The 72089-nt window shown below is 42.8% G+C and overlaps 1 long non-coding RNA gene across 1 annotated transcript; it reads right to left on the bottom strand.

Annotated features, from left to right (window-relative positions):
• Window positions 1–17215: 17215 nt before the first annotated feature.
• LOC131925366 (uncharacterized) lies at window positions 17216–26553 on the bottom strand. Its single transcript, XR_009383229.1, has 3 exons — window positions 26441–26553; window positions 25604–25723; window positions 17216–17699 (listed from the first exon to the last, which is right to left on the bottom strand). It is a non-coding gene; the product is annotated as an uncharacterized LOC131925366 (long non-coding RNA).
• Window positions 26554–72089: the final 45536 nt, after the last annotated feature.

Below are 72089 nucleotides of genomic sequence, written 5' to 3'. Positions count from 1 at the left end.
GTATGGAAAATATCTAATGACGTTCCATTATGAGTTCACGTAATTTTATATTTGAGACAGGGGCTCATGTAGCCCATTCTGACCTTAAAATACATGTGTAGGTGAAGATGATTTTAAATTCCTTACCCTCACATTTTCATCTCTTGTGTGCTATGATCACAGGCACGCACCACCACAGCTTGTTTATGTGATGACAGAGATCAAACCCATGGCTTTGTGCATGCTAGGCAAGCACTCTCCAAAGTCACATGCCCAGTTCAAGTTCACTTAATTTTAAGACCCATTGATTCCTGAGTTTAACAAAGAATTTCTTAATGTGCTGTGGACCACCTAACTGAAAGACAGACTATTTTTTTTAAGTCAGAAAAATTTTCAGTGTTTTATGATAGAGAACTTTCCAGAACCTTTTTCTAGTAGGAAATGACTTGTCAACATTCTGCTTTAGGGGCTCAGGCAGAAGTCTATGGAAACTAGGTGAACTGAAGGGGACGTGAGCTGGGGATTAGCAAGTGGACATAGGTGTGTGTGAACACACAACTGAAGACATTTTATTGTTCTAACTTTAATGCTGTCGAAGCTTTGAGTTGTTTCTATTTAATTAGTGGTGCCCTACAAACAATGTTTTCACTTATTAATTGTTCATTTTAACAGACAAAGCCGTACGTTGGATGAATCTTTCTTTTGAATTGCCTAACTAATTATCTCATTTTTAGTTTTGTCCTGTGTGAAATGAACAACACTCTAATTCTTAGATGAGAAATTTCATAAAAAGCATCTATCAAAGCACCTATACTTGTACTGGGAGAATATTTGCTGCAATTCTATCCAATGGCAATTAACTGTGATGAACTCTTATCCATTCAAGAGGAAATGGTAACTTGAGACGTTTTGCAGATGTACAAGGGTTGCATTAGTTATGTTTCTGTGGTTCTGATGAAATACCATTATTAAAAGCAACTTATAGAAGAAATGTTTTATTTTGGTTTAGCGTTCCAGAGGACTAGAGTCCATAACAGCAGGCAAGGCATGGCCTGCAGGCAGGAACATGACTGATTGCACAGGAAGCAGAGAGAGGGTGAAGAGGATGTGTGATAAAGCCATGCACCCTCCAAGCCCATCTCCAGTGGCAGCTTCCTCTAGTGAAGCTGCATCTCCTAAAGGTTTCAGAACTCTCTTAACCAGCCACCATGGCGGAACAAGTGTTCAAAGCATAAGCCTATGGGGGACATTTCTCATCTAAACCACCACCAGTTCTTTGTTTTCTTCTGCCCTTGATCCACATTATTTTTTCATTCAATTTTACTGGAATAATTATTCATCGTCGATCCTCTTCCTCAAGATGTGGGAAATTATAGGTACTAGAGCAGAAGGCAGCCCCAGAGGCATCCAATGCAGCTTTCCCAAATGCACAGATTTTTCTAGGAAAACAACCAAAATAACACTGGACAGGACCAGAATTAAAGGCAGGGAAAACTGTAACTGCTATTTACCAAAACCAGAGAGTTCAAGGACAGAGTGACTTACCCAGTGATGCGGAGCCCACTGTACTGGACAATGAGGTTCTCAGACAGACAGACAGAAACTTAGAATCATCCCAGGACCAAGGGCATCAGGTGGACAGCAATGCTAAAGGAGGAACCACATAAAATAGGCGGCAAAAAGGAAGCAGAGAGTTTGTAACAAGGCCCTGTGTTCACCCGCAGAATTGTACCCTGAGCATGGAAAGTCACAGTAAGGGAGGCCTGGGTAGATGAAGTGGCTCAGCAAGTGAGAGTGAACACTGCTCTTGCAGTGATCCAGAGTTTGATGCTCAGCAATGACGCCAAGTGGCCCACAACCACCTATAGCTCCATCTCCAATGAATCTGGTGCCCTCTGCTGGCTTTGACTGGCACCTGCACCCATGTGCATATACACACAGATACACATACATGATTAAAAGTACATCTCTTTTCAAACACAAGAAGTAAACAATAAAGGATCTGATTAGTATGAGCGATGAGGCACAGAAGCAGAGTAAGATGAAAGATGGACACTCAGTTCAAAAGTTCACTACAGTGATCATACAGGACTAAATCCCAATGAGAGTTCTTTTTTTTTCATATCTCTTATTCAAGGAAACTAGAAAATAGAGAAGCTGGTGAGCAAAACTACAACAAAAAAAATAGTAATTATGCACTTCTTTCTCTTTTCATTTTCCATTTTTTAAATTTTATTTGTACTTTTTTTTTATGATTGAGGCTCTGCTCTCCTAGCATTTGGTTTGAGTTCCCATAGAAACAGACTCCAGGACAAAGATTCTCAGCCAAGTTATATATGGAGAGATGATGTCAGTAGAAGGGAAATTTAACAGAGAAGCGGGAGTAGAAGGTGTTCACAAGTTGTCTCTGGATAGTGGTATCCTACTGGAAATTTCTGTAAGGTCAGAGTGACCCCACCAAACATGGAAGGAGATGGAATACATTTCACTGTTTTTCTTTAGTCACATTGGGTCTGACTACAGTAGGGGATAGATTCCCTGGCACCATTTTACCATCACAGTAGACAGAGAATGAGCCCACGTTGCAGATGATGGCAGCCTCCTCTGCACTAGAGAGACAAATGGGAAGTGAGAACCCCTGCTCTGTCGAGGGTGTTAACAATCTCAGACTAAAGCTCATGGGGTACAAATGGTAGGAAATGGGAACCCCCAGCAAACCTTTGACCCAGACTCCACTGCAAGGCCTTGGTGTGAAGCTTAAAGGGAACCCTCAGAGTATTAAGTAGGATGGCAATGGTCACCTTTAGTACTAGAGAGAGAGGTCAGATGTTAAGTTAATGTTCGGTATTAGAAAGGCATTTCCAAGCAGGGCAGGAAGCAGGAAGAGTCAGCAGTCATGATATTTCTCTCCCTGGAGAATCACCAGTCTTTGTGTGGGCCAATTTCCTAAACCAAGCAGTACATAGATCTGTACCTCTCTCCTTAGCTCTGTGAGAGATAGAATATAAAATTAAAACTGCAAAATTGGCACACAAGTAAAAGTAAATGTATTTGTTCAGAATAGTGAAGAAAATCACAACAAAAATTTTAATTTAACAAAGCTTACAAATACCACACTTAAAAAGTCAGAAAAACAAAATTCTAATTAGCTGTTGGATAGTCTTCCTTAAAATATTTCTCTTTTTTTGCTATGTGCTCCTTGATTGCCTCTTCATACACCAGTCATGATTTTGTAATCCCATTTTGTATGAAGAATAGAGAGATAATTTAGTCTTTTCTCTACTATGTTGATTAGATTTGAAGAAACTATTATCACTAGTTTTGAATGCTTCTTCAGTTACACTACTAATGACTGGAAGTGTTAAATACATTTTTGGAATTATTGTCAAGATTTTCAGCTTCTTACATGTATGAGCTATGAGAGGAGAATTTTTGTTTTGTTTTTGAGATGGCTTAGTGCATTTGAAACCTTCTTTCTTTTTCATAGTGATGTATGTTCAAAGTTCAGTCTCCCAAGCTCTGGAGCAGATCTCTGCTTTATTGCTGGGCCTGTGTTCTTCACTTTTGTGGAGGAATGTTGAAGGGAGAGGAGCATTCCTGTAAATTAATATTGGTCCATGGGAACCATAAACAATAATTTGTTCTACATGGAAGTGTTTATGATCCATGCAAATATAAACTATTAAACCAAAATTAAATATATTAACAATACAACTTTCCTTCGGCCAAATTCCAAGAATGCTTACAGTCACACCTAGGTCACCTAAGCCAGAGGAAATACGGTGGAGAATTCAGAAATCAGTTGTAGTTAAATTGTATTGCTTTAGGAAATGCCATCAAGATACACAACCATATGTAGACTGTAGAGGGAATTCTATGGTGAGGAAACTTGAAGTTTAGAGATCCTTAGCTTTAGGGTCAGCTTACCTTTGGCTGTAGCATTGGTTTTGGAAGCTAACATGCAGCTTTCCCTATGTACCTCACTGTCTGAGAGGTAAGGGTTTGAGCTCTCAATCCTAGTGTGCATTGGCTGCATCTTGCTTAGTCCTTTACTTCCCATTCCTTGGCTGCTTCCTTATCCAACCCAGTTCTGCTAGATCAACACAAAGATTTGAGTGCCTTTGTCCTCTGAGAGCTTTGTTACCAGCTATCCCAAGTGTCCTTGTAAATGATAAGGTCATGGTAGTTGATGAACAATACCAGACAAACAGCTTCAACATAAGACTCGGCTGTTGTTCTTCCTACAATATAGAGCAGTTGAATATTATCCCATTATATACTATGGAAAGATTGTTATTTCAAAATGATAACCCTACCATGTACATAAAAGATACAGGAATGGGGAAATTGGTCTACCATAGGGAGATATGAAGCCACCGACAGGGATTTTTGTCATCAGAGGAACAACTTTGCCTTGAACTAGTTAAAGAAAGCATCTTCCTGTGGCCTGGTCTAAAAGTGGCACTTTTCTCATATTTCTGAGTCTTATTGACCAGCCTTTTCTTTTTTTTTTTCATTTTTCTTTATTAAGAATTTTTCTACTCACTCCACATACCATCCACAAATCCCCCCTCTTCCCTCCTCCCACCCCCAGCCCTCTTTCCCAAGCCACCCTGCTTCCCCACATCCCCCAAATCGAGGTCTTTCATGGGGAGTCAGCAGAGCCCAGCACACTGAGCCTAGGCAGGTCCAAGCCCCTTCCCACTGCACCAAAGCTGTGCTAGGCGTCACACCACAAGGCACCGGATTCCCAGAAGCCTGCCCATAGACCAGGGACAGATTCTGATCCCCCTGCCTGGGTGCCCCCCAAACAGTTTGAGCCAAACACCCGACTTCCGTATCCAGAGGGCCTTTGACCAGCCTTTCAAGTGTGTGGAAGTTCTTTGGGGAGAGGTACATTTGCTGGTTAAAGCTCCACCTTGTCTATCTTTTTACCTTTTGCACTGGGGAGATCTAGATGCCTTAGCAAGCTGTTCAAATAGAATGTCCCTACAGTCAAAAGGATCCTGGTAAGAATCAGAGGCTGCCTGCTCTGCCAGCCTCTGACCTATGTCAATATCTTTGGAAGCTGAGACTTCTCATGGACTCTATCACCATCAGTAATATGAATTTTTGTAAAAAGTAGTTTGGGGATTTGAACCTGCTGTGAAGGGGTTTCCACATGGGCAAACTCCATCTTGACTCTGAAGTGAGAGACCTACTTTTATCTGAAAAGAAGCCATTGTGATAATGAGAAATAATAGTTACACACGCTAGTGATTTGTATGGAATTATTCTTGAGTTTATTGTTTAATAAAGAATATCCAGAAATATGCATATAAAAATGTCATTGATGTCACAGATGAAAAAGCTACCTACAAGTATTAATGGGACTCATTCACTGCTTTATGTACCCCAGCTTCTCCTGGGACTCCGCAGATCCACATGCATACAGACCCCATTCAATTGGACAGGATTGCATATTAGTTATGAAGTATCTGTGGATGGCCAGGGTTATGCAAAGAGTTCTCTAATGGACTCAACATCAGACTCTCTTCTATAGCAGGTAGCTTAGAAGATTTAGTTCCGGGGAGACTTTCCAGAGATTTTCAGCCATGCTTTCCTGGACAGATTTTCTTTTATAGACACCTGGGCCAGCCTCACTGCACAGAGTCTTCTGAAACACCCTCTAGTCAGCACTTTCCCATTATAGGAATGGTTAAGTTTATCAGGTTTCATCCTCAAAACAGATGTTTGTTTCTGTGAAGACATTGTAAAAAGCATCCGATTTGGAGATCAGAGAAACAAACACTTAGGAGTGAAAGATGCGCATTGCTTGACTTCCCCAAATCAACCTTTAGTGTTCAGGGTGCTCCTTCACGTGAAAGTCAAACCAGTGGCATGGCAGCCCATTCCCTCACAAACATGCAAGTGGTTTGGGGATGGGAAGAGTTAAAATAATCTAAGCTCTCAGTTCTGCAGAAAAAAAAAAAAGATGTAGAGAGAAGAGTCTGTTCTTGCCAGGGATTCCAGGGAGCTGGATGTAGTGCTGACTTCTTTTGTTTTTTTGAAACGAAATGCAAGATTCTACTGAGTCCTCCACATGGGAGCTTCTGGATGCACTCATTTTCTTTGGTTATTTATAGCATGGCGGCCTCCAACTACCTTCCCCTTATCACCTCTTCACCCCTCCCCCAGCCTCACAGTGGCCCTGTATTTAGATCTGATGTGTCATCTTCTATGCCCACAACAAGGTTGTACCCTGACCAGGTTGGCAAGATACGTGGTTATTTTACCATATGAAGGAGAGATCCATTAGAGACTTTCTTACCTTTGGGAGATAAGTCTTTCCTTTATATAGGAAACCCAATTAGCAGGCAGGGCCCTTTTGGTATCATCTTATAGGAAAAAAAAAATTTATGATATATTAGTGCACATTGCAAAAAATTCAGTTCTATCATTGGCTATCACTCACTTGGGGGAAGCAGATTCATTTTATTTATATACATATATTTTTATGCATCAAAAATACAGGTTCTTATATTCATATTTTGGTAAAATACAAACTTGAGCAATAAAAATTTTAATCCAGATGCATCTTCAATACCTGCTTTTGAAAAAGATGAAATAAGTACTTAAGATATATCAGAAAATGACCAAAAAGGAAAAAAATCAGTGCTATCATGCATGGTATCAATTCTTATAATAGCGGAATATATGCTGAGCATAGTCCACAAATCAGTCACTGCATTGAGTATCAGGGAGGAGGCAATGTTGCTAGTGGCAGACAAGAAAGCAGGTTTAAAGGGCCACGTGACCTCTTCATGCCACTGTTGCATCAGACCCCAACTCAGATGACCTGACTCCTGAGGCAAACGCTTTAAACAGCGATTCTAACTGCTGATTGACTCCTGCGTGTGAATATAACATTGTTGATTATCATGACCTACACATTTGCAGGTGATGTTACCGTCTATGCAGTACAGGTTCTTAGTGTTCATCAGACTCCACATCTTGATTCAAAGTTAGTCAGATAGCTTGTCAACTTGCCTCCTGTAGTGTTTAAGACTAAGTTTGGTAACCGACTTATTTTAAGGTGGCCTGTTACCCACCTTTCTCTTCCATGAGAACTAATGTCTCTCTTTCCTCCTGACTCTGGAAAGTGTGTTATAAGAGTGCAAGGTGCAGAGCTTACCACTGCCAAGCTGTGTAGCTAGAGTTTTCCTGCCAGTCCCACAGCCGCTCAGACCCAACCAAGTAAACACAGAGACTTATATTGCTTAAACTGTTTGGCCTAATGGCTCAGGCTTCTAGCTATCTATATATAGCTATCTATATAACTTAAATTAATCCATTTCTATAAATCTATACCTTGCCACGTGGCTCCTGGCTTACCGGCGTCTTTACATGCTGCTTGTCATGGCGGCAGCTGGCAGTGTCTCCTACTTAGCCTTCTACTTCCCAGAATTCTCCTCTTTCCTTGTCCCACCTATATTTCCTGCCTGGCCACTGGCCAATCAGTGTTTTATTTATACAGAACGATATCCACAGCACTTCCCCTTTTCTTTTTTCTTTTTTTTTTAAAAGGAAAGTTTTAACTTTTACACATTTCCAAAGCCAACTTGGTATATTTGGGAATATTTGGGTGTGGGTGTGGAATCTGTAAAGGGGGCATGCTGAAGGATGTATTCAGGCACAGTGTGCTTTAGTAGGGATGAGAAAAAGACTGGGAGAACTCTCACTTCTGGTGCTCTGGTCTACATGTCCTCACCACCCCCACACAAAACAACTTTCAGCCTGCTTCTTTTAGATCTAACAACATATTAGCAGTTATAATGGTAGTTCTTTCTTCTCAGAAAGCCCATGAACTTATATCAAATGAAAGACAACACTGTGGCATGGTACCATGGGTTTATATTTTATTTTCTTCTTTTTTCGTGGGGTACCATTGGGTGCAGCTGAGCTGTTACAGAGGTGATATCAATTTATTTAGCAGTTAAAAATCACCCATTTTTTTTTATAGGGGGAAAGAACAAGTCCTGGCATTTTTGGGAAAGATTTTTCTCTAAAAGAGGGAGGAGAAAAATGCAGGGAATAATGAATTCATCAAGTTGAAAATGCACAAGGCAGCGAAGCGCTCAGCCTTCAATACATGGCAAATGGAAAGAGAGCTCCCATTACTGTCGAGATGCATGGACACAGCCCCGCTAATCGCTTGGTCATGCTTGGGAGACACTAAGTCATCACAGGCCCTGACATGGTGAGAACAGGGTGCAGAGGTTTGTTGTAAGAAAAAATTGTTTATTTAACATCCATAACCACCAGTCCTCCCTTCTTCAGCCCTCATCCTCAGATAGACAAGCCTTGGTTGGAAAACTATGTGTGTGTGTGTGTGTGTGTGTGTGTGTGTGTGTAAGAGAGAGAGAGAGAGAGAGAGAGAGAGAGAGAGAGAGAGTGTATTCTACATTCTACACAATAGAAAATCATAGATGAAGAAGGCATTGTACAATAAGTGATGTTTTGAATGAAGGGATTAATTTATATTGCTAATGTTAATTCTTTGTCCCTCATATGTGCATTGGTACCATATTAAATATAAAATAATGGACAATAATATTAACTGAGGGGTTGTTTATATGCTAGTCCTGTTTTGACTTATTTGTCCACGTTACTGCATTGGCTCCTTGGGACAGCCCTGGGGGATACTGTTCTTAACCCCATTTCACAGAGGAGAAGCGGCCGATCAAGGTCATCTAGGTAAGAATAGTAGAGTCTAGTAGGAAACTGAGTGCAGAGCTGCTGTGGTTGGCCACCTGCCCTTCCTTAGCTTATGGCCTTTGAGAGATACAAAGGAGGCCGAGGACAAAGTATGTGAAGAGTCGAGGCTAGCCTCTCCTGCCACCATGTGTTTCACTGAGCACTATATGTTTAGTGTAGAGATAAGGCATGTGAACATGAAATTCTCTCTTGGTCATATTCTTGAGTAACAAAAAGATGCACTGGATTTGGGGAGGGGCTTAAAGAAAAAGCACTCCTTTCTCTGGTGATGGCTTTCATAAAACTGCCACACAATCCCTGACTGACAAGTGTCTGGCCTTAGTGCACCCTTGGTGCATAGCCAGGGTGCAGATGCCCAGCATTTAGCTGAGACAGTGGACTGATCAGAGCTTTGTTGTTGTTGTTTTCCAAATAAGGTAAGAATGGATATGCTAGGATAAGAGAAGAAAATTACTGAAGGAGAGGACGACCTGGGACATTCTAGAAACTACCAGAGATACAACCTATTGGTTCTGTGTTACTGGAGCATCAAATGGAAGATAGTTGACCGGAGACAAGAGAGGTAGTTAACAAGCAGGGGTATGGTGGCTAATACAGCATACGCTGTGAGAAATGTGTTTATCTAGAGAAGTGAGGAGGTGCAGTAAAATACTGCAAATCTGTGAAGGGATGGGCCACGGAGAGCTTCAGGAGACAGCACAGCCTTGTGGAATGGGTTGGATGGAGTAGGAAGCGGTCAAAACTAGAGACTGGTGCAATGGTGCCTGGATGAGGCATGGACTGATCAGTGCCTTTGGAGCTAGAGGCCTGGTTAACAGTAATATTCCACGGATGGAATAGACAAGGAAAGCGGAGATGGGGGAATGAGGGAATAGGTTTCTGCTTTGATAAAAACAACAGGGATAACATCAGTTGTCAGGACCGGGAGGGTAAAAATGGAATGGGCTTGGAGCTGACAAATACAGTTTGTCAATTCTAGACTATCTGGGAATCTTCTGGGAGGCATTAGCTAGAGCTGTATAGAAGCAGATGAATGCACAGGACTCAGTTCAGCAAAGGACCATGTTTGGTCAAGCATCGGCAGCAGGCTTGAGGGCATAGCCAGGGAATTTTGCTAACCGGAGTTCTCTCTCTCTGCTTACTGCTGAACATAGATGGTATGTGCTAGTGCCCCGTACATTCACACCCGGGCTGGAGGACATCGGATTTAGTGGACCAGTGATGGGGTTATTCAGCATTCTGAGAGAGAAAGGGCTTCACAACTAGAAACCGAGGCTTTAAATGGGGCAGAGCCAAGGAAGGGGAGGAAAGAAAGCTTTATGTGGGAGAGGCCTTGGGTTTAGCAAAGTGATGTTTGAAAGACTTGATTGAGAGGCGTTTGAGTCAAATACTGCATCCGGGGTTATGGAGTTGTAAAGGCTTTAGAAATTCTTTTAAAATAACTGGCAGTTCAATGAGACATGCAGAGCACCTTGGTGTCTCTCTATTCATGTTCCAGATCTACTCTAGAAAGGCTAATTCTCTTAAAGGGAAGGATGGAAATGAGAGGCCACAGAGGGAGGACCTTGGCTGCCTCCCCTTAGAAGTCAAAATGGCCCACGGTTTCCGTAACGGAACACAAGGACACATGACAGAAACGCAAGTCCTTTGCTTTGGGGCATGCGCACAGAGCTGACTCCTTTCTGCTGGGTCATTCAAAAGTCTGGCCTCGAGGAGCTCAGCACACAGCACTGGGTGCTGACCTCCTCAGAACTAGAATTGGGGAGACATTGAAACCACACACTGGATCCTCATTAGCAGAGCTGAACCCAAAATACCCTGGAGAGTCTTTTTGATTCTGGAAAATTAGGGGTTAGTATATTTGGCCAGATTCCAGGTTATTTCCTGAGTAAAAAGAAACACTTTGTATGGGGCTGGAGAGATGACTCAGGTGTTAAGAGCACTGGCTGCTCTTCCAGAGGACCCAAGTTCAATTCTCAGTGCTCACATGGTAGTTCACAAACATCTGTAATCCCAGTTCCAGGGGATCCGGTATCCTCTTCTGGACTCTTTGGGGCACCAGAATGTGCATGCTGTATACATTCACAGATGCAGGCAAACAATTATACACGGGAAGTAAAAGCAAACAAGTCTTTTTAGAAAATAGACAACCTGTGCTCTTCGATGGCTTCTGGCACCATCTGTACACTTTGGGCCTGGGCCTGACAAGCTGGTTCTGTAAAGGATGGATAGTAAATATTTCTGGGTTTGCTGTGCACACAACCCCTTGTGGCAGATCTGCTCAGTTCTGTTCCCCCCGCCCCAACACACACACAAACAACCCTAGGCAGTGTGAAGGAGTAAATGTGATTGTGTCCTAATGTACCTTTGTTTTTAAAAGCAAGTAGATGTGTCTATACAAATACACAGAGGCTGGTAAGCACACTTTGTGATAAAAGAAGCCATGGATTTGAAGGAGAACAGAGAGGGATTTATGGGAAGATTTGAAGGAAAGAAAGGGAAAGGAGAAATGTTGTAATTAAATTATAATGTCAAAAAATAGAAAAGGTTGGTAGATGGGTGACAGGTGACCCAGTCAGTGAAGCTCTTTCTGCAGAGTAAGGAACCTAAGCTCCACCTCAGAGCTCACATCCCAAACTAGACGTGGTGTGGCTTGTCCTTATCAGCCCCATGCTAAGAAGAAGGCAGAGACAGGCAGGTCCCTGGACTCATTGTTCAGCTAGTCTGGCCTAATAGACAAGCCCTAGGTCCCAGAAAGAGACCCCTTCTCAAAAACAGAACAGAGTGGACAGTGCCTGAAGAAGAAGGACACCCAAAGTGGTTCTCTACAGCACTTCCTGCCAACAAAACTGAACCCAAAGGAAAGTAGACAGAATTTGGGCCAGGGGTACAGCTCAGTGACAGAGCCTTTAATTCAAGACTCTGATCCTTAACACCTCAAACAGCTCAGACCAGGAGGGGGTGACAGGGTGGGAGTCAACCCTTGGGTTAAGTAATGCCACCTCTCAGTCTCAGTTTCAACATTTATCCAGTTTGTTAATTATTTCTACAGACTGGACTATGGAGATTACATATTAAATGATGCCTAGAGGAAAGTCAGGTGTCCAAACAACCACACACACACACACACACACACACACACACACACACACACGCACACTCATACACACAGTTACACACATACACACTCATATACTCATACATATACACACACATACATATATATATACTCATATACACACACATATACATACACACACATATACACACACACACGTACTCAAAAAACACATACACTCATACACATACTCACACATCCTACATACATACACACAACTCACAAATACACTCAGACATTCACAAACACACACACCACCACCACCACCAAAGCAAAAGGAGAAGGAGAGGGCCAGGCCAAGAGGCTGAGACTGAATTGGTTTTCATTCCTTCTTGCTTATTCACGTAAATGGTGCTGTAGAGAGTATGTACAGGAGGATGGCTCCATGCATGCCTGTGGCTGCTGCAGACTCTAGAGGCCTCATTATTGGACTAATTGAGATAAGAAAAGCAAAAAAAAAAAAACCTCTAATATCATTTATTTTTCCCTCCGGCACTTGGTTTTGTCCAAGCTTGCTCTCTCTTTCCTTATGTGAGCTGTAAGGAAGGAAGCAGACTCATTGGAGTGAAGTCGGCAGCTGCTGGGCGCAGCAAACGGAACACAAACCTCCTTATTGAAAGGTAATGGAAATGGGTCTAATTGGCAATTCAGGTCCTACAAAAAGAAATGGCTGCAACTGCTTCCCTGCCCCATTTTTCTGAGGCAAGAGCTGCCTTTGCACAGTGAGGCCATGATTAAGAGATGTTTAGGGCTGATGCTACCAAGGATGCCAAGGATGTTGCTAGGTAAATGGCAGATGTGTGGAGACACTCACTATGAAAGTTACAGCTGCTGAGGGGGAGTGTAAGGAAACCGAATTGTTACTTGGATGAGAGAGTCCCTCAAGTCTGTGTCATTTTAGAGTAGCACCTGAGTGTGGTTTTCTCTAGCTTGGTTTTCTGTAGAACTATAGGGGGACTAGCGTGGAGGTGGAAAGGGCGGTGACCACCTTCGTACACACAGTGGTTTCTCTACTGGTGTGGTGAGTTATTCTTACATAGCTTAAAGTGAGCTATTGGTCAGAGTAGCTGTAGCAATTCATAATTCTCATATTGCACGTCTTCAGTGACTAACTTTTTTTTATTTCATTACATTTATAAAGCATTTTAGCAGTGGTTTTATTAGATGCACCTTTTGCTGAGAAACTTTCTTTGGAGATTTCATGTAGATTTTGAATGCAAAGAAATACATACTTTATGTCTTGGGGAGATGTGAGGCTAACAGGCATCTAGAAGGTTTTTGGATCCATCATGGAAAACTGCTCCCTTTGAAATGTGTTGCAGATTGATGCTGGGCAGGGGAAGCATGGCTCAGTAGGTGAGAATATTTACTGTGCAGGTGTGAAGCCCTGAGTTCAGATCCCCGATGTCTGTGTACAAAGCTAGGTGTGGGGATGGCAAAATGGTTCAATGGGTAGGGATGCTTGCAGCCAAGCCTGGCTGCCCGAAATTGATAACCAGAACATACATGGTAGAAAGAGAGAACCAACCCCTCAAAGTTGTCCTCTGACCTCCACATGTGTGCAGGTACCCAGATGTGGCCCTCACCCAGGTAAATAAATAAATGTTTGTTTGTTTTTGTTTTTTAATGCTACATGTAGCTGTACACAGGCCTATAATCCTAGCATTATAGGGGTATGGAGACAGGTTAAGTGAGAAATCTTGTCTCAAGGTAATATAGTAAAAAGTAGTGAAGAAAGACACTAAATGGCCTCATCTGGCCTCTGTCTATGTGCATTCACACATACACATGCACAGTTATACACACACAGACATGACAAAAAAGGATAATTGGATGCTGTTATTTTGGGAGAATGAACAAGGCTAATATTTTTTGGAATAGAAATTATAAATTACTTTCCTTTAAATTGTGTCTGTGAGGACTCCTATGGGGATATGAATGAAGTAGCTGGTCAACAAACAGCCCTGGCATAAAAGAGCTGTTCTGCTTCCTCAGCTCGCTGCCTCCTTCTTAGCCTTCTTGATTAAGGATGGCTCTTTGCAATCAAATAGATTAGATTCTAGATCTATTTATCTCTAGCCTTTTCCCTTATGGCTTAAAAGTAGAACAGCAGGATATATCAAGTTCTGAATTGAAGCAGATACATTCAGAATTCTATGAGTGCCTCTGTAAGGAGCCCTGTGTATTTCCAAAGTGCTTGAGAGTCATGTATCTCTGACTTCATGGAGACTAGGGCCAGAATAAAGGAAAGGGCCTTCAAGATCATCTGCCCAATTGGCAAGGCCACTGCATCATGATCAAAGAATTTATGGCTCCAGTTACCTAAGCTCAACTCTTGCACCGGTCTCCAGTGCACTTTGGTTTTCTTCCTTTGAAGATTAGCTTGACCAGCATTGCATGGCTCATCTTCCTTTTGGTCTTTCCTGTTCTAGAACTGTCCTTGATCTGGTAGTCACATGGTTGTGTTAAGCATCAGCCTGGTTGATAAGGGGATCCGACCTCATCTCTGAGTTCCCAGCTGATGTGTGTATTTATTAAAAATGTCCACCAGGACAGCTGAGTACTCTAAGAGTACTCTAGCCAATATGCTGAAGAATCAATATGAGTAAAATATATGTTTATTATATATGAGTAATATATAATACGTTTATTAAGAATGACATAAAATGAGTTTGCTAACCAAAACAGCAACAATAGTTGAAGCAGACATTGAATGAGAATTAAATCTTACGTGCAGTTCCTTTTAAAAAATACTAATAAATTCCTTTAAGCCACCTGAGAAAATTATGGGAGAAAATCAGAGGGTTATCTCAGAAACTGCCCCCACTGTCCCACTGCAGGAGGAAGTGAGGAGAGAGAGTGCAGGGGAGTGTGGGGAGAGAGACTTGTGTAGTGCATCCAGGGAAAGTCATTGAAAATGCTAATTCTGTGCCCACTGACTAAAACTTTGAAGGACAGGTCCTTGTCATTGGACTCCTCAAGAAACAGCAGAGCAGAAATAAAAATAGATCATTGACCAAAAATAACCCTTTCCAACTGAGAAGTTTTAAAGGGCTGCAGCCTTTTTTTTTCCTGTTTAAAAAATTATAAACCAAGCTTTTTATTTCTCACTCGGAGAAAGTCGGAGGCGGATATGTGGGTGGTTTATGGTTACAAATCTTGGGAATCTCTGTTGAAGTTAAGTGAAGATGTTTTTATTTCTGCTCACAATCCTATTTTGGAAGAAGAATACCTATGAGACTCAGGTCCATGTAATTACGATGTTGGTCATTTTAGAGGTTCATGTCTGTTAGTGAGTTTCTTTTGAGAGTTTAATGTAGCTAAATGTTGCCAACTTTTGTCCTTTAAATGAACAGTCTTGTTAACTGTAATAGAGTTATGATCATCCACTTCCACTTAAGTGTTTTTTGGTGTATTTGGTGTGTGTGTGTGTGTGAGTATACACACCTGTGAGTAGGAATGTAAAGGCCAGAGGTTGAGCTGGTGTTTTCTTCGATGATGATGATATAAATTGTAATTTCCTCTATTAATTTTATATATGAATACTTTATATTTAAATCATATACATCCTTCCCCTCAACTCTTCTTGGATATCTTCCCCCCACCTCCTAACTTCATGTCATATTTGTTATTGTTATCTTCTGGTAGTTCTTCTTTTTTCCTTCCTTTTCCCTTTCCTCTTCCTCCTCCTCTTCTTCCTTCTCTTATTCCTCATTTTATTATAACCCACTGAGTCTAATTAGTGCCACCACTATGTACATGACTAGGGTACTATCCACTGGACCATGGACGACTATACGACCTCACCACTGAATTAACTGACTCTCCTTCCCCAGTAGCCTTCAGTAGGTTTTCAGCTACAGCTGGGGCCTTGTGAGCTCTGTCCATCTTCATGCTGGATGATGATCAACTTAATCTTGGGCAGGTTTGTGCCAAAAACCATGGCTGTTGTGAGTTCCAGTACCTTATGTTTTGAGACAGTGTCTCTCACTGAACCTGGAGCTCACTGACTGATGAGATCGGCCGGCCGTGAGCTCCAGGAGTCTTCCTTTCTCTGACTGCCGAGCTGGCATTACAGGTGCACACAGCCACCCCTGGCTGGTATTTTACTTTATTTCTGGAGTTACAGCAGAGTTTGTAGCTGAGCGGCAGTGATATAATGTCTGGATAGGGATGATTCAGCAATAGACTATCATAATAAGGATGGACATAACAGCCCCTAAAAATCAAGTCTAGCATTAGAGTGCAAGCTCAATTTGGAATTTAATCACTCATCCTTTTATTCTCTAGCATACAATCATTGACCCAGCTGTGCTCTGAATACTGGGGCACAGCCATGAAAGTCCTTGGCTACACACAGCTTACAGTCTCTTTTAACAATGATTCAATAAGAATAATGAAATGTATATCTTAGTGAGAAAGAAAAGAACAGAACAAGACGGGTGGGGTGATTGGAGTTGTAGTTTTACATAAGGAGAGGCCCTACTTGGAAAATGACCCAAAGAAGTTACGTTTTATTTTGTTGGGGGTTCCAGGCAATGGAAATAGGGTTGGTAATGGCACTGAAGTAATCTTTGTAGAGGAGAGAGCAGGGAGGGCTGATGTCGGCGGAGACACAGGACATGTGGGCTCATTCGGTCAGTGTCATGGCCACGCCTTTTACTCTGACTGGGATTAAACCATTTATAGGATTTCAGAAAGAGGCATCACATGGTGGCATATTTCTGAAGGATCATTCCCACAGCTATTGGAGAGCAGATTGGAGAAGGCCTGGGATAGACCATGGGGAGGCTAATGCTTTTTTCCATGATAGAGGAGAAAATGGCTTGGTCTGCAAGAATAAACACAGAGCTGGGAGAAGTGGTTAGATTCTGGTTGTACTCAAAAAGTTGTGCAAATGGAATTTGGTGATGGTTTTGATGTGACCGAATGGGAGAAAATCTTGAAATCAGAGACTCCTAGCCTACAATTTGAAAACTGGTCCCTGTCGATGAGGGGCTGGACGGATGGAGCAGTCAGCCACAAGTGAGAGGACTCGTGCTCAATCATCGGTGGCGCCTGTGTGAAAAGCCAGGTGTACACCTGGGAGTCTAACACTGGGGACAGAGACACAGAATGATCCTTGGGACTTGATGGCCATCCAGTCTAGCTGATCTGCTGATCTCCAGGTGGGCAAGAGACTTTGTCTCAAATGATAAAATAGAAAGTGACTGAGAAAGACATCTGAGGTTGATCTCTAGCCAATGCATGCATTCATACCTGCGTGCACATCACCACAGACATACACATTCACAAATAAGTACATGTACTTTAGTATCAATTAACAAAATAACACATCAATCAAAACACCGGAGAAATATGTACCTGTACTGTGCTCCCAAGATTAAACAGCTTTTATTTGAATTATTCTAAGTGAATATAGGCAGTAGGGATTATTTCTCATTTTTCATACTACGTGGGAGAGGTCTAGTGCTGTTCTCTGAGCGAGTTTACCCAGTGAATGGAAGATGAAGCCCTGGAACTCGGGTTTCCTGCAAGCTTAGCATCTTACTAGCCATCCTCCTGGGTCAACACTGGGGTTGTGCTTATACCATCTCAGCATCTTGGTCCTCTGAGGAGCTGAGTCAGTGTGAAGCATCTCTGACGATGTTATTGGGTGTCACTGTATCATGTGAGGTGCATACGAAGATGGAGCTGCTGACCTGCAGGGAAGTTCATTTGCCCTTGGCACGCATTTGTCTTGGTGACTAGTGTCTGTTTCACTCGGTTTAGGCTACTTCACTTTCATCCGGTGACTGGGGTGATTTGCTGGTAGTTGTTTGTGGCTTCAGGACACCTTGAATCTCTGGAATAAAGCAAGATTGATTAATGCAACTAACGGTTGTCACCATGAATTCCAACTCCAGTTGCTAACCGATCAACCCAATATCCCAGTTACTACTCTTTAGTGAATGTGGGCAACACCTGACAATGAGTTAACACATCAAGTTCTTTGGCATGCTTATAAAGGCTGTCTTACCGCTTGACCTGGAAGCTGGATTTGGGGCCAAAGAGAGACTGGCAACTTCTATTCATATATATGTATTCATAAATATATATATCTCCATACACAAAACAAAGTCCTACATATTTAGTTCATCACACGTAATAGCATTGAAACACCTTAACCTCAAAATCATTAGTCTTAAATATCTCAATCAATATGGATTCTCTCAGAAATCAATTTGCAGCTACAAATATGATTGTTTAATAATTCACAAGCCGTGGGCCTCCAGGCTAGAGAAGATTAGTGTAGCAGAAGGTACAGAGGTGGTTTTTCACCTCAGATAAGATTTCAATTAAAAGAGGACAGCGTCTGTGAAATGTACTTTCACAATAGCTACGTCCATCTTTGATGTCTGTATATATTTTGAGGTGTATGTCCTACTGGGGAGAGATCAATTTAGTTGTGTTTCATTGTTCATTCTCAGATGAGAGTTATTTAGCTATCTTCCTGAAGTATCATAAATATTTTATTAAGACAAATCATCGCAAATTTTGGTTTTACTTACTAGATTAAAAACAATAATTTTAAATGCCTAATGACTGGTGCCACCTCGCACTACCATTGCTTGCTACAGAACTGGGGAGGAAGGACACATGATGCTCGGGAGGTATCCGGTAACTGTTTCTTGGCTTTCTGTTTGGTATGAGAGAAAGTAAAGTTTATTTGGCAACCTTTGCATGCAGGGGCCCTTGAGTAATGGCGTCAGTTTGGGTGACATGAATTAGCACGGCTTGTGATTCTATCTCACATGCAACTTTCACAACAGACTGTTGACTGTACGTATACTTTATTTAGACCCGGCTTCCTGCCCACTTTCCATCCCACCATTACATAATGTGGGAGTAGTATTTACCAGTGGTCCTTCCAGGTCACACTCTGATTCTTCCTTCCCTGTCTATTCCCCACCAACTTCCCCAGCCCACGAATCTCCATAAACCTCTGTGAGAAAAGAGCTAGCCCCACCCCCACAGCAGTTTCTCAGCCTCTGACTGAAATGTTCTACATGATTTCATAACGGAATAGATAACGGTTGGAATGAGGGTTGCCAGGGTCACTACTGTACACCCTGGAGGATGTCCTGTCACCTGAATGACTTGGTTCTGCCCCCACCCTGGGCCACACCCCCATGTAGGGCTGGATGACCTTTCTGTCTATTTGCATAATCTTCCTTCCTTAGATTTATTCTCTGTGCCTGGGTCAGAAAACGGGGCTCATTAATAAACATTTATTGAGCACCAACAGGGTATTATGTTCCAGACATAGTCCCTTCCCTGTAGGGTTGGAATCCACAATTTTGGCTCCCAGCAGTCACCTCTGCCCCGATTTTGAGAAGGGCAAGTTATCCACGCAATTGAAAAAGGACATTCAAATATTTGTGTGCTTCAAAGGGAGATAGTCCTTCATCTAAAATGTCCTTCTAGATGATCAGAACTTCTAACTATTCCATTTGCCTCCTAAAGCAGAGTGAACTCCAAGTTTCTGGATTCAGATAAGCCAGGATAAGGTTAAAATATTAACACTCTCTGATAATAATTAGATTCTCGGGTTAAACATCTGTGCAGTTAGGTGTGAGGACTGGAGAGGAGGAAAAAAAAACCTCATAAAAGGGGAGAACATTGTCAAGGTCATTGGCATATAATTTTTTAAAGTCATTTGGGCTAGGTAGCCATTGTGCTAAAAATCCGATCAGTAGGCAAAGTTGAAACCGGCACGAGGCTGTTGGGATGTGTGAAGCTTTTTACTGAAGCATGATAAATAATTGAAAATGCCTTCAGCAAATTCCTGCCTTAATGGGAAAATACTTTGTCATGCAGTTTTTCAATTAGTACCCACTAATTCAAATTGGTTTATCATTGAGCCAACTGCACATTAGATTTTTAGTGATGCATTTTTCTCATCTTCGTTTTTGTTTGTGGATTTTCCAGTTGGTAGTAAAACTTGGATGGCTCCTCTAGCATGTCTCCTGGTAGTTCTCTGCATTTTTTTTTAAACCATTGATAAACACCTGAAAGATTATAAAGAGATAACCGTGACCAGGGCTCCCACTGAACCTGACCCTGGAGCAGAGGGTCAGGTGAGAGGCAGGAACAGTCAAGATCTGGGAGGCTGTCTGGGGAGAAGCAGTGATCTTCCCTTGTGCTTCAACTTCCCTTCAGACTCAAGCCTGTCCACACACATGGGCTTTTGAAAGGCGCATGATATCTCAGATGTAAGACCTTGTTTGCAGATTTCTACGGAAGGCCTAATAGTTAAAAATGAGGCTCCTAAAACACCAGCAGTCAATCAATTAGGTATTTATTAAGCGCTGAAGGTGAACTCATTGTTGAATTAGATCAATTGTTGCAGTCAGTAGAAAATAAAAGCAATTTATCTCTGTATGCCCCCCCCCATCTGATGGAGAGGAGACCAGCCCCAAAATAAAGTAATGTAGACACCAGGAGAAGCTTCTCAGCCTTCATCCATTCAGTGCTTAGTGAGCATCTCTACACGGAGGCCACTGATAGGGCAGTTTTCCTTTAGTATTTATTGCCTCCCCCACCATTTAAATATAACTTCTATGAGAGTAGTAATGATACATCTCTCCTGTGTTTTCATAGCTCACAGTAATAACTGGTGCTCAGTAGACACTGAATAAAGGAATGCATGAATATATGAATGACAAAGTAATGTTCTTCAGATTACCCGAGCAAGGGGACAGAATGTGTGAGACTGAAGGCCCAGAAGGAACCAGTGTAGGAAGAGGGAAGAGAGGAAGCAGAGAGAAAAATCCTGCTGGGTAAGGCATGGGACGTAAGACCTATATTAGCATGCCCCAAAGTAGAATGCATAGGCATAAATCTAACAAGACCTAGGCGATCTGTATGAGCAAAACTACACAGCTCATGAAAAAAAATCAAAGAACTAAATAAACAGATCATTACTCCATATTGATGGGTAGGAATTCTCAATATCAACAGGATGTCTGTTCTTCCAAACCTCATCCACAGACTCAATGCATCACCCATCAAAATCTCAGAAAGTTACTCTGTGGTATTGACAAACCAATTCTTAAATGGAGGTAGAGCTGCAGAAGACTTAGAACAGTCAATTCAGTATTGAAGGCGAAGAGCAGAGTTGGGGGACTGACAGCGAACTTAACTGGAAGTGCATGGCAGTCACAGCGGTATTGGGAAAAGGATAGATTCAGAGAATGATAAAGTGGAGTAGAGGGTCCGGAAATCCAGTAAAATGTCAATTGATCCCCGAAAAGAGAAACAAAGGGAACCTAAAGGAGAACAAAGTGTTCCTAAATGAGGCGGGGACAACAGGTGTTCACAAGCAGTGACCAAATCCTACTCCAGTATGATATTCTTCACAAATGTGAACTCAGAATGTTTCACACACCTAAATGTAAGAGGCATAAGTATCCAGTCTCTGGAAGACTCCATGAGAGGAAATGGCACTGACCTCTACTGTGGCAATGAATTTGGGATGACACCAAAAGGACAATTAGTAAATCAAGGACATATGTGATAGCATCAATAAAATTTAAAACATACTCGGGGAAGACAGTCTCTGGCAAGAGAAAACAGCTCACGCACCGTGGGAAATGGTTTGCAAGCAATGTATCTGAGGAAGGGCTGTGAGGCAAGAGGTACAAAGAACTTCGAAAACCAATAAACCAACTCAAAGATCTACAAAAGATCCTAACAGACACCACCAAAGTGGGTCGACAGGTGGCAGATGAGTGTATGTAAAGACATTCCAAGTCCCCTATAGTTAGAGAATTTCAGATTAAAGCACCAGTGGTCAGAATGGCACCAGAGCTCTTGCTTAGGAAAATATATAGAGTCCTGTTGAGATGGGTAGGCACATGGGAGCGCTGAGCTCTGTGGCCTGAAACACAAGGAGGGTCAGACAGAAAGTGACCGGAGAGCCTGTGGACTGAGAGTTTTGTTCTTCTCACTTTAGAATGCAGTGTTTGTGCTTTTAAAAGCAGCCGTGCTGTGTGCACTTGGTTGGTGTTGGCAACTGAGGGCTAGTTGTGTGGTGTTCCACAGCACGGTGGTCTTTACAGAAGACAATTTTAGCGGAAAAGGTGGGTCTAGCTTGACTCTCAGCAGAAGTAAACTGAGGTTCCCTAGATTCTAGAAGTGAGCACTGTGGGGGAGTGAAGGTGTGGGAGAAGAACCCTGTGAGCACTTGGCAGCACTCTGTCCAAGTCACGTGTGAGCCTGTATCTACTAGGGCTTCCACCTTCAATGACTAGTTCCTGCTCGGTTGATTACGACTCCTGGAGATGAAGTAGAACTTGAGAGTGAAGGAAGAGTAATGAGTGTATCAACAAGATAAAGACACCCCCCCCACATACACAACACACACACACACACACACACACACACACACACACACACACACAGCACTAGAGCTAAGGTGTGTGAGAAGCCCAGACCACTCTTGGGGACAGAATGAGTACATGCAATTTGTCAGTGCTTTGTTCTCCAACCAAATTCTTTGGCAAATAGAACTCATGTCATCACTTCATTACTTCGGCTGTGGGCTACATACTATAGAGCCCACATTGTCTGAAGCTCCTAGGAAATGCAGACTTCCAGGTTCTATCCCAGACTGACTGGATCTAAGTCTGTGTTATAACAGGGTCTTCAAAAACTTTGTGAGCTTGTTGAACTTTGAGAAGAATGACCTAGAAGGTCAGTTTCTAATTTCGAATTCTTAGATTGGAATGAAGCCGTAGGGTCTAACTGTAGAACGAGAGCCATCTCTCAGTGCCCTGGACCCCAGTATCTTATCCCACTCACCGTATCTGCTAGCATCCTAGGGTACTGTGTGCATACCTACACATCTATATTGTTTAAAAGAGTGGCTCCCTGCAGGCCTAGGAGTGTGTCTGATTGAGTAATCAGTCACTGAGTGGATGGATTCAGGCCCTAGGAAGGCTCACAACAAGTCAAGCAGGGAATTGGGGTTCTATACATAGAAGATTTAGAGGTGGGATATAACCCCAAAGAAGTACACTCCCTGGCCCTGTAGACATCTCTCTCATACACTGAAATACAGCTGTTGGCACCGGCTAAGGTGTAGAGTGCAGATTAAGACCTCTTCTTGTTCTGGTGTGATGGTCTTGCTAGGTGAATGTGTCTCTGAGTATGAGGTTATCCTGGCAATGACATTCAATCTAGGGTTTCTCCAGCCAAGGCAGCCATGAACAACTGGGAAATTCGAGTTGAAAGTTCATCTGTAGGGGCTGAAAATCACGACTCCGCTGGAAAGTAGCTAGTATCATAGAACGCCTTTGGGGTTGACAGATCAAATGGAGGTCTGAATTTCATGTCATTTGCATTGTTTAGAGAAAAAAATGTGTCTCGGGGATTCTAGGGGTACCATTATCCCTTGGCAAAGAGAAAATATCAATGGGGGGAAGACACAAGCCATGAAAGTGTCTTTTAAGTTATGTAGTGCTTGACATACCCATAATACATTTGGCTCACATTTCCGTGGTTAATCAAGAACTAGCTCCCCAAAGATATTTTCTACCTTCTTTCAAAATCTGACTCTCCATCAAATGGAATTTCTCAGAAAAAAAAATAATGAAATGTGATTAGTGCAAATGTCTCTGAAATTTATTGTACTATTAAAATCCTATTGGGCCTTTGTTTATGAAATGTATTTTTCTGTATTTGAGGTTTAGGAAGGCATGATAATGAGGCTGTGAAGATTCATGGCCTCTTTTCTATGGCTTAATTTAGGCTCTATACCAAATATGTAAAATAACATTATATCTTCCCACCACCTCTGTGTATCATACATTTTATTATTATTTCCCTGCCAGAGATTTTTTCCCCTTCTTTTCTCCTTTTATAAATACAGAACTACCAACAGTAGGGAAATTTTTAATATAGACAGCTATTATCTGGACCAGAATGAAGAGCAAGTTTGGATGATGAGTTTTCCTTCCAGGTCTGTCTCTAGGGTCAAGTAGACACAGGCTTATGTCACCACCCTCCGCTCTCTGCACACATCCTCCTTTTAGCAAGTGCACACTCCACTCTATACTGCCATTGTCTAAACCCTTTATTGCCTGTGAGCATCTCAGCAGAGTTTCCCATGGGGTACAGACAGACATGAGCAGGCTAGACATACACTTTGAAGAGGGTGATGGGATTGGAAGCATATCTATGGCTTCAGAAGGCAAAGTTCTTTGATGGGTCTTTTCAGGTAAGACATCCTTTAATCTTTCCATGTGTAAGTCTCAGATTTGTTCCACAGTTTCCTTGCTCTTGGCCTGTATTATGCTACAGATTTCACATAATTCCAGAAGATAAAGACCAAAGACCTACACAGTGACAAGAAGTCTTGTCTGACCCTATATGACCATGTCTCATAGTTTGTCTCTCTCTGGTGTCTCCAGCCCCATAAGGCCACCCTGTTACTCTCTCTTGGATCATTATGTTTATCTGGCTTCTGTTTAACACAGTTCTGCATGCCTATGGTTTTATCTACTTAGAAATCACCAAGACTTGTTTTGTCTGATTAGTATGTTGTCCTCTTTAAGATAACACCTTCACCTCCTTATCCTCTGATAGGCCTGCCTGACTTTCCTGTTTCATACTAATCCTTTGATTGAATACTTTCAGATCACTTGCTTCTATGATATAGTTTTGAATAATGTCCCCTTTTCCCATGGAACAGATTCTCTGAGGCTGAGACTGTGTTCCCCCAGCATACACTGCAGAGCCCTGCACAGAGAAAGACACACACACACACACACACGCACACACACACATCCTGTGGGGCAGTGGTTCTCAACCTATCTAATGCCGTGACCTTCTAATACAGTTCCTCATGTTGTGGGACCCAACCATAAAATTATTTTCATTGCTACTCCCAAAAGGGTTGCAACCCACAGTCTGATAACCACTGCTCTGAAGGACCAGTAGGCACAGCTCTATCTCCTCCACTCTAAGAATCTCTAAGGGCAGCCTGCATAGTTAATATTTGCCACAGTGTCATTAAAAGGCTCTATAGGTCAGAGGCTCATCTGTAAAAACTTTATTTGGAGATAATAAAGAGGGGAGAGAGAGGACCTCACTCTAGTTTTGCAAGAGGGAGCCAACTAGTGCTATCATGGGGAGATAGTTAGATGCTTTCAAGTCCTTGGTGGCCCCAAGAAAGATGGCGTAAATGATTGTTGGGAAGTAGGGCTGGTTAGTGAGCACCATTTACTCTGAGTCCAGATCTGGGTGGCATCACCACTTACCCCCTCTCTCCGCCCTTCCATTTCAGACAAGATTATAATTCTCTAAACCAATGATGGTGTACAGCCTCATAAGCCAACTCTCTTGTCTCCGTACTCCACTCTGGACACTTCCTGCTGCCTAGTGCCTGTTGCCTTTACTGCCATTTGACAAACCCAATTTCCCTCTGTATAGACAAATCACACTTATCTGGTGCCTTCCGGTGTGCAAAGTATTGTAAGGACAGTGCCTCATTAAATTTTCTAGAAAGTCAGTGATTTGAATTTCATTTTCTCCCCTTTCACAAAACAGCTGTGAGCCATTATGGAAAGTGCCCAGGGTCTTGTGGCTCACACATGGCATGGGTGGGTCTTAAACCCAGGTGTTTGGGTTCATAAGCTGCAACATCAGAAGCCACTGTCCACTTGCATAAAGAGGGATGTTAGATATTGGTTTTCTCTCACTCACACCAACATGCCATGTTGATGGTTGCATAGTATCTTGGTTGCTGTTTTCCATGCCTTTGTTCATTTGCACTGTTCTTATCCAAGCTCTCAATCTTCCACAGGTAACACTGGTGATGTAGCCCTGAAACAGGACAGCTTTTTAGAAAGCTTCAAAATCATTTGATTTTGATGATTCCTTATGCTATTCTTCATTATATATTCTGCTGTTTTGCTGGCTTTGTTTCTTTAGAGTCAGGATTTGGTAGGTTAAGAGCAACTGCTAGAATTTACCACCAAGAAGCTTCCTTGCTTGTGGGAACTTGCACTCTGAAGGATGAGGCAACCGATGCAGGACTTTCCAGGCTAAACCTTTTCTATGCCATGCTCCCAAATGGGGACACATTCTTAAACATTCACAGATAAGGGAATTTTAAGCATTTAGCTCTATTAAGTTCTGTCCTCTTGGAGTGAAGACAGAGAAGAAGTCACAGAAGTTTAAAGGCTCCCAGTGTTCCCAGCTGGGAAGAAGTGGTCAGGTGACCAGTCCTGAGTGACATTCAAGGTTCCTGCTGAGATTCCCAGGTGACAGCATGCTGCCCTTCTGCAGGAAAGCAACTGCTTCCAGGTTCCTACAAGTCCCTTTCACTCATCACCTTCCTTCCTTCCTTCCTTCCTTCCTTCCTTCCTTCCTTCCTTCCTTCCTTCCTTCCTTCCTTCCTTCCTATTCCCTCCCTCCCTCCCTCCCTCCCTTCCTTCCTTCTTTCTTTCTTCTTTTTTTTCCCAAGATATCAAGTAATCCAGACTGGCCTCACATTCACCATGTAGCTGAGGGAAACTCTTGAGTTTCTGATCCTCTTACCTCCACTCATCAACAGCTGGGCTCACGGGCATTACCTCTATGCCTAATTTGCGTGGTGCAGACATTAAACCCAGGGCTCCATACATACTAGGCAAGAACTCTACCAACTGAGCTGCCTTATCTGCCTCATAGTGGTTGCTTTTGTGTCACTGTGACTACATACTGGATGGAGACATCTTATGGGGGTGTAGGTTCATTTGGTTCAGAGGTCAGGGGATACAGTTCCTCATGGCAGGGGCAATGAGGCACAGTAGCTTGTTCAGGAGCGGTGGCAGCTCCCCAAAGTGGCTTCTCTTATGGTACTAGCCAGGGAGCAGAAAGGGAACCAGAAGCAGGCTGGGCTAGAACACTCTGGAGCCCATAGAGACACCCTTGCTCTAGCCATGCCTCCCTCCCCAAAGGTTCCAGAACCTCCTAAAACAGTGCTGTTAATGAAATGGCCACACATGGGAGCCTCTCATGGTTATTTTAATTCAAAACCGTGGCAAAGTCTTTCCATTCCTTTGTGTGAGAATTAGAACAAAGCTTTAGAAATTAGACCTCCTGTTAGAGTTGAGAGAAAAGGGGAAGGAAGTTTGTCTGGTTTATATAAACTACCCAGCTGTTATTCAGGAACCATCATCAAAAATTTTTCTAGGCAAAATAATTGCCATAGTGATCTTCTCACTAGATCCCTACTCGGTAATTCTTTTAAAGTGAATAATCTGTAGTAAAGATTATGCCACGATTTATTTTGTGTGCCTATGTACGTGTGTGTGTGTGTGTGTGTGTGTGTGTGTGTGTGTGTGTGTGTGTGTTTTCTCTTTTAGCCAAATGGTTTTCAATAGCAATTACTGAAGTGTCAATGACCTTCTCGTTCGATGGAATTAAAAAACTTAAATGAAGTTTTACTAGTATAGTCTTTGCTGTCATACAGGTAATTGAGAAGAAGATGTATGCTACAACAATGCCACCTATGGTTAGTTGCTTTTCTTTGAAGCAAGGTAGAATTTTGTTTCAACCAAGAGCAGCCTAAAATAAAGTCTGGTAAGTGTGTTAGCACCCCCTTTTCCAGTTGTACAAAGAACTAAACAAATAGGAAGGTTGAGGACTCCCCTTGTAACTACTTGGGGAAAGCGAATATCCAACTTTAAAAACCAGCTCGTCACAGGAGATAATAGATGTATTGTGTGTTTTCTGAGAGTTCACAGCTTCCTCTTGTTTTCTGTATTGTGTCCTTTGATGATTTTTTCTTCCTTTTACTTAGATTAAATTTTCAGTCTTTTCCTTTATGGCTTACTTTTTAGTTATTGTAAGAATACAATTCTTTTGATGAGTGGAAAGTCATAAAAATATTCATTAGTATTGTCTGGGTTTAGAAGTTTGTTCTTTACAGCTTCCTGGGAGGCCTTAATTTGTTGTTGTGTGGAGAGCTGGGAGGGGGTTCTTTAAGATTATTCAACTGTCCAGGAACCGTTTACTGAAGAGTTTGTCTTTTCCTCACAGCTATGGGATTTCTTTTGTAGATATGTAGTTTCCATCTGGTATGGTCCTGATGCTAGAGCCCTCTGTGGTTCTATTGATCCAGCAGTCTCTCAGTGGATAATAACATCGTGTCAAACAATAGCTTTATGGTATATTTTCATTTCTGATGTCAGTAGGACAACAAACAAATAAAAGCAATTCATTCATATGGAAGAGTACAGGAGAGCTGTGGTATCCATGATGATGGTGACTAGTGACTCAGGGGTGTGCTATCTAGTGAGAAAGCAAGAATTACCAGAGAGGATTACAGACGGCTGGATCAGGGTTGTCTAAAGGAACAGAACTGACTGACTGACTGACTGACTGACTGTAGTATGTAGGTATGTTTGTGTGTATGTGTTAAAAGGGGATTCATTAGTATGGCTTACAGACTATGGTCCAAGTAGTCCAGCAATGCTGTCCCTCAAAGGAAAGACCAAGAATCAAGTAGTTGTTCAGTCCACGAGAACTCGATGTCTCAACAGTCCCAATCTGGTGCTGGAGTCCTAGAAAATTCCTAGAGAGCTGCTGGCCTTCCATCCTTAATGGAATCCCAAAGGAGTAGGTTCTAATACCAGTGAAGGAATGTCCCAGCAGTAGGATAGATGACTTACCAGCAAGAGTGAGGGCAAGCAGGCAAAGATCAAATCTTCTTTTTCCGTGTCCTTTTATGTGAGCTGCCATCAGGTGTGACCCAGGTTTAGGGTGGTTCCTCCAACTTAAATGATCAGGTGTGCTCAGCTGCCTGGGTTTAGCTGATTACAGATATAGCCAAGTTGCCTACTCACAAGTGTAGAATGCTATCTTTCAGTAATAAAGAAACCCAGAGTATTTTAAGAGTGGATTTGTGTGATAAAACTACTAAGGAAATCAAAGACTAGTACTTGCATATTAAAGGGGGCATTCACTTCAGAGGAATGGGCTGGATATAAGTCCAGGTACCCTACAGATGGCTTTGTGCTTAGGCAGTAAGCCTTGCTTACATTGGGAACACAGGAGACATTTTTGAATTCCTACATTTCATATAGAATTTATGTGATGTATGGTTACTCTTCAGTTTTACTATGACAAAAAGAAAGTACACTGTCCACATATATGTGTTATAAAAATTTTATAAAAGAAAATGCAAGAAGGTCCTGGAATATTTTCTTTTCTATGTGCCGAATACTTCTTGAATGTTCTCTTTCTAATTTAAGTTGGCCCACATCCTTACTCGGGTGCTTATGTAATGTTAAGGCAAACTGATAAAATATAATAAAGCTGAAATCCTGACTGCAGGAGTGACTAGTGATAAGGATGTGACAACTTACTTAAATATTCTTGGCTTCAATCTAATCTGTAAAATAAGGATATCCCTCAGGAATATTTTGTGAGGATTAACATGTAGCAGGCTCTTATACAGGGTACATTGCCCATTTTATAATCACTTCACTTACCAGGACCTCTAAGCTTGTGTATAAATACAGTTCTATGTATTCATTACTTTTCCCGTTGCTGTGGCCGAGTACTTGAAAGAAGCAACCTGGAGGTGGGTTTATTTTGCCCCAGGTTGGGAAAAGATGCCATCTATCATGGAGTGGAAGGCATGATGTTAGCAGCATGATAGAGCTGGCTACATTATGTCTGTTAGTCAGGAAGCAGAGAGCTGACCAGAAGGAAAGCCAGACTCTACAACTTCAAATTGGTCTCCTGTGACCCATGATCCTCCAGCAAGTTTCCATCTCCTAAAAAATGTCCAAAATAGTGCCACCAGCTGGGGACTAATTCACAGCCACGAGCCCATGGGGGACATTTCACATCCCAACCCTGATGGGCCCGATGTGTATACAACTTTTAATTTTGTTCTTAAAAGTGTATGACTCACATGTATCCTGGTTAGTTATGACCAGCCTAAAGTCATCTGAGAGATGAGTTGTCTAGATTGGTCTGGGAGCACGTAGGTGAGGGACTATCTTGACTGCTAGTTGATAAGGGAGAGCCCAGCAGACTGTGGGTGACACCATCTGAAGGTAGGTGGTCCTGGGCTGTAAGAAAGCTGAGTATAAGACTTCGAGAGAGCCAGCAAGCTGGAAGCAGCCTCCATGCATCCTGTTACACTCTCTTACTTGTGAAGTGAGTTCACCAGTTAGAGGCAATGTTGTGTGAAATAGCAAGCAAGCTTGCCTTTGAGTTCCCACTCAAGTTTTTGCCCTGACTTCCCTTAACAATGGACTGTAATGTAAGCATAAGCCAAATAAGGTTGGACCGTGATGTAAGCATAGCCAAATAAATCCTCTCCTCTACAACGTTGCTTTTAGACAGAATATTTTATTACATTAACAAAGATGAAACTAGGAAAAAAAGGTTTCTTAAAACAATTTTTTTTTTCGAGACAGGGTTTCTCTGTGTAGCTTTGCACCTTTCCTAGAACTCGCTTTGGAGACCAGGCTGGCCTCGAACTCACAGAGATCCACCTGCCTCTGCCTCCTGAGTGCTGGGATTAAAGGCGTGTGCCACCACTGCCCGACTCTTAAAACTATTTTTAAATCTCATTTTTTTTTTTAAAACTGGCCTCTTGGAAGAAACAAATTTAAGATTATAATTTTAGTAGGCAAATTTGCACCTTGGAATTGATAAATAACAGTTTGTTCATTAAATTGATAATGACTCCTGACATAGTCTTCTCAATACTTCAGAGGGTTAAAGTTTTGTTAAGAGTAGATAACCAGGCATGAACAGGAAAGTGAATAGGGAACATTCGTATTCTCATTGTTTGGATTTTGGTGTAGGAAGAAAAAGGAAAGAAGAGAAGGAGGTGGGAATAAGAAAGGAAGATGGGGCCAAAATAAGCATAAAATAAGTTTTAGTTTCATCTTAATGTTTCTGTGGAGAAGATAAAATTGAATTGAAATTGGGTATAGAGAAAACTGAGGGTATGGTTGCTAGTTCATGTAGAATATTCTAGAAAGGCCAAAGGAAGTGAGACTGTAGGTGGGTGTCTGGGACAGGAAGCTTCCCAGGAGGCTGTCCAGGTTGGTAACGAGCTGCTATGGACTTGGGAGGCTGAGGTACTGGCAATAGGCTGCACGTCCTTGTGAGAATGAGTTCTCAGGACCGAGCGTCCAGAAGATTGTGTTGTGCTCTAGTGGACACGTCAGGATTAGGACCTTCACTAGAAGATACGAATGTTATCAGACTGCTTTCAGCAGAGGGATGATGCTATTTGGCATATTTTTTAAAAGTCACTCTTTAAAAATGGATTGGAGCAGACATATTACAAAGGGAGAGATAGATATGACTAATAAGCATATGAAACATGTCAACATCATCAGTTATCAAGGAAAGGTGAATTAAACTACAGTAAGGGAGCATTTCATACAGAAATACTAAACTGGAAAGAAACATTAACAATAAAATTCCTGCTGACAGTAACCAAATATATAATAATGGAACATGATCTGAGTTTAAATCTAGTGTGTGTGTGTGTGTGTGTGTGTGTGTGTGTGATCACACAAATATTTAAAAAGCATTTAGTTTATATGAAATTAAAAATTTCTACCCTATCTCCTGACAATTCTACTCATATATTTGCCCATGAAAGCATTGGTCCATGAAAACTTGAACAAAGGGTTCATAGCATATTTATGGATATAAATAAAACTATGCAATAATCTTAAGTGCTCATTAGCAACTACTGAGCAAACTATGGCATTTTGATAGAATGGAATGCAGTAGAATATTCTAAGCTACCTTCATTGACACTGATGAGTACCATAAATGTTTTATGGAAAAGGAAACCAGTTATTACCTCTACCCCCTTAAAACAACAACAACAACAACAATAATAATAAACAAACAAACAAAACAAAAAAACACTGTATTCTCATTCTTGTCAATTCCTAGAATATGACAAAGGAAGCTTTGGTAATTGAAACTGATGTTTTCCTCTGTCAGGAGATTGACTAGACCATGTCATAAGGCAGCTTCTAGAGCAGTGCTTCTCAACCTTCCTGATGCTGTGACCCTTTAATACAGTTCCTCATGTGACCTCCAACCATGAAATGATTTTTGTGGCTACTTTACAACTGTAATTTTGCTACTGTTAAGAATTGTAAATATCTGTGTCTTCTGATGGTCTTAAGGCAACCCCTAGGAAAGGGTCATTGGACACCCAAAGAGGTTGTACCCAACATGTTGACAACCATTGTTCTAGAGTGATAATAATGTCCTCTACTTGATTGCGATGGTTTTAAGAATTATGAATTTGTTGCCAGGTGGTAATGGTGCACACCTTTGCTCCCAGCACTAAGGAGGCAAAGGCAGGTGGATCTCTGTGAGTTTGAGGCCAGCCTGGTCTACAAAGCGAGTCTAGGACAGCCAGAGCTGTTACACAGAGAAATCCTGTTTCAGAAAAAAAGAATTATGAATTTGTAAAAAAAAAAAAAACTATCAAATTTCACACCTTATCTGTGTATGTACACGCATGTGTTTGGTGTGTGCGTGTGTGTGGATCTGTGTGGGTGCGCGTGTTTGTGACAGCCAGAGGTCACTGGTGGCTGTCTTCCTTAGCTGTTCTCCACTTTGACTTTTGGGACAAGGTTTCCCACTGAACTCACTGTTTTGGGTAGGCTGGACTGCCAGAAATCCCGGGGGATGTGCCTGTCTCAGCTTCCCTGGTGGGGTGGTTATGGCCTCACCCCGTTTTATGTGGGTATTGCAAATCTGAACCCAAATCCTCTTGCTGGCATGACAGGCAGTTTACTGACTAAGCGTCTTTCAAGCCCTAAATTTTAAACTTTAAAATTGATACATCCTATTGTAAGCAGTGATTAATAAATTTACTAGCAACTGAATGTTGTCATTTTCAAAAGTGAAAGGTAGGAGAGGGCAAACATGGAAACAAAGATGCCAGTAGAGTGGCCTAGGAATGATGGTGACATGGGCCAGGATGGGAAGGATAAACAGATGGGACCTGGCCATCTAGTTAGAGATGACTGAATTACACGAGAAGGTTAGAGGAAGAGTGGATATTGTCCCTGACGTTTTTGTCCAAGCTACCAGAAGATAGAAAATATCAGAAGTAGGGGTAGATTAGGTTAAAGGATGTAAACTAGAGTCATTTTTATAAATATTTGAGATTCATATTAGTTATGCAAATGAGTGTTCTCAATAGGAAGATGGATGAGTTCTGAGCTCATAGAAGATATGTCAGTTGGAGTCAAAGTTTTGGGAGCTGGTAGGTATTCAAATTTTACAAAGAGTAGCTGTGACCATGCAGGCGGGAGTATTGAAACATAAAAGGGATTTAGCTTTTTAATACTTATGGCATAATGAAATGAGAAACAGTCAACACAAAGGATGGGGATTCAATTCAGCAAGGAATCAACTGAGCCTGAACAAGGCTTCTTGCCCCTACAACCACATTTGTTCATTGTTTAGAACTTTTGATCACAGTGATCTGGTGTTTCTGTAGCCAGTGTATAAACGTCACCCACAGGAATATATATAAATATATATATATATATATATATAATTTCAAGACTTACAGAATTCTAAGGTTTCATTTATTTTTTAAAATTGTTCCTTGACTGAAAGCCTGTGACAGATACATGATGGTCATTCAGTTGACAAAGCATTGCCCACAACCTCTCTTATTGCACAGTTTTATGATGTCTTATGAAAGACTTGGCCATTTTTCTGTTATCTGTGGCTGACTGCTGGACATGGCACAGGCTAGTTCTGCCCTGTTGCAGTTAATTTTCTTGAGGCTGGGACTGAATCATCAATAAATAGCAAAGGTAAGGCAGGGAAGGCCTATTTTGGCTTATGCTCAAGAGGATGCAATGCATCATGGTCAGAAAGGCATGGCAATTGGAGTGAGAGGCTGCTGGTTGTTCTGCAACCACTCAGGAAGTACAAAAATGAAGAGAAAGTTAAGATGAGCAATAGCGCCTCAAGGCCCACCCCCAGTGAACCACTTCTTCCAGCAAGCCTGCCTCCTGGAGTTTTACAGAATGCTCAAAAGGCACCAACGACTAGGGTGCCAGCATCTGAGCCTGTGGAGAACATTTCACTTTCTAACCATAATGTGTGATGACTTTATTTTCAATGTAGCATCATAGGTTGCATTTCAGAGGACATATCAAGAGATTCAAATTTCAGTTGAATCCTGTTCCAGGTACTACTGACAGTGGAATTAGATGAATTCTTCAGTTTCCACATGCTCAAACAAACTCACACTGAGATGGGATGTCTTTCTCATCTGCTTGCCAGCTAGCAAGTGTCTTAATTGAGGAAATGTATGCATGAACAGAGGTCATAGTCATGTGTACACAATAGCCTTGATGATCCAAGGCATGCATTTTATATACCTTTAGAGCCTGATTGCATCATTAGAATATAGTTAATGATCTTTGACAAATTTTATATAAAATCCTTTTGTTTACACATGCTCAGATCCAGTCATGAGGAGCTTTTGGATTTTATCTGTTGAAAATAACACATTCATTCTGCTTTTTTTCCTCTCGAAAGGGCCAAGATCCATCATATTAAATTAGGCATCAAGAATAGGAATGGGGACTGAGAAATGGCTCAGTGATTAAGGGCACTTGCTGATCTTATGAAGGACCTGGGTTCCATTCTCAGCACCCACATGGTAGCTTACAACAATCTGTAACTCTAATTTCAGGGGATCTGATGCCCTCTTTTGACTTCTGTGGGTGCTGCAGGCATGAGGTACATAAATACATGCAGACAAAACACTCCTGCACAAAGTAAAAATGAATAAATCCTTTTAAAAAAGATCTGGGAAGAAAGGTGCTATGTCTAGGGTACATAGTGAACCTGAACAAACTTGGTTTTGCTGGCTCTAGTTCAGAGATAGTTGGTTGTCTTCACAGAGCATTCTGGAAAAGGGTCACTAAGAATGTGTGAACGTGTTTTCATTGGAACAGGGCTACACTGTAGTTTCAAATGCATTTCATTATGTCAAGATATTACTTCCGCATTAAAAAAGCATGCAGTTTTTCAGTAAAAATGCTGATGAAACTAGTGTAAAGTTTATTTTCTTTAGAAGTTTTTTAAAGATTTGTATTTTTTATTCTTTTATTTGTTATGGGTATGGGTGTGAGTGTTCCTGCCACAGCAGATGGGTGGGAGTCAGAGGATGGCCCTTGGGAGTGAGTTTTTCCCAATTCACCTCTTGGGTTATGGGGACCCAGATTATCAGGCTTACACCATGAGGGCCTTACTTGCTAAGGCATCTCACCAGCCTTTGTCTCATAATTGAAAAAATGGTGAAATGAGATATCATGATGCAATGTGTCTTATAAACTAATGAACTGGGGTGACTATGAGCTGATATCTTGATATCAAAGGATAATAGCTCTCTTTCTCCAACTGAGAAATAGGAAGGAGAATATGGTCCATAGAAAATCTAAAGGAATGCTAGTATAATATGGCATTTGACTTGTTTTTATTTTATGTAGACTATTTGATAATTTTCATTGTCTTCTAAATGAAAAAATGATAGCAAACCTTACTCTCTTTCTCTCTCTCTCTCTCTCTCTCTCTCTCTCTCTTTCTCTCTCTCTCTCTCTCTGTGTGTGTGTGTGTATGTGCGTGTGTGTGCCCTATGTGTGCATGTACTCTGAGAGGCTAGAAGGGAGGATTGGATCCCCTGCAGCTGGAGTCATAGGTGGTTGTGAGTTGCCTGATTTAAGTGCAATAAACTGAACTCAGTCCTCTGGAGGTACAGCAAGTATTCTCAATTGCTGAGGCATCTCTCCACCCCCAAAATGTGCTGGGTATTTGAGAATATTTGAGCTAAGTTTTGTGTGATTTTAAGATTTATTTACATTCTTCTTGTCTGATAAGTGGAGTGTTGCCTGCACAGTTCTGTGATTTATGATGACATCATGTCCTTTCAGAGATAACACTGTTATGTCACCAAACCCGAAGTGGGGAAGTCAAAAAGGCACCGGGATAATTATGGGTCTGAAAGATTGCCTGTTAGTTCAAAGGGAAGCAACCTGGGTTGAGAGGGAAGTTCATGTCCAGGCAGAGGGGCCAGGGAAGAAGAAAGAGAAGCAACTCCTAGGAATATATGGTCATTGGCACAAGTAGAATTTTACCCTCAGCATTTTCCTACCATGCTTTGGGAAGTGAAAAAAAAAAAAAATTAATGAAAGAATGGAGGGAAAAAGCTCGGGAGGCTTTAAACTTTGCACTATTGCATTCCTAAGAAAGGCTTTGGAAAACAGGGCTGGAGGGGGGGGGACATAAATGGCAGCAGCTGCAGCCATGCAGAGGCAACTGCTCAGCATATGTACGTGCAGTTGGAAAATCATTGTCTTGCAGAGAATGCTCGAAATTGGTCCCTAATGGCTTTGGTTTTTGTCATATGGTCTTGATTATAAGGCTAAAATTGCATTGCCATGCCTTTAGTGTGAACGAGATGGATGGATAATTACTACGTGCCCTGAATACCTTTCTGCATGGGGGAACTAGGACATCCTCTGGCCACGGTAGCGACCATTTCCACTGTCAGAAAAGCCTTGAGAGGCCAATTCATCACCATCCTGGTGGGGAGAAATGGAATCGGGCCTTCTTTAGTTGGGTGTCCATGCTTCCCATTTATATGCATGTGCAAATTGTAGACACACTGAAGTGGCCAATGGGAGTGCCATGAGGTAGTATGTTAAAGTAGCAGGGGCGTTCCTGGAGATGAGAGGTCTGAAATGGAAAAGCTAGATCTCTAGAAAGTGTCCCACTCCTGGTGTCGTCTGTGGGCTTTGATTGCTGCTGAGGCAGTGAGAAAGAGCCGGGGGTTCACTCTGAGATGGTGCAGGAAGTTTAAAATTATCACCAATGGGAGCTGTCAAATAAGAAATACACGAGGATCAGTGATTTCAGATAATGAGCAGGAAACAGGGGTTGGGGAGATGGTTCGATGTTTAGACACACTTACTACCCGTGGCGAAGGCCTTGTGTTGGTTTCCAGCATCTACACACGATGGTTCACAGCTGCCTACAGCCTGTGATTTCAGTTCCAGGAGATCCAACACCCTCTTCTGGACTTCAGAGGAACTGAGCATGGATATGGTGTACATACATACATACTTGTAGGCATTCACACATGCACAAAAAATAAAAATAAGTAAATCATAGAAATGAGAGAGAGAGAAGTAGGTTTTCTGTGTGTGAATATTGCTTTTAACAGACTTTAATCCTTCAGTACCCTCCAGGAGCCTCTTAAAAGGTGACATAATGATACTAACAAAATGTCCGCTGCTGCTGCTGCTGCTGCTGTGGCTGAGGATAAATTTCATGGCCATTTAGGAGTAGTTCTCACCATCCCTGCTGGTGTGAGCCTCAGGAGAGGGAGACAAGAGAAATAAGAACAAACCTAGTGCTTTGCCAGAGGTGAGGGGCCTGCCCTGGGATCCCTGACCATGAGCACACACCTCCTTTATCATGGGACATTTACGATGGTCCTACCTTGCAGGGAGGTAGCTTCCTTTTGCCATGTAGCCCTTTGTAGAGTATGTACAGTTGGGGTTGGGGGGGAGCAGTATTATTCCTCACTGAACCTTGAACACAGAGGCCAGGACCAAAGGGAAAAGCAGATTCCACTTTCCTGAAGAATTAGTGTAATTGGAGAATGACATGGATCCGAAAGAGAGTCTGCATCAGACATCAGCCTAGGAAGCTTTGTGATTGTGATATGTAACTTTCCACCCAGAGCCAAGTGTGGAAGTCAGAATTGTAGTTCTACACATAGGCTGGTCAGGTTTGGCCAAGGACATAGCTGTCATGCTGGTCTTACTTGGTTTTGATGCTGTGTCCTGTTTAAGACAGAGTGTAATGAAACATCCAACATCGAGGACAGTATCAATGAGATGGCTCAGAAGGAAAGGCCACCAAGCCTGACAAGTCGAGTCTGAGCTCCAGGACCCACCTACATGGTAGAAGGAGAGAACTGAAAGTTGGTTGTCCTCTGACCTCCCACATGTGACACAATGTCTACCCCATCTCAAGTAAATAAATAGAATTATAAGGAAAATTAAAAATGAAAAAAGAAGTTAAGGGTGGATGTTCCTTTGTAAATTAAAGAAAAGGGGTATAAGGAACTGAGCACTATCTAGTCATAGCTGGACACGTGTGTGTATGCATGTATATGTATATGTGTGCATGTATATGTACATGTGTATGAGTGTATATATGTCTATGTATATGCACACATACATACACATGTGTATGCACATATATCTGTGTATATATATGTATGCATGTATATATGTGTGTGTATGTACCTGTGTATACATATATGTATGCATGCATGTATGCACATATATATGTGTGTGCACATATATATGCATATGTGTACTATGCACACACATACATGTATGCAAACACGTATATGCACATATGTGTGCATGTATATAAATGTGTGAATGCACATATGGACATATGTGTATATATAGGGTCTGGTATGCAAATGCACACGTGTGTATGCATGTATATGTGTGTATGTATATATGCATATGTATATTTCTGGGCAAAGGGTTTATCAAGGATCAGACACCAGTAATAGTTGATCCGGCATACTTAATGCAAGCCTTTATTTTATCTTATCTACATAGTGATGCAGTTTGGTTACACTCATTATTGTCCTGTATAGTAGTTAAACCCGGGATTCTGGGGCAATCAGACACGAGGGTTATACTATCCTGGTACTGTTTTTAGCTTTCACTGCCATCGAAAGCTGCCAAATTAGTAGCATTTTGTGATTCCCGATTTAGCTCTTAATAAGAAGCAGAGCTAAAAGCAGCCGACCAAGCAGCTGAAGACTCATCACAAGCCAGGAAGATCAATAAGCTAAAAAAAAAGTAGGAAAAGTTTTTGAGTGACAGCTTAAAAATGGAAAATTTAAATATATACCACTGCCTTCTGCTCCATTGTGTGAGGCACGAAGCCCATTTTGGCTGTGTGTTTTAAGCAGTCAGGAAGGTGATTTATTTGAATCTCCAGGTTTGTGTTTGTGTTCTGTGTTGTAAACTATGCCCAGAGCTATATATCTGCAGGAGGTGTTCGTACCAGGAGTGTTGCCTAAGCCTACCACGGCTAGTATTGTTCAAAGTGTAGTTTATTGGGCTATAAATAGGAACATCAGTATTGACACTTGCTGCATGATCTAAGTCCCTGAATAACTCGTGTGTGATGCCTTTGAGCCACAGAGTGGGAAGTGCTGAGTGTCCATTCAAGGTACAGTGTCCAGCCAAGGGGTATAGTAAGAGGAATTCATGACTCGGTTTTAAACAGTCTCACTTCCCATGACCACTAACTTTAAACTTGATCTCATCATGGTCAGCGTCCTGAAAAAGTCTACTTCTGATCTTTCAGCATGTGAAGATTCCATACATTAAAAACACACACACACATATATATAAGAGGCTAGAGAGATGGCTCAGCAGTTAAGAGCACAGGCTGTTCTTCCAGAGAGCCTGGGTTCGATTCTCAGCATCCACATGGAGGCTCACCACTGTCTCTAATTCCAGTTCTAAGGGATCCTATGCCCTCTTCTGGCCTCTATGAACACTGCATGCATGTGGTGCATAGACACACATAAAATAAGAACAAGTAAATCTCTAAGAAATCCTTATGTGAGAGAAGCAACGATTCTATACATTAAAAATATATGTGTGAGAGAAGTGCAAAGTTAGGATGGATAGTAGGAATACCTTGGGAATGTTTCTACCTCCTGAAGTTGGAGACTCTTAGCATCCTCCCCTGATTTTATCCTGAAGCATTTATTTTGTGGGCATTGGTTGTACTTTTCTTGGATGTGTTCCTGTCTAATTTATGTAACATGATGAATATCTTCAATAACCGTGTAAAATAGTTCATGTTGTAAATAATAATTATTGCCTGGAATAATGGGGGGGCAGTTTCTGACTGGGGTTGAGCACGTGTTTCATCTTCCATATTCAAACCATGGCTTCACGTTGGTACGAAGTTTGTTATTATTTTATTGGTTCATCTAGAACTTTTTTTGGAGGATTGATTCCTGCATGGTGGTTGATATTACCATATATAAGGAAGCTTAATTTCCTTTGTTGAAAATCAAGACAGTATTTCAAGACTCTCCAAATTTCATCAGATCTCCTTCATTAAAGGCAATAAGCAATGAAAAGGCTCTTTCTTAAATTTTACTTTAGAAATCAGAGGCAAACTGATACATAAATCATGAGTGTGTTAATTTATGGAGGTGTTCCTAACGTGGTACTGTGAAGACTGATGAGATTTTCAACTGAGTTCCTAGGTCATGAGTGTTGGAAGGGAACAGTCCTACCTGCTAGGCCGTTCTTACTTTTCCTCAGCATGTGGTAGTTGGGTGGCAGCTTCATGGCAGACACTGTGCTGTCCTCTGGGTGACTCTATTTGTCCTTTGATATTCATGGAGATGGAGAGCCCTCTGGACACCCAAATCCTGAGATCCTCAAATGCTGTATAAAATGGCATGCTATTGTCTACCGCTTACATGTTAAATATGTTTGACTGTGACAGAAATAGTGTGTACTGTTAGAGAAAACGACAGGAAGTCTGAGTGAGCGTGTCAGTGCAGAGTTCTTTCTGAGCACTTTCGGTATGGGGTGGGTTGAATCCACAGCTGTGAAACCCCAGGAACAAAGGGACTGGTAGCTAGAGTAAACACAATATATCTTTATCCTAAAGACATTGTCAGGCTGCATCAGTTTGGGGAGATAATTCTAATGTTATGAAAAAGTTTATTTCCTCTGGAGTGAACAAAGAAAAATCAAATACATCATGTGTGGCCAAATGTATTTTCTTTTCTTTCTTTTTTCTTTCTTTTTTATGTGCGTTGAGGTTTTCTTGCATGTATGCCTGTGTGAGGATGCTGGATCCCCTAGAAATGGAGTTACAGAGAGTTGTGAGCTGCCATGTGAGTGCTGGGAATTGAACTTGGGTCCTTTGGAAGAACAGCCAGTTCTCTTAACCACTGAGCTATCTTTTCAGTGACCAAATGTACTTCCATTGCCTTGTGTCTTCTTTCTGTTTGTTATTGAATGTGGTACAGAGTTCACTGGCATGCTGATGATTCCATGGAATTTCTTTGCATATGTCACTCAAATATCTTAATCTCTGGAATTTATTCGCTGGTGACAAGAGGGAGTTAAATCTAGGTGACACGGAAGGAGAGACAGTGCCATAGGTTTTGTCAGATACAAACCTAGACATATCTGAGAATGGAAATCTCAGACAAGGAATTGCCTCTCTCAGATTGGCCTGTGGGCATTGTCTTCACTGCCAATTGATGTAGAAGGACTGGGCCCTCCATGGACAGTGCCATCCTAGGACACGCAAGCCTTGGCCCTCTGTAGACAGTGCCATCCCAAGACTCGCAGGCCTTGGCCCTCCATGGACAGTGCCATCCCAGGGCATGCAGGCCTGGGCTGGATGAGAAGGGTGGCTGAACAAATGAGAGAACATGCTAGTGGGCAGCAGCATTCCTCTGTGGTTTCCACTTCAGTTCCTGCTGAGGTTGAGCCCATGATGGATACCTTGTCTACTCCCAAGTGTGACAGAGTTCCATAAGGAGCCCAGAGGACTTTAAGCAATGCTGTTTTATCTTCCCAGATAGTCTGTGACACAGTGGCAGAGGGATGGCAGGGAACCAAGGACCTGGGAAATCTAGGACGTTTTTTCTTTCCGTTATTCTTTGTTGCCACTTTTCTGAGTTAAAATACACAGCTTCGGTCTGAAAAGAAGCTAAAATCCTTATGTAAAGAGCTTGTAAACAGACGCCCACTTGTACCATCTGCTTTTCTAACACAAGTGATTAAGCTTCTGAGCTATGATTGTTAAAATTTTAAAAACACAACAACCCCAAACACCTCCAAATAGATGCCTTATGCAAGTTTATGGGGGGACACATATGACGTCTTACAGAGTAAATAATGTGCAAAGGTTGAGAGAAGCTTTTTAATTTCCTTCCCTCCCTCCCCACCACTTTCTCTTCCCCTCCTCTCACTCTCCCCACTTTTCTCCCTTTTCCCTGCTCCCTCTCTCTCTTCCCTCCTTCCATTATGAGTGTTATGGAAATGTATGATTTATGCACTTGAAATATGCTACCGAGTCTACATTTTCAACAACCCGGAACAAGCCCTTATTTTTACATTCATTATTATTTTTGCCCTTGATAAAGTAACACGAATGCTCAAATGCATGTGTGTGCCTGTGCACACGGAGAGGGTGTCTTAGTTCCTTCTAGAATATATTAAAAGACCTGGGCTATTTGGAAATTATGAATTCATACTCTTCGTCCATAATGACTGAGGAAAGTCAGGTCAGAGGGAAATTAAGTATGTTAAGAGCTCTCCTTTTAATTGTATAATATCGATACTGCCTTTGTAGTTAATTTCCTTGACAAGTTGTGGAGCATATGGTTTGGATCCCTCATCCATTTCTAACGTGGAAATGACTCTAAATTGGGACATTTCACATAGGTGACATCGCTGGAGGGAAAAAAGAGTATGTATCACCCTGGACTGCAGGGCTATGGAAATACCTCAGTGTCCTAGCTGGTCACTGTTGGAGTGGACACCATATATGGAGGACCTCAAATCAGATCAAATCTGTAGGTGAGGAAGCAGTATCAGATCGGGCCTGCGGGTCCCAGTTCCCCAGACATATCCAGTCATAACCAGTCATAACCAGTCCTTACCCGTAGATCTGTCATATCTATTGGGGGAAGGAAAAACCAACTAGGAAGAGTGTTTAGTTCTGGCTATGGCAATTCAGGTATCAAAGAGACCTCCATGTGATAATCTATGCCCTGACATGATTATCAGTTTGATAGGGTCTGGCCTTTCCTTGTGGCCCATACCAGGTGCTGACCATACCGGTCCAGATGAGTCATTAGGTAGATTGGTGCCCTGGACCTCAGTCATGTTGCTTTTTCTGCATATGGATTTTTCACAAATCCTGGGACATATATGCTCCCTCCTACATGCTAAACATTCTCCCACCGATCTGTACCCCCAGCCCTGACTATGTTATACAACATCTCTCAAATTCTTTAACACAATGCTCAGCTCTCAGTTGACTAATTGAACTGATGGTATAGGCCTGGTCTCCACTGTCAAGAGCTAAGGGTTTTGTAGGAGATTCCAACTGCTCTGTTCTAATAGAAAGAGTCCTGCTGACATCCCTGAGACTAAATTCTGTGCACTAGAAACAGAATCAAGCCTATGGGTGGGTGATGATGCAAACCTGTGATTTATTGGTTCTGTTCACTTCCAAGTTTATGTGAGGCCACAAACTTTGGAGGTTTTTAAAACTAGCAACTCAGGTAGTGCTCTCTTAGAGAGTGATGCCGTCTATTTAAGTAACCATAATGAATGGTCCCAGGGAGAAGGTCTCCGAGTTTCCTCATGATGGTGGAGAGTGAGCTTCTCTTGGGGTAGGGGTGGGGGTGGGGTGGGGGGATGACAATTGTTTATTTTTCCTGAACTGCTCCCCTCCCTCCACCCCCCAAAATCCCCCCCAAATCAGAGTTAGGACTTACTTGACACGCTGCTCCTTGAACAGACCAGCTAACAGTCAGTGTCCTAGAACAAAGTCCACTAATTGAATTTCATCCACCAGGCTGAAATCTAGCAGCCACAGAAGACTCAGAACACTGGCTGTTTTTTTTTTTTTTTTTTTTTTTTTTTTTTTTCTTAGGTTGGAGTCTGAAGTCATTTTTTAAACGTGAGTGATGCAATTTCTTGTATCTTTCATTTAAAATGCTACTTGGTAAACAGCGGTGCAGATTAGTGTATTTGTAATTTAAATGAAGACCATACATCAAGCCAGAGTCCGCAGAGAAAGGAGAAGTTTAGGGAATGATTCATGCCCCCTCTGTGTGATCTACTGTAGAAAATAAATAGGTGAGGAAAAGCCGGAAAGAAAAGGTCTGTGGATTTGGGGAGACAGAAACTGAACTATCTCTAGAAGTCCCTCCCAATAGCTAAATCTTTGTTTTCTTCAAGCACACTAATAAATTCTTCCTAATTCATTTTTTATTTTCTCTCAGGGTCTGCTTGCTGATTTGCTTCAACAAAGGAAGCATCATGTTACACCTTTTAAATAATTGATGGTTCTCAATCCAAGCCAGCTTCAAGGAAATTCTGAAAATAGGTACCAATTGAGCAGATGCCTCCTTCCTCTCCACATTCCCTCCTTAGCACTCTCTGCTCTTAATGTTTGTTTAATAAAACCACATTCCCCTCCCCCTTTTTTAACCTCCTGATGGAGCCATAATGGTGCCGACCACAAGGGTTTGGGCATTACCTGGTACTTGGCGTCTCTCATTTGTTTCACGTCATTCTGCTTTGTTAAAGATTACAGGGAGCTGTTTGTTGTAAGTGGAAGTAATAAAGAGCTCTTAATTAATCAGCAGAAATAATTAGCAAAAATGTTATGTCATCTTCAGCACCAGAGATGGCTTGTTGTGAATATAAAAGGGAAAAATGGGCTTAAAATTGTCCTCAGGAACCTGCAGTGTAATTTTCACAAGGACCATGCCGCCCTGAAAGCTGGGCCAGCTATAACCTTGCCCATCTCCAGCATGTTCTGGAAGGTTCCAAGTAAATGAGGTGATCTATGTTTTCCCCCAAAAGTGAGAAAAGGTTTTCATTTTGCCTCCCTATGATATCACTTGTGGTTGTTCAAGGTTTGGTAAAGCCATGTTGGCTTTTAGGCCCCCATGGTTGGTAGAACATTAGACTGGTCCACAGAGGTTCTAGCTTCTCCTTATGACTATGTAAGCCAGATTGCCTTCCAGGGTCTTATTTCCATTGCTTGTAACATGATGGCTCTGAGCGCTCTCTCTCTCTCTCTCTCTCTCTCTCTCTCTCTCTCTCTCTCTCTCTCTCTCTCTCTCTCTCTCCTCCCTCTACCCTCTGTCTCTCTGTCTCTGTCTGTCTGTCTCTGTTTCTGTCTGTCTCTGTCTCTGTCTCTCCCTCTCTCTCTCACACACAGGCCTCTGATAGTTAGCAGTAACCTTCTACTTTCCAGAACATGAGAAGCCGTGCTCTATTTGACTTAGGATGCTCAAAGGGTCCTAATCTGTGTGAAAAGAAGGTAAATTCTCCATCCTGTTCCTTCTCATCATTTTTCTTAGTCATTTAATAGGTTTTTTTCTACCTAGATACTTTCCTTCTTCGTTCCTGCCTTCCTACAATTCAGAGACAAAGTGGAAGAGGAATGTTCAGCTAAAGACTTGAGAATTTTGCCTGAGTTATTGAAAAAAATCACATACTTTGAAAAAACTCCTCTGTCTTCATTCACAAGAAAGCTTTCTGTGTTAGAAACTGCACCAAGTCATTTGCCTACATTGTTGAAATGGGGAGGGGGCAGATATTGAGAAGGCTGACTCCGGAATACCTAGTGTGAACTCACACTGAAGGGAGTTTCCTGCTTCATCCATCATGGGATAAGGATGTATCTAAGTTAAATAGGCTATTACCCACTTCAAGACTACCTTAGTTTCTGACCATTCTATTCTATTCTATTCCAGTTTTCCCTTGTTAAAAAGTTCCCTGGGAGACACTGAAGTCCTTTTTGCTGTCTCTTTTCCCAGCAAACAGTAGTCCTGCACATAACCTGCATTTACTGGTATTGCCTCTTCCTGTGGCCTTTATGGAACCGGCCCCTTCCAAATCCTCAAGAAGCTAACTCTGTTCAGACCCACATGAACAGTGTGTGACAGGAAGTACAGGAAGCAGAGCTGCTGCTGCTAGCCTCTCTGTCTCACTCTGCCCTCAGTTGACATGCAGAGGGACAGAGGAACAGCACCCACCTCCTCCCAGAGCACCTTTGCTTGTGCTGTTCACTTCACGGTCTTGACAGCACGTGAGTTTCCGGCAAGCGTATGCTGCTCAGACTTTACCTGAGTGCAAGAAGGTTCCAAGGCTATGTGGTGTGGTGAGCTAGATTTAACAGGGGGTTTTCCCTAAGGAGAGGTGTGTTGTCTATGACTATGATGCTGTGATGTCAGTACTATGATGTACTCAGTGGTTTCTCTCTTTCTTGGTGTGTCCATTCCTTAGCATGGACTATGGACTCAGTACCAACTTTTGCCCTCTGGAGGTGAAGAGGCACTTCCCTTGAAAGGGAAGTGCCTGTAAAATGCAGAGGATCGAGCAAGGGGTGGTTTAGGGGCAGTGGCTTTGTGGCAATTTACATTCACACATGATGCAAAACTATTCTGTGGGCTAGGGGGGCAGTCGTGATGCTTGCTCCCTGACCCTCACACATCCCAACTGGAGTGGAGTGGTGTTATTCATGCTGTAAGTGATGTGAAAGATGTGCCCTGTACGATATACATCCAAGCCACTGTATCTACGAGTGCCGGTTCCTGGAATGACATCTTTGTTGTCGGCTCATACATCCATCCTCAAATAGTTAACGGGATGTAAGCAACTTCCAGTTTGTAAAACTGTGTTCCCGTCTATTTTTTTTTTATTCGTTTGGGATTCGTGAAACCAGGTACAATGAATAGTAGTGGGTGTTCTAGGTTACCCACAGAAATCTTCTCACTCAATTTTCCTTGTCCTTTTTGAGACACGGCAACATGTAGCTTAGGCTGGCCTTGAATTTGCTGTGTAGCTGAGGATGACCTTGAACTTCTGGTCTTGTCTCCACCCTCTTAGTACTAAAATTATAGCTGTGAACCACCATGCCCAGTTTGTGTGGTACTGGGAATGGAACCCAAAGCTTCTTGTGTGTTAGGCAAGCACTCTACTCATTGAGCTGTGCTCCGGGCCTGTGTAACTGAACTTCTGAAGATTGCTTCGAGGGCCTTACTGTTTTCACTATTCTTCAGTGTAGTACTCATATATATGTATATATGTATGTATATACTGATAACTTGTCCATTTTGGTTACTTATCACTCCTAAAACCAGGATTTATTTTTTGGGGAAATCAGACTGCATTTTATTAAGTTGCCATCACAGAAGAAATAGAAATTTCTTCCACATGTCTTTCTAGCCATCGTCTTCTCTCACCTAGGGACCCCGGGTACCTGGGATCTGAGAACTGATTCCCAAAGCCATCATTATAATATGAATGTTTTGAATTTTCACCAATCTCAGATATGGGACCTGACAAATAATATGCTTTGTTATTTTCAACAGCTTTAAAATTTCTATCAGTATAATGATGTTTTTATGCATGTATATAATGTTCTTTGATCATACTCAATGACCCATTACCCTATTTTGTCCTTCACCCTCTCTTCTTCCTCCTTGTAAATAGTCCCTGTTCTAGACAAGTAGTGCATTTTATTTAAATAATTAAAATATTGTTTCTATTATCATTATTATGCGTGTGTTTGTGAGTATGTGTGTGTGTGAGAAAGGGGGGGGAGGAGAGAGAGAGGGAAAGGGAGAGAGAGAGACAGAGAGAAAGACAGAGACAGAGAGAGGGAGGGAGATGAGTGTATGTATGTGGGCATGAGGCAGCTTTGTCCAGTTGCTTCTCTCCTGCCCTTATGTACACTCTGGTCACCAGGCTTGCAAGTGTCTGTACCCATGAGCCATCTCACTGCCCTGAGTAACACATTGTCAGTGTCACCTGAACACTGCTGTCATGTTGGTCACAGCCATGGTCACTGTGTTCAGACAGCAACATGACCGCACAGCTCAGCACCTGCACCCTGTTCCCTCTCTTCCTCAGCTTTCTTTAAACAACACAAACCCAAATGAGCTTCCCCGGGCGTCCAACTCTGCAGTGCCATTTGGGTGGGATTTTTTCTAATGTTTCTTTACACTCACACAAATTACAGCTTTTCAACAGGCCTCCTGTGCTCACAATCCTGGAAAATAAATAGGGTTGGCTTTTTACATTTGTGTTTTCCTGCCTCCTGTCTCTTTCTTGAGTGTACTGCAAACACTCTGGTTTTCTCTGCCAACCAGCCTCCTTTCTTGACTCTATTCCCTGTCAAATTCCAACCTACACCAGACCTCTTCCTCCTCTCTGGGCCCAGTAGATCTTCAGCTCACATTCTACCCAAAAGTTCCTTTCAAAATTATACCTCTGTTTTCCAGTACCCCAATATTTCTCAAAGCAAATAAAATATGCTTCCATTTGGGTATTTTCATAGCCTCGAGGTATTAAGGAGGAGCTTGGACTGAAGCATCAGTCTTGGTCATTTGTCATGCATTGTCCCTTTAACTCTATCCTTGCCAAGCAGGTCTGAGGCAAGGGTTGTACTGGATGGGGTGGGTGGAGGACTATGTGCATAAAGGGTGTCCCAGTGAACAGACTTAGCAGTTTTCTGAAGGTAATGCAGACATCTCCTTGAAATGCTCCCTCCTAAAGCCCACAATTAGCAAGTTTATGCCCCCAAAGAGTGTCATGGAAAATGGGCTGGTGCCTTCTGCCTACTTAATTGTCCCACATCTTTTACATAGATCATTGTACCAGGCCAAGTATCCAACAAGTTATTAGGAGCAACCAGTTACCTGTGGGTTGTGAGCTTTACTTTGTTTCTTCCCGGAGGTGTAAGTCTACATCACTGTTGCTCAGAACACCTCTTGTATGTAATAGTAATGATGGGACGTGTGAAGTCCTATGTAATGGTCTCCTTTGTATGTCAAAACTGGAAAAATACGACATTTAATAAGGTTGGACCTAACAGCCTCCTTTGATGGATATACTTGCAGAAACAACTTCTGTTGACTTTTGGTTAAAACCTACTGACTGAGAAGTTACTTTGCAAACTCGTGCCTTTCTGTCCAGTCCCAAATAAGAAACAAAGCCCTCATGTGCAGAGAAATGTGGGTAATTTTCAGACTGGTGTCAAGTGAGTCCGTTGATCTTGAAAGAGTGCTTTTGTTTTTGTTTTTTCTTCCAAAAGCTACACACGGTGTTATAATGGGAAATGCTTTGAAACCCTTACTGGTGCATTCACTAAACAGAAGAGAGGAATGGAAGATTAATAAATCCAAGAAAGCTGAAAAGAAAAGAAAACTTAAAATTAAAGACTAGTCCTTGGTTGGGGTGCTATTACAGCCCTGAGGGTATATATAGGGAAATCAGAGACTTGCTAAAGGTTCAGAGTACTATCCCAGCTATTAATGTGTGCTCAACTCTATTGCCTGGGGGATTTTATTAAATGCAGTGGCCAAGAGAATGACCTCACCTTTTCTTTTCTTTTTTTCCTCTTTTGGGTTGGATCCTTGCTTGTATCACATAAATGAATAGAGCTATTTGCTGGTTCATCAATGAAACGACCTTAGATGGCGAAGATGTAAGGAAAGTACCCTACGCTAACACTGTTGCAGTTTGAAAGGTAAGCTCCTCCCCATGAGAGTTGGAGATGCCAATGTTCTCTTAAGATCTGTGTAACATCATTCCCCCAATACACATGCAAGGGTCAAGGAGCCCATCGATATCTCTGTCTATTACATTGTGTTGTGTCGGTTAGAGTTCATTTATAACCAATGATACAGTCAAGAAAAACATCTGAGGTTTTCCTTGTTTAGTTTTTTAAAATGCAAAAGCAGCATTATTATTATTGTTGTTATTATTATTGTTATTATTAAATAGGCATGGTTTGACTGTGTAGCCTTGTCTCACTCTGCAGTCTTGGCTGGCCTGGAACACCCTATGTAGATCAGGCTGGCCTCAAACTCTTAGAGCTCTGCCCTGCCTCTGCCTCCCAAGTGCTGGGATTATAAGTGTGCATCACTATTGTCTGACCCCAAAGCCGCATTATTGAATGCTCTCCGGGGCTACATTTTGTTGCATATGCTGGTGGAAGATGTCATATGTGGTTGGGGTCATGAGGATCCTTGCCCAAGCTGTGCCCTTGTTGCACTGAGATTAGTTATGCTGACCTGTAAAATGTGGTTGTCAAGGTCAGCCCATTTCTGAGTTCTGTATGTTGGTGGAGTACAGAGTATAAAATAGTACTTTTCTGTGCATTTTGTGCTGTGCTTATGACAGGCAAAGCTCTCTGATGATTCTAGCTTCCATAAATAGAATTACAAACTCATTATCTACTGAATGCTCTGTTATTTCCATGGATAAATGTTGAGTTTATTTTGCTGCATTTTTCAAAGGAAAACTATAGATTTCCATAGAGAACTGTAGGTCACCATCCTTTACTCTGCTGGTATTCTGGGCGCAGTGCCTTCGCTTGGACCTATGAACCACACAGAGATGATTGTCACAGGAGGCTTGTGGGGATGGGGGGAGGGCCATGCTTCTTTCAGAGTCTCCCACATAGGGGGAGCCCAGGCAGAGAAGGCGATACCTACTGCCTCTTCCAGGTATGCGTGGCAATGGCATGCCTACCGAGCATGCGCAATATGGCCGGCTATAGGACTGCTTGTGCAGAAATGAATGCCCTCTCTGCCCCCCAACCCCGTTCTTCTCCATGGTGTTTGCTCCGGAGCCTTCTGGAGCGTGCAGGCCTCTGAACATAGGCAACAGGTTTTGACTTCAGTGTGAAAATGGCACTTTCAAAGCAGAATTCCTTTCACATGGGACCTGAGTTGTTTCTTCACAAATCAACGACGTTTTGGGAGTGGGAAAACAGGTTTCAGTTCTAGAAGTGGAAAGGAATCACGGTGGCCTTAGCTTTGTTGTCTCAGGTCAAACCCCTAAAAAGGAGTTCTGGCCCCAAACCCTTCGGTCCCATGAGTCTGGGGTATGATATGTTGCTTGTAGTAGGATCCTTTTTTTTTTTTTTTTTTTTTCAGATGTTGTTTGCACTTAAATCTACTTGTCTGGAAGGTATTGTTTCAGAAAACCTGAGTGTGCTTCAAATTCATGCTAGCTGTGCTCCTGCAAAAGGGGCCAATTATTTGCACATTAAAAGTAGGCTGGCTTTTATAAAGTATTTATCACAAGATTGCTTTAAGTAACAGTTCTCTTACAGTTTTTTTTAAATAAGACTTGATTTGAAAAAACATTAGTGGGTCCTCTCCTGACTTTTGGACCACACATCTACTTTTATGTGAGGCAGATTAAAGGGTAGACATCATGGAATGAGGTTGTAAGTGAACTGCATAGTAATGAATGGTGGTGGTGGTGGTGGTGGTGGTGGTGGTGTGTGTGTGTGTGTGTGTGTGTGTGTGTGTGCAGATGGACTCCCCATGTTTGCTGCCTGTATGGAGGCCAGAGGTGAATGTTGGCAATCTTCTGCAGTCACTCTATGACCTTATGTTTGAATACAGGGGATCCTCCTGTCTCCATGCCCCCATGACTAAGGCCTCATGCACCTGATGCTTTACATTTGTGCTGGTGACGCAAACCCAAGTCTTCATGCTTGGGCAGCTACATCTCATCGGCCCAGGAATTAAATTTAGGAAATAATTTACTTTTGCAAAGTTCTCCAGAGAAAGCACTGTCACCTCTGTTGTTGCCAGAGTACATCAGAGAAAAGGGCGGAGTCGGGGGGAGGCAGGCCAGTTTGGGTTTGGGAAAGATAAATAAATCTGTTTGTTTGGACGGTTGCACTCTGCATTATGCATGTTCGTAAAAGTGAGGTTTGCTTTGATCCTGTCTATTAAAAGTTTATTTTTAAACTCAGACTGGGCAGGAATCCAGCAATGCTCTTTGTCCTACAACACATCCTGGGTTTTGGGTCCCCAGCCTGGCAGAACTGTGGCTTAGCAGGAGGAAGTAGGGAAAAGTATGGATAGTTGATGGGTGCTGAGGGTTTTTTTTTCCCTCCCTTCCTCCCCTCCAGTTTTGAAATTCAAATTGAATGCAATTTTCAGCTCATTTGAGCCAGAATATAGTGTTGCTGAGCTTCAGTGGCTCCTAAATTCAAAACTCACGGGAGGAAACAGATATCGTCTGTCACTGGGGTGGGAGAGAGGAGGCCACACATTTTATTCGGAGGAGGCAGAGCCTTAGTCACTAATTCCAACCTTCCGAGGACTAATCATTCACCAACCAGCTGATCAAGTAATCAATGAGACCTTCAAGCCACCCAGCTCATGAAGCCCAGGAGTGGCTCCTCACCCCTCCCCAGCTCCTAAGAATAATTGCTCATCTATTTTTGTATCATGGGTATTTTAATACCTTCTCATTGCAAGCTGAGGCAGAATATCTTGGCAATCTTTCTTTTTCTGCCCTTCCTGGCTGTTTTTTATTGTTTTTTATCTTTAGTGACTTTACCAATGCCATTCACTTATGACTGAATATTAGCAGAAGGCTTGGTGCTGTCTTTGCAGGGACAAAATTTGAGCAATGTTTTATCAAATAGACTGTGGGGGGAAAAAACTACTTCTTTCTCAAGGCAAGCCTAAGTGCCAATTAAAAGGGGAAGACCCACTCACAGCGTACTGGAGCCTGCGAGTGTGGCTTATCTCCAGCATGGATGTTTCAGGAACCCTTGAGAATGCCTCTCTGTGAATTTCTGACACACTGGATATGTGCCCTGGGAATACAAATGGATTCCAGCGATGATGATTTGACATCCTTCCTCTGATTTCAGAAATGATGCAGAATGGTGGTCCTGCCCCTGGTGTGTGTTACAGGCTTTAGCCCCTGGTGCTTAGCCCTGTGCAGTTAGTGTGAGCCAAAATGTTCAGGGACAATGGAATCCACTCATTAGCCCTTATTAGGCAAATTTACCATTTTTCACTCTCAAACTCCAAGAGAAAAATTTATGATAAATTAGATCTCAGTTTGTAGCCATAACACTTAGAAATGCAAAATATTTGTAGTAAGAGTAGGATCTGGCAGCATATATATTTATATAGATAGCATGTGTCTCTGTGTGTGTATGCACTTGTGTGCCTGTGTGTGTGCTTGTGTGTGTGCACTATGCTTTACACTGTCATAGCCTCTGAGCATGTGCCTGCAGGGACTTCCAAATGCTTACTTTCACATTAATAAAGTGATCAACTTCTTTATTGTCCTAATGGCAGTGCCCTTGGGTGTGAGAACCCAGAGAGCAGTCCTTTGTAACATCTCCTTTTTAAGGACTGGCACCCTGGCACATCAACCTGCTTTCCTCCGGCAATGGTGAGAATTCGTGTTTGGGATCAGTACTCATTGAATCCCTTGGAATTTCCCATTGGATAAGAGCATCTCTTGTTGAACTGATAGCACCCTTGGGCCCCTGGACAAGAGCAGCTCTCCAGAAAGACAGAGCCATGGACAGAGATTGGAGCTCACAGTTCCACCTCTCATGTTCAAGGTAGGAGAGATGTAGATGAATTTCTAAATGGTCTTATTAAATAAAAAACACGGAGCCGGATATCGGGGTTAAAACCGGAGAGATTAGAGAAACAGGGAAAGTCACAGCCAACCTCACCTCACCAACTCCGAAGCTTCCAAAAGAGTAAGTTACTTCCTGTCTACCCACGCCTGTATGTCTTGCTGCTCTGCCATCTGATTTGCTCTCTCTGTCCAGCTATATCACTTCCTCTTCCTGCCCAGCTCTGTCACTTCCTGTCTATCTGTACAGACCTCCAGACCTCCATGGTTAAGTAGTGTTGGAATTTAAGGCATATGCCACCACGCCTGGCTCTGTTCCTAGTGTGGCCTTGAACTCACATAGATCCAGACAGATCCCTGCCTCCCAAGTGATAGGATTAAAGGTGTGTGCCAACATTGCATGACTTTTGTGTTTACTTATAATGGCTGTCTTTTTTCCTCTGATCTCCAGGCAAGCTTTATTTATTAGAGCACAAATAAAATATCACCACAGAGAGAGGAGATGGTGGTAGAGTCAATACCTACCAGAGCTCCTTGGTGAAAACACCACAAGAAGCCCTGAAACATGAAGTTCTGAAAGCACACGAAGGTCCTGTAGGGCAGGGGACCAGAGCACAAAGCTCTGTGCCCTTTGCATGTATTCTCAATGATCTTTTATTCATATGCGGCCTTTGTAAAATCATTTTCTAATATAACACACAGGGAAAAGTACTTCCCCATGTGCTGTGAACTACCCTAGTAGCATATTATCAGAATCAGAGAAGGAGTTCAAGAAAGGTTCTCATTTGTAGTCAGACAAAAGTTCTGGGTAGCCAACAACTTTGGGGTGCTGTGTAAAGTACAGCTCCTTCCTGAGGGGCTGAGTCCTAAACCTGTGGGCTGCGAGGCTCTCTCTCTCTTTCTCTGTGTGTATGTGTGTGTGGCAAGGTATATGATAGATGTGTTGTCTCTGTGTGATGAGTGTGTTATATATGGTATATGGGTGTTGTGTGTGTGTATTTATCATACTGAGTCAGAATTGCATTAAAATGTGTGGCAGTTAATTATTGACAGCTGAAGAACTGAATGTGAGTGTGGGTCTGCTGAACACACGGGGAGATGGAAATACTCTGTGTTGAGTGAAAGGTAAGGCTAAAGGTTTGAGTATCCTGTGTCTACTCTACCGACTTTGACAAGGAATCTACATTTTAAACTAGTTACTAAATTAGTCAATAGAGCTTTTATTTTTCTATTCAGAAATACTTCGTTAACAAGTAGATGTGCTTACCACATGACAGGCATTCTTAGTACTACTTTGTGGAGGGCGAAATTGTTGTTTTTCTAACCTAAGGGATAGAGCAGATACTAGAGTTGGCATATCAACCTGTCTCAAATATACATCATCCATCCTAACAGTTTTCCCTAGTTGATCCCTCAGTCAAACAGATGTACTCGAACTGGAGCTGGGAAAAATGATGCTACAGGAGACAGTCAGTGGTGAAGCTATGTAAGTACACCACTGAAGTGCTGAATGAATGGGCTTCTCCACAGATGCTGGAAGGGCTTGGCCAGGAAAGGACCAGTCTGATGCTGTGGGCCTGGAAGAAGGCACTGTAAGGCAGGCAGACTGGATTCAAGTGGCAGAGAGAAGAGGCACAAGTTAGACAGAGGCACAGTAGGCATTCAAGAGACGCTGGGTTGTGTGGGATGAGGCATGATAAAGATTCTCATTGATGAAAATGCCGGAGCACGTTGGTCTAAATGAAGAGTGCATCCCCACTTAGAGAAAGCCATTGGCAGGGCAGGCTAGATGTTCCAGCGACAGAGCTAACAGAGATAGTTTTAGGGAACTAGACGTCAGGAGGAAATATGAAGCCAGGAAGAAAAGTGAACAGGGGCAGGAAGGATAAGAGATGTGGACAGAGAAATATGAAGAATTTTGGGGAAAGAGTTGCTGAATGATGGACTTTTTGCAGTTTATTTTCCAAATGAAATCACTTTGTGGGGGGTGGGGGCACTATTATCCAAAGCAGGATTTCTGAGCAAAGGTGAGATTGTCTGTATTTTTCACTTCTATGAAAAATATTGTCAATGAATCTTGGTGAATTCTACAGATTATGCTTCCATCAGCATTTCTAGTAACCCAGACTTTAAACACCCTCTGCAGGTTTATTATTGGAGCATTTTCAACTGCTTGTATCTACATCTTAAACTTTTTAAATTAGGTTAAATATCTTTTATAATTTTTGCTGGTTGCTTGAACCCATTTTATGAATTTACACGCTAATTTTGCCTGGCCAACATTTTTTTTCTATTAAGCCAGTTGTCATTTTTTTCTTAATTTTCGAAACATCCTTAAATACTAAGAATCTTAACTCCTTTTAAAAATGATGTGCTTTGGGGTGATTGGCTGGTTCACTGGGTAAAGGCCTTTGATGCCAAGTCAGGCGGCCTGAGTTTGAACCCTGAGACCCACATTGCAAAAGGAGAGAACTGGCTTCTAAAAATTGTCTTCTGACCCCGTTCGTGTGCCTTGCAGGCATAACTTCACACATACAAATAAACAAGTAAATAATTAAATTTAATGTGTTATATAAATGTCTTCTTGTTTTATGTTTGCCCTTTAATTTTGCTTTGTATGTCTTTTCATTGTAAGATAGTAGTCAAATAGTGTTTCGTGTTGGGAGGTGTTTATGGTCACATTTCCTTTGGTTTTTGTTTGTTTGTTTGTTTAGATTGGCTTTTCCCTGAAAGAAAGAAAAATACTGTCAATTTTCAGTTGTTTAATTTTTTTTTTTCAGCATGGTCCTTAATTCCCATAGGTTGTAGACTAGTTGCATTTGTGAGTTTTATAGTGTAAAAAATGTCTGCATTGAGTGGTCAGGGCCTGAGTGATGTTTCCAGTGGTTTGGGAACGCAGGGGAAGAGTCCTCTGAGAGGGTGGGACATACCTGGGGATAAGAAACACTTGTCTCAAAAGGATTAAGGAGGAGGCAAAAGGAACAAGGATTTTAATTTGAGAATTGGGGAGAGGATGTATGTCATCTCTAACATCCAGCCTCCCAAAAGAGAAGTTCTCACACACCTAGGAACTGTAAATGCCAATTACCTCAACTGGATCTTTAGCCCTCTGTGATGGTTAGTGTTGACTGTTCAACTGTGCACAATCTAACATCACTTGGAGTGTGGCCTCTCAATGTGTCTGTGTGGGATCATGTTAATACATTTTGGTGGAAAGACCTACCTACTATGGGCAGCTCCATTCCCTGGCTGGGATCCTGGACTGTATGAGAGCCCCAAGCATCCATCACTCCCTGCTTCCTGATTCTGACATCATCTAACCAGCTGCTTCAAGCTCCCACCATCTTGATTCTCCCCTCAGGATGGACCGTGCCCCTGAATTATGAGGTAGAATAGGCCCTTTCTCCTTTAAGTTGCATTTCTGAGGATGTTTTATTACAGCATCAGGAAAAGAAGCTAAGATATGTTTTACAAATTATCACACTGCATTCCCTGAATATGAACAATAAATTAGTGTAATAACAAAAATCCCACTGCCTTCCTCTAGTTGCTTAGGACCAGACGATAACTTGTTCATTCCAAGTGAACTTGGTCTTCTGCTGTTTTAGCTGTCCATCCTCAATGCCAGCCCCAGTCAGAATTGCAACCCTTCATGATTCAATTTTCCCCACAGAATTTCATGTGGAGTCTCCAGATCTCCCCAAATTTGACAATGACTTGGCAATGAAAGTCTCTGTTGCATTAACCCATCACATCCTTTTGGCTTCTACTCTTCGGTTTAAAAAAGCAATCCCCATGGGACATTTGAGTGTTACCTTACTCACTCATCTTTGACTTTCAACTCCCCACTAGCCCCCTTTCAGACTTTCAAAATCTTCAGCTGTTCTTCAAGGCTTCCCTCACCTGTCTCCTTCCCGCAGCTGTTCCTGACCAGTTTTTCAGGAAGAAATTTGGATGCTGAGGTGTACTTGAGTATGGTTTAGTACCTAGCTGGAGACAACTCATCTTGGTGTGATCTATCCCTATATGTTGGTGGCTTATAATTTTCAGGAATGGCAAGAACTATATTTCAACTTTCTTGGTGTTCCTTACTTCTTTACCACAGTAAGGTTCTTCATTTTCCCTAACAAAGTCTGCATACTGAGTTTGTCTGTCATCAGAGACCCATGTACAGAGAAGGCAGGGGCAGAGGGCATGCACACAGACCAGGGAGCCAGAATGTAAAAGTTTTCTCTTATCGTCAGAGGTGGAGGCTTGAGCAGGGGCTGATTCCAGGGAACACTCAGAAGGACAGGTAATAGATGCTCAGGGACTGGATAAGCGGATCACCTGTTATGGTGAACAGCAAAGTTGGGGGTAGATGGAATGCAGTGGGGAAGAGTAACATTCAAGGCTTTTTACAGGGAAACTGATTAGAAGAGAGAGTAAAGATGGAAGGAGAAAAGGATGAGTGTGAATAGGGAGAAGTGAGTCAGAGAAATGTTCCTCAGAGGGGATGTGAGTCACAAAGGGAGATTACATAATGGACTTGGCAGAGTCTTTCAGAAGTGGGGGTGGTGGCAGGGGGCTGCTGCAGACTCAGAGAGGGAAGGTCTCCAGTGAGCTGTTTAGTAGCTACTGAAGCAGATGAGGTCAGGAAGATGTGGTGTGCATGAGTGGGGGTGTTGGTGGTGTTCTGGGAGGGTGAGGACACCGGGTGATGCCATTGCTGGCAAGGTAGCTGTGCTTGGACGGGGCTCCCAGACTTAGCATCTTTTTAATGGAATACATCAGTGAAGAGGAAGGGAGATCGGGGATCGAGTCCAATACTCTCATTCAGCTTTTATGGAAAATAGTCTAATAGACTTAATGTCATTTCTCAGCCCCCCCCCCCACCACCACCATGATCTACTGTGTCCCTCTTTTAGGCTGATGTATGCTTCTTGGCTCTTGGAAGCTACGGTCCAGCCAAGCCCCCTCTGCTACCTATGCCTTTTCATTCATTTTTGTTGTTCTCATTGTTTGGAATGTTCATCTACGTGCTCTTTAGTTTTGACCTCACTCCTATTCGAAGCCAACATCTCAGCTTCAAAAGCTTTCCTTCCAAGCTCTGTGTCCTCCACCCCACCCCCATGATGGCATACCCCCTCCCACTCCAAGCCAGGTCTTCATTATCTTCTATGAAGTAGTTTAATACTTCTCAGATTTATGGGATGTCCTGGCACTTCTGATTCATTCCCTGTTCCTTCTAGATCATGAGTTCTACACTTGATCTTAGCCAAAAGGCCGAGAAGCGATAGATCATGAGTTCTAGTATGCCCTAGCTTCTAGTACTCCCCATGATGCAGAGAAAATGACCAATGAATATTTAGAAAGAAGGAAGGCCAGAGGACAGCCTTAGGTATCATTCAGAAATACCATCTGCTTTGTTTAGGAGACAGAGTCTCTCTTTTGCCCAAAGCATGCCCACTAGATTAAGCTAGCTGGCCAGTGAGTCCCATGAATACTTTTGTCTCCACCTCTCCAGGGCTTGGATTATAAGCATGCCACCATGCCCATTATTATTTTTGAGTGTTCTGAGGATCACACTCCAATCCTCAGGCTTGCAAGGCATGTACTTTATCAATGAACCATCTTCCCACCTCAGTGTTTTCCTTTATAGATAAAACCTATAGAGTTCTGTGGCATTAAATCCATTTACATTGTGTATAGAGGATATGAACAGCCATCTTTAGATCTGTATTGTTATCTCAACTAAAACTCAAAGCAACACTTATCCATTTCTCTCTAGCCCTTGGCATGCACTATAGACAGATACTCCTACCTGTCTCTGTGATGAAGCATGCATGATGCTACTTCCTGCCTGTCTTTGTGATGAAGCATGCACCATGCTACTTCCTGTCTCTGTGATGAGTATTCTAGGTGCTTCATGTAACTATACCCAGATAGTATTTGCCATTCTTCATCTGCTTTAGCTTTACTCAATGTATCTTCCAGGTTTTTCCATGTATCATGGTATCAGAAGCTCCTCCTTCAAGTGGAATGATGTTCCATCATGACTTGTTTTTCGATTCATTTATTGATGGACATTGGAGTTGTTTCCCTTGGGGCAGGGGGCCATTGTTTTGAATGTTAAAATATATCACTCATTGGGTAGTAGATTCTCCCAGGGCATAGTTAGGGCTGGTAGAATCCTTCAGGGAAGAACGGGGTAGACTGAGGAATCATCTCTGTGCCTGGTAAAGTCATCAGAAATGTCCAGAATCATGGAGACCCAGAAGAGCAAGAAAAGCCACTCCCAGTTAAGTCTCCTGGACTTAACAGGGAAAGCTTGGGCATCAAGTTCATGTGATGGTAAATACAAAGAATCAGCTCTGAGGGGCACTCATTCCATTTGCTCTTCACTGTTCTTGAAGTGGGAGAGTGAGATGGATGAGGAGGCATGAGGAAAAGTGACTCAGTTAAGGAGAGACACTGGAGGGAAAGAGGTGTGGGAGAGGGATGTGGTTATAGTCTAGCAGGGATTCCATGGATACAGGGCTTCCATGGGTGCAGGGGAACACTTTAATGAAAAGGCCAGTCAGTCTGTACTTAATGCCTTTTAACAGGCTTCATGCACAAAGAGCCTTCTGCACTACAAGATCTGTGAATGCCCACCTTACAGATAATGACCATCTAAAAACCAGATCCCACAGGGAACACTGGGTACCAGTCACTTCTGTTAAAGACTTTCTTCTTCTTTTCAATTTCACTAGTTTGGGCTCCTTTCTTCTCCCGACTTCTCCGTGCTTAGAAAAGGATTATTGAGCTCACCCCATGAAATGCTCCCAGTCCTGCTGTTAATGATGGGAACTGTGTTAAACGCTTGTCTCCTGACAACTTCTTTGTCATTGTTTAATGCATCGTGTGTGTGTGTGTGTGTGTGTGTGTGTGTGTGTGTGTGTGTGTGTGACATGTGTTTGGGTATCTATAGAGGCCAAAGAGAGCTTTAGATCCTTTGAAGCTAGGGTAACAGGCAGTTAGGAACTGTCCTGATGTGGGTGTTGGACCTTCCTCTGGAAGAGCAGCAGGTTCTCTACTGCAGAGCCATATTATACTATCCTCCGCAGCTTCTTAGCTGTACCCCAAGCCTCTAACACCCCTTGGATTGTCTGGCAGAGTCTCTCCTGGTTCAAAGAGGAGGAGAGCTAGATTGTATTGGAGCCTGTTCAGAAGCCAGGGCCTTTCTTCACTCTCCCCCTGCCCATCTCACAGTCCCAATTTGAGATCCCAGCCACACCCCAAATTGAGAAAGGCACCCTATTTCTGACAGTGACAGGTAGACAGGAGCCTATTGCATGTGGAGCCCGTGAAGCTCTCGACCTCTCTGTCTAACAGGAAGCAATAGCTTCCCAAGGTATTTCTGGGCTGCCTTTGTGGAAGTGGTATCTTTTTTTTCCTGTCTTCCTTTCTGCTTCAGACATTTGGGGAGCTGGCCCATTTCAAGTTGCCTCTGATCCTCTGCTGCCGCTTTGCCAGCCCCTCCGATCTGTCCTCAGGGAGTCTCACTGGTCACTTGGCAGAGACCCCCTCAGGCCAAGAAAGCTTCCCTCGCTTTGTTTCTGCTTAACCCCTGCCCTTCAGGGTGCTGAGGGGCGGGCTCTGGGCTGCCTCCCTTGTACTCTGTTCTTGCTTCCAGGTGATTAGCAGGTGGCTTCTAAGCAGAAAGGAACTTTGCCCCAGGCTCCACTCTCCCATAGGCTCTTGCCGTTTTGCTACAAAAGAGAAAAATGGGGCCTTTGAAGAGTGTCTATACACTATTCATGTACTTTTCAGAAAGAGAGAAGTGTCTATAAATTTTCAGGATTGGTATTAGATTTTGACTTTGTTATCAGAGAGCAGAACTAGTGGGTTATGGCTTGGAGAGCTTTTGGAATGAAAAAGAGGCAGTTGCCATTTCTAAGCATCTGGTCTTTTAGTGAAAGCTTATTTGAAAATGTCTCTCTCGATACTAAATCGCCAACAAGTTGTATTCCAGTGGGACGATGTGGCCAGTAAGTGCAGTGATTGGGGCCACAGGCCCTGCTGAGTGCTCCTTGTGTGTGTGTGTGTGTGTGTGTGTGTGTGTGTGTGTGTGTGTGTAGGTGGGTGGGTGAGGGGAATGCTCCTTGTGTGTGTGTGTGTGGAGGCGGGTGGGTGAGGGGAAGCTAGCTTTCCCACAGTATTCAGCCCAATGCCTGCCCATCTGCTACTCACTGACCAGATGAAAGCTCCCTTGTCTACCTCAGTCCTCCAGGCAGGCCTTTCTGTTACCTCCTCTGGTGCCTTCTGATTCCCCCAAGGGAAATACGGTATGGTGCTTTCAACAGCTTGAGCCGCTGTCCTAGCATTAAACGGAACATGATACTCTCTTTTCCCATCTCTGAAGTATTGTGGCCGCTGAGATGTCTTCTCAGACCCAAAAATTAAAATAAAATAAAAAAGTTAGGAAATGACTTTTCTTGAGTTTTTTTTATTATTTTAAATTTGTGTTGCATTTATTTGTTTGTTGTGTGTGAGTACGTGTGGACAACATGCGGGCCTATTCTCTCTTCCACGAGGGGTCCAGCTCAGATGGTTAACCTGGAGGAAGGTTCCTTTACCTGCTGAGCCATCTTGCAGGTCCCTGTCCTGAGGGTCACACAGCTGCTTTCTCTCCCGTTCTTTTTAGTTGAAAACTCAAATTTAAGAAACTTCCGTGGACCTGTCCCCCTTCCTCTGCCGCGTCGTCGACATTACTAAACTGATCGGAATTTGAGACTGAGGCGTGTGCTGCATGAACCTGGTGTGGAGTCTTCTTTATATTGCTTTGTTTCCCCAGGGTTGTGCCAAGGGTAGCTGTTTTAAGTAGCTGGTTAAGGCACAAACCGTCAGAGAACAAACCTTTGCCTCCTTAGGGTCTTTGCCTTTGGATGGGTCTTTTTTCCCCTGGGTTTTAAACACGTGATGTGTCCACCAGAGAATGTCATGGCGTGCTCATCTGTGCCTGTGTTTTGCCAGTGTGTGCAGACCTGTGGTGCCGAGGGCAGAGCCTCCAGAGGCCTGGTGGGCACTCTGTGTGTCACCATGCCAGAGGGGCATCTTTGGATCCGTGAGCCAGGGAAACACAGATCCTAGCTTTCAGCTAGCTGACATGTGCTGAATCTCAGGGTGTCTGTGAAAAGGCAGGTGGAGAATAGCCTATGTGGCCTTTTCTATAGCTTAGCTTAGATTATTTTGTCCTGAGGGGATCTCGAACATCGAATAGCATGCCCACTTTAAGCAAAAGGAAAGGTAGGACTTTCTCTCTCTCTCTCTCTCTCTCTCTCTCTCTCTCTCTCTCTCTCTCTCACACACACACACACACACACACACACACACACACACACACACGGCTACAAAACCTCAGACCATGTTCTCTTCTGTGTGAGAACAACCTTACCAAAGTTGGAACTGGGAGTCTCCCTGGGGCTGACTGCTGAGTTCTGGTCTGGACATATTTATATGACAACAGTCATAAAAGCTGTTGAGCCGTCCCCTTGGAGTCACAGAATCAAGGCAGTCTTTGTCTCCCTGAGTGAGAACAGCATGAGGTGCCTAATGCCTGATAAGATGGCTCAGGAAGTGGCCTTGTTTCTATGACCTGGGGTTCTGGCTGCAGTGTAATCCTTTAGAAAGCAGCACATGGCAGGTGAGGAAGCTTTGGGGTGTGCTGAGTGAGCTGCTGGGTGCAAGTGTATGTGGGAAGACTGTGGCTCTTTAGCTATTGAGTGAGGCAGGCTGGGACTTCCTGAGGTGTAACCAGACGCAGGATCTTTTGGGCACACAATGTTTGTCCAAGACGAGTATCTGCCCGTCCATGAATAAAATCCACCTGGGCACCTTGCCTGCATGAGGACCTGAGTTCCTTCCCTCAGTCTAAAAACAAAAGCTGTGTGATAACATCCCCTTGTAATCCCAGTGCTGAGGAGGAAGAAATGGGGACTCCCAAGATCTGCTGGCCAGGCAGCCTGGCCTGCTTGGCTGAGAGACTGTCTCATAATCCACAGTGGATGGAGCCTGAGGAACAGCACCAGAGATTGTCATCTGTCCTCCACACGTACATTCACCTGCGCATCCATGGACACACACACACACACACACACACACACACGCACACGCACACGCACACGCAACGCACACACACACACACGCACGCACGCACGCACGCACGCACACACACCTGTACACATGGTACAGCAAATGATAGCAACAATAACAAGAAGCCACCACATCAGCCTTCCTGGATTTACAGCACTCTTTGGATTGCCATGGCAACAATAGTTTTAATTATAGAGAGCCAAAATGATACCTTGTCTATCAGATGTGGCTCACTTTTCCCTGTGGACAGAAGTCTGATTGGGGAAGCTTTGTGTGGATTTTCCTTCCAGGCCGGATTTGATTATCTGCTCTAACAGACAGGTCCTTTGCTTATGGAATGAGTGTGAACAAAGTTTTATGGGCTGAAGGACCTGCTGGACAGAGGCCCCTGTGACACCAAACTGGATTTCTTTGTCTGGGAGACAGCCCTATTAGCTCAGTCTGCACACTTCGGAGCCTGATGTGGTGCTGCCCCGGACGCCTTTTGCTCCTCTGTCTTAGCCACTGGAAATCTGCACATTAGGCTAGAGAGTTGGGTGGAGTATCATCTGATAATTATCCTTGACAACACTTAGGATTAGCCTGGGAGGCCAAGCAGGAAATTCCATTGCTGTGGCAATCACAGAAACACACGCTTCACAGCTGCTTCTGGACCAGAGCCTTGGAGGGGACGCTTCAGGGCCCACCTTTCAGCCTGTTCCCCATCTTTATTTCTGGACCTGCTTACTCTTTGAATTTCCCATCAGGTTTGGAGAGGGACTATAGCATATCTGACTATGTCTGGGCTCCCTCGTTTTCAAAGCTCCTGCAAAGCTAAATAATCTCCCCCTCAGGTAAACATAAATCATTGTCTACCTTCTTTGCTCCTTGAGTAGACCTTCTGATGTATTCATTAATTATGGCTGCTGCCTGGTGGCACAGGGATGGCTGAGTCCTACCTGTGAGCATCTTTCCCGGACCGCCCCCTCAGCCTTCAACTCCCACTCAGTGTTAAAGAGGTCCTTTTTCTGAGAGATGGACAGCCAGATGGTAGCAAATGAAAGAACTGTGCCTACAAAAAAAAAAAAGAAGGCAGCAGTGTGGGTACATTCATGATGCTTCCAGAAGGGGGGCAGAACACTCTTGTCATTAAAACCTGGCTCAAGACTGGGAAAATGCCCTGCAAACACAAGGGAGGGGGAGAAAGGAAAGAGGGGGGTGGAGGGAGGGAGAGAGAGTGGGGGGGGAGAGGGGAAGAGATGAGAGAGAGGAGAGAGAGGAAGGGAGAGAGCGGGAGGAGAGACCTCAGACTGACACTGGGTGGGGTGTTGCACACCTGTTTGTGATCTGGGCAACCCCTACCAAATATCTCCATTCTGCTTCATTACTGTCCTGCCTTCATTCCTGCTCTGGCTCCCTGGAACAATGAAGTTAATCACAGCCACTGCCCTGAAAGCCCAGGATGCCCAGGCAGAAACCGCTTAGCAATAGGCACTGTGGTTCTAATTTCTAATTCTTTCCCGGATTAGTTTTTAAAAGAGAAAACAAAAAGTTCCCAATTTTGGTAAATCTTGCTTAACTAATGGCACAGCCTCTGTGTTTGTTTAGTTTCCACATTCAGGAAGCCTTGCGCCTCTGACTTTGATTTTGGAGTTCAGGCATGTTAATGAAGCCTTTGTATGAAGGCAGAGGGGTTCTGTTTCTTGTTTGTTAGTTTAATGAGATTTTGTGTTAAGAATGGCACCATGAATCTGTCAGAATTAGCTTGGCTGCATGTGTGTAGCTCGGCAGCTCTGAGACCCTTGAAATGTCTGTTTTTAGGACACCAGCGGGGGGCTAATGAAAAGGCTTTGTTGATTTTAACGAATTGCAAGCCACTGTAGCCAAAATAAATATAATCTGCTTTTTGGATTAGTTGTCACAGATGATTTTACCTACTAACAGTGATTAAAGAATGCGCGTGAACCAGGAACCTAGCTGTTCTCCAGCGACTCTGGCTGAAACAGCAATAAACAGAAGTAAATAAAGACTTAGGGTATTAGTTATCTTTAATAAACACTGACACCAAATGTGTAGTGTGTAGGCGTGAAGGAAGGGAGGGGTGACTAAGGGAAGACTGGGGTGTCAAATACCTGTGTGGCGCACGTCCCTTCAGCTCCTGCTGCCACAAAACAAAACACAAGCAAACAAGAATCAGATGATTATTAAAAAAAAATGAAATGCCAGCGGAGCACGGCTGGTCTTGGCTGTGCTCTGTAGATCTACCTGCTCATGGAATGGTTGGAAGCCCGGAGCCATCTCCTCGCCCTCAGGGCCTCTCCAGTGCCAGCCAGATTCATTGCCATTCTGTTCTCATCTTCCCTTGGACTTGGGGACCAAAGTTGAAATCCTGCAACTATAGGATTAGAGTCTGAGTATGAAGGCGGTGTTAATTACTTGTGTAATTATTAACCTTCTTGCCTGGTAATTCTACCCAGCTAATGAGCAGGACAGTAGAGCTGTATCCGTCCCTGTGTGACCCCACTGCGATGAAATTGCTCGCCCCAGCTCATAAGCCTGGGCCTTATGTTTCTCCAGGGAAGTCCACAAATAGAGCTTTCCCTCCTTGTTCCTTGACCACATCCCAAAGAAAGGAGGACTGTGGCTGAAGTCTTCTTAGACAGGGTATGTGTGCCGCCTGGAAGATGCCTTCTGTAGAAACAAAACAACACCCAAGCAGAAGATGTTGTGATGTCTCTTGTTATTTATAACTGTACCAAATGCTTCAAGGCCTCCTGGTGGTACTTCATCTCTGAATTATGAGCTGTCCTTAGCTTCTTGCCCTCCTGCCAGGCTGGTATTGATATATTTTATTTGTTGACATATGCAGAAACAGGTGTGTTCAAGGCATGGGAATGGGTCACGGAGCCACCCAGCAACAGAGCAGTGGACTTCTAGTCTTGTGTGTAACCCTGGTACCATTCACACTTGACTGGCCCAACCAGCATGGCCACCAACCTGAGCTTACAGAGTCTTGAGAACTAAGGGCTGTCACTTACTCAGCTACTCTCACACGTCAGATGCCATGCAAAATGTTTGAAGGCTACACACCATGTTGTACCTTGGAAAGATGCCAGTTCATGTGGCAGGCTCAGCTTTAAGGAGATCATAGGATGAATCAAGAGGAGCTCCTGTCCCCTCACAGTTTCTAGTCTGGTGGAAGATGCTAAGGCAGCAGACATCATAAAATAGAAAAGAGTGATTTGGCTCTTGCAGGGTTATGGAGAAGGCAAGAGAGTGGCTGGCGAGGCCTTGAGTCCTGAGGGAGATGAGTGGAGAAGGCCCCGTCTAGCAGCTACGGTTGGAATGGAGACTTGAAGGCAGCAGCTGTGGGTCTGGGGAAAAATAAAAAAAAGGGAAGAAGAGCAGATGCCCACATACAGGAGCTGAGTACATGCTCCAGAAAAAGCAGGGAATGGACAGTAGCAGGTGTCAGAGATAAGTCTGGCTGGGTGTGTAGCCATTGTCAGGACTTTGTGAGATTGAGAGAGAAGTGTGACATGACACCTGTCATATGTGAAACCCTGAGATAGGTGTCATTATCCTCATTTCAAGAATGGAGCACTCAGGTAAAAGATTCAGCAGGGGTGCTGTCCTGCTCCACAGCACTGATGCTCTCTGCCTCCTAGGAAAGGACATACATGAGATCTACTTGATGTCTTTCTTAATGTCAAATGGAAAAAATCTGAAGTTCACATTTTAAATGATACCTTTGAATGGAAGTGTTACACATCATGTAGTAACTGGTCCATTCATCATGCATCTGTATCTTTTGGGTTACTTTACATATATATGTATGGATGGCAAGGGTCCATGTGTGTATTTGTATGTATGTGGGTTCATGTGTTTGTAGTTGGTTGTGGTAGTGTTTGTGGTGATGGTGGTGTTTGTGATGATGGTGGTGGTGGTGGTGTGTGTGTAGGCACAAATTGACTTCAGATACTCTCCTTGATTGTGCTACATGTTATATTGAGGCTGGATTTTTCTCCTGGGAATCCCAGAGCCCCCTAAACTAGCCAGATTGCTAGGGGATCCCCTATCTTCCCCATCCCATCTGCTGAGGTTGCAGGAGGGCTGCCATGCCTGCCAGGCACTTATCCATGTGCTGCGGATCCAGACTCTGGTCCTCAGGCTCGCACAGTGAGCACTTCACCTCCTGAGCCATCTCTCCAACCTTGCAATTTTAAGTCCATTTTCCAAATGAGTTAGCAAAATAGATAGAATCTTATGAATTACTACGAGAAACTGTGGATGGTTCCATGTGAGACTTGAACCTGGCTCTGTCGCCAGCCTCTGAAATGCCTGTGGTTCCTAATCTTCATGCTGCTCCCACAGCACTGGGGTTGGAGATGCTAAGAAGAATGTTGCTTTATGACCTCTGCTCTGATTGTGATGTGAGGATGGTGACACACACTTCTTAGGGTTTAGACTGTGGTGATATAATATTACTCTGCTGCCTCCGACTCCCCAGGCCTTTCTGTCTTCACACTAGAAAGGAATGGGCTGCAAACACATTCATCTAGGTTACCCCCTTTCTTCCTGCCTTCAACATCTGCAAGGAGTGAGATGACCATGACCCTGACCTCTCCTGCCCTGATTCAGGCCAGGCCCTGGGCAGATGCCAAGTGTCTGCCAGGTGAGACTGAAACCCCACAGCCAGAAAGTGATACAACTTTGCATAAAGCAAGCTTCAGGGAACTCTCCTTTGAGAGTTTATTTTACAAATAAACGTTGAGAATTTACTTTATAAATCCCGTGCACTCTCACAAGTTGATGAGACAGGTCTATTATACATCAGCAATGGTCTATCTAGTCTGTTGTATTTCTATCACAATAAACTTGAAAATCTCATTAAATATGCTCAAGGAATTTTTACAAAGAACACAAAAGATCATGTCCAGGAGGGCAAATGCAAGCACACATTTGTATATATGGACAGATGTACACATATGTGCATAGAATATAACCAGAGTTTGGCTCCTGGGTCTTCTGTGTGCGTTTAATCGAAGTTGGGTATCTTCATCAACTCTGTTTGTAAGACTTTAAATGTTGTATTCTGTTTTTGTGAAGAGCCATGGCTGGCTGGGTCAATATCAAGTTCTGCCTTAAACTCTTTCAAATTAAGCAAACAGCAAGCTGTCAAATATGTTCAGCATTGATGTCTCCCTTCTCTAATAACCTTGCATTTCAACCTTGCATTTTCCACAAACGAAGCATTCCTCTGTGGAGGAATGATATTCAAGTTCAGCTTGTTTCTGCAAAAGTTTTTCCTAAATACATATCTAAATTTCTCATATGCTACATGGTTCTACCTTCCTACATTTCTTTAGTGTTTATGTGGCATCTGCCACCATTTCCATGAATAACATAACAACGTGTAGGGATACTCAGTCATAGACTTATTAGAATAAAATTTAATACAGGTGCTGTGTTCATTTTCCATGGAAGTCTGACTTGGGTATCTGGCATTTTGAAAGAAGAGGAAGTAATTATCTTGTTATACTACCATACCCTGACAGGTGGGACGGACCCGAGCAAAAGCTTGGTTCTGCTTAAAATTCAAATTAACACTCAGGTCAGCTCTGCACTCCTATAGAAACAAGATATTCCTCCTCTCTGCAAGACAAATTCACACACAGAAGGTGAATTACTCTTGTCTGATTTCTCCAGAAGGGACCTGACTATGCTGTGTTTGTCCTTCCACCCCTTACATTCCTTAAGAGAATAAAAAGAGTGTGTTCTGTGTTAGTAAGTTGTTAAGGAAGAGAACTGTTTACCAGGAGACATCATTAACCTGGCACACAATTTATACTGGTTGGTGTTTAAATATCAGAGCTATTTTGTAGCCCGAGCCTGAATGTTCTAGCTGTGTGATATCTTCACCAAAGTCTTTGCAAGAGAACTTTTCTCATCTCAGACCCTAAAATGCTGCTTCTAAGGCCATTAGTACTTTGACAGACCTCAGCTTCTGGTAAATTTTCTCTACAAACGGTGGACTAGTGGCTTTGGCTTAACACGTGAGATCAGCAAACCTAAGGCTCTTGAAAAAGGGGTCCTGGAACCAGAGCAGATAAACGCACCCCCCCCAGTGTGTGTGTGTGTGTGTGTATGTGTGTGTGTGTGTGTGTGTGTGTGTGTGTGTGTGTGTGTGTGTGTGTATGCTTGTGGCTCATTCCCACAACCTCCTTTTGTGGCTCACTACAAATACTGTAGTTTTGAGATGGAAGGTTAGGGTGGCGTTGGTTACTGTGTATCTTCTCAGAGTATGCCTCTCACTAGCATCACCAATATTGCTTCTACTACATGAAATGTTGTATTATTCATTTAAATACTCTCAAATCTGAGATGTGTACAGTGGAGGCTTCTTTATCTTCATATTTTGGGTCAACAAAGTGCACAATTTAATTGGTGTCTGGAACTGTGGATCTCAGACTGATTTTCAGAGTTTTGTAGCACCAAATATAGGGCTTTTTGGCTTACACACTATTGACTTTTACAGATTATTTTTGTTCTTATTATCTAGCACTCTACTTTGTTATAAATACTTTATTGAAACTCAAAGTAAGTTTAGTCGATTATGAAAGTTTGAATCCTGAAAAAAGTTCCTTTTCTTATAGTGAAAACATCATCATCAACAATAAACAATAAAACAATAACTAGTGAAGGGAGGAGATGGGAAGAAGTTTGACGGAAGTTGAATTCCAAGAGTAACTTGAGCACCTAACAGTTGTACACATAGACACTTACAGCTTCTATCTCTGTAAAGAAGATCTGCCCTTTGCCTTACTCTTCAAGATAGGTAACAAGTACCAAAAAAAAAAAAAAAAAAAGCCGGGCGGTGGTGGCGCACGCCTTTAATCCCAGCACTCGGGAGGCAGAGGCAGGCGGATCTCTGTGAGTTCGAGGCCAGCCTGGGCTACCAAGTGAGTTCCAGGAAAGGCGCAAAGCTACACAGAGAAACCCTGTCTCAAAAAACCAAAAAAAAAAAAAAAAAAAAAAAAAAAAAAAGGTAACAAATAGATTAAGCTCCTCCCACTGCATGTAGAGTCAAGGTAAAGTAAGATGACAAAACAGCCAAGTGTTCCTTTGCAAGGAACTGAAAATCGTATGCTGGTTTTCTGTCTTTTCTGTGGTGGCGACTTTCACTAATGTATTTGAAATGAAGACGAGAATTTAGGAAACTTACTAAAATCGATCTCAGAAAACAGGAGTTTCCCCAGGAGCAAACAAATAAACTGTCCCAGAAGCTGAAGTTTGGAATGGTATTACAAATGCCTCAGTAGATTTTAAATGAGGCAAAACATGTTCCAATATCATTTAAAAATAACAACTTAAAAGGGCTCATATATAAAGACATAAAAGGCATTTTGACATTTAATATGAAAACAGCATTTTGATGAACTGGGTAAAAATGAGTCAGAGACATATGGATTACATATTTCTTATAGTGTGCCTGCATTTTAAAAATGAGGCAGGAAAAAAATCTGGCAAAATATTTTTGGGGAATTTGCTACATCTACTATATTTAAAAAGGTGGAGATGAACTCCAGACTGCTGTGACTGCTCATGACATTGAATTTGATAACTTTTCATTTGCGCCTCACAGATTCTTGTGAAATAGCTCAATCTGTCCATGTACAGTGGAAGTGAGTAGTTGGAGACAGTCTTCCAATTCTTTTGGTCATAAATTGGTCACCAAACACATACCTGCAGGGACATGCCAAATGCCAGGTGCTGGGCTAGGCTCACGGAAGACCTGCCCTTAAAGGAGGGGTACATACCACTAGGAAGGGCTTAAAGTTTCTGGGTACCAGAAATTCTGAGTGCTTTGCAATGGACCAAGAATACTGTTTATGGAGTCTTTATAGGCTGGGGATGGGGTCAGATGGGCGAGTGCTTGCCCTGTATGCACAAAGCCCTAGGTTTGATCCCTAGCCCTGCATATACTAGGCTGATGGCTCAAGTCTATGATCTCAGCAGCTAGGTGGTAGAGGCAGAAGGATCAGAGCATTTATTGTATGCAAATCTCTTTCTACACCTTACCGTGTGGAACTGTTAGATAGGAAATGGAAACTGTTTTTCTTTTATAAAATTAAATTGTGTTTCTGTACGCACGCACATACTCATGCACATTTGTATGTTAATGTGGGTTGGCTTGTGCCACAGTCCATGTGTGTAGGTTGGAGGACAGTATTTAGTCTGTCCCTGCCTTCTCCTTGTTTGAGACCAAATCTTTTTGCTCCCTCCCCTCTCCCTCGCTGTTTATGCCAGGCTTGATGACCCAAGAACTTTGGGGAATTCTCTTGTTTCTACCTCCCATTTTCCTGTGGAAATGCTGTGATTGCAGCTATATACTGTACATCTGCCTTGTACAAGGTTTCTGGGGGTTCAAACTGGGGTTCTCACAGCTTTATGAAAAACACCTTCACCCACTGAATCATCTCCCCAGTGCCTGTTCTTCCTTTTTAGATGACGAAGAAGCCAGGGTGAGAGTCACGTGTGCACGTTTGGTGACCTTTGCAGTAGTGACACATCCAGATATGTCGGTACCTCTTAGCATTCCCATCCCACTTTGCACCAATAGATTCTCCAAGCTCAGCTGACTCAGAGTTCATTAGAACTAAGAGCTTATGGCACAAAGGAGGGTTATTGAGGGCCAGTATCAGCAGGAGAAAATAGAGCATCTTCTGTTGTCATCTTGAAGGCCCAGAGGCCCCTGGTAAAAGAAACAAATGAATAAATCCAGTTACTCTGTGGGAGAGACCCTATAGAGATACAGGGGC

The sequence above is a fragment of the Peromyscus eremicus genome, chromosome 15, assembly GCF_949786415.1.
Source record: "Peromyscus eremicus chromosome 15, PerEre_H2_v1, whole genome shotgun sequence".
NCBI lineage: Eukaryota > Metazoa > Chordata > Mammalia > Rodentia > Cricetidae > Peromyscus > Peromyscus eremicus.
Note: the sequence above shows the minus strand (reverse complement) of the source record. Positions and strands in the feature narration are given on the sequence as shown.